The 72,089-nt window shown below is 45.1% G+C and overlaps 2 protein-coding genes across 3 annotated transcripts; both read right to left on the bottom strand.

Moving 5' to 3' along the window:
* Window positions 1-10,915: 10,915 nt before the first annotated feature.
* Window positions 10,916-18,429, bottom strand: TMED9 (transmembrane p24 trafficking protein 9). Of its 2 annotated transcripts, XR_015876516.1 has the most exons (6): window positions 18,222-18,429; window positions 16,447-16,547; window positions 16,245-16,370; window positions 13,710-13,856; window positions 11,625-11,947; window positions 10,916-11,313 (listed from the first exon to the last, which is right to left on the bottom strand). XR_015876516.1 is itself a non-coding variant. In XM_088465467.1 (5 exons), exons 1-5 carry the CDS (start codon window positions 18,349-18,351, stop codon window positions 11,798-11,800), a joined length of 654 nt encoding a protein of 217 aa, XP_088321593.1. In that variant the 5' UTR covers window positions 18,352-18,429; the 3' UTR covers window positions 10,916-11,797. The 2 variants fall into 2 exon arrangements, 1 of the variants encoding a protein (XP_088321593.1); XM_088465467.1 differs by having other exon boundaries at window positions 10,916-11,947.
* A 22,595-nt stretch (window positions 18,430-41,024) lies between these two features.
* LMAN2 (lectin, mannose binding 2) lies at window positions 41,025-54,382 on the bottom strand. Its single transcript, XM_088465549.1, has 8 exons — window positions 54,113-54,382; window positions 46,206-46,324; window positions 46,010-46,127; window positions 45,842-45,921; window positions 43,440-43,601; window positions 42,666-42,780; window positions 42,454-42,573; window positions 41,025-41,878 (listed from the first exon to the last, which is right to left on the bottom strand). The coding sequence occupies exons 1-8, from the start codon at window positions 54,255-54,257 to the stop codon at window positions 41,718-41,720; spliced, it is 1,020 nt and encodes a 339-aa protein (XP_088321675.1). The 5' UTR covers window positions 54,258-54,382; the 3' UTR covers window positions 41,025-41,717.
* Between the last annotated feature and the right edge of the window lie 17,707 nt (window positions 54,383-72,089).

Genomic DNA, 72,089 nt, shown 5'->3' with positions numbered 1-72,089 from the left:
GCACATATAGGTGACCAGATATTTATTTATTTATTTTTTTAAAGGGAACCTGGGATACAGACATGGAATTTATATTTCTAAAAAGTCCAGAAAGGAAATAAATAAAAGGCTGTTGTGAGGATATTGATATGTACAATGTAGTGTAAAGGAGGTGAGAAAATACATACCACAATCCCATGGCTAGCATACAAATCAGACCCAAACTCTTATGCAGTTTACTGTTTATGATAAAGACAAGAATCTGAAAGTGGTTTAACACAGATGTTCACATACAGTGCATCCGAAAAGTATTCACAATGCTTCACTTTTTCTACATTTTATGTTACAGCCTTATTCCAAAATGGAATAAATTCATTTTTGTCCTCAAACGTCTACACACAATACCCCATAATGACGTGTAAGAAGTTTTGAGATTTTTGCAAATTTAATTAAAAAAACAACAACTAAGAAATCACATGTACATAAATATTCACAGCCTTTGCCATGAGGCTAAAAATTGAGCTCAGGTGCATCCTGTTTTCATTGATCATCATTGAGATGATCCTACAGCTTAATTGGAATCCACCTGTGTTAAATTCAGTTGATAGGTGTATGCCTTTCAAAATCATGTCAAGTCTATATAAGTTCCCACACTTGACAGTGTATGTTAGAGCACAAACCAAGCATGAAGTCCAAGGAATTGTCTGTAGACCTCCGAGACAGGATTGTCTCGAAGCACAAATCTGGGAAAAACAGAAAAATATCTGCTGCTTTAAAGGTCCCAATGAGCACAGTGGCCTCCATCGTCCGTAGATGGAAGAAGTTCGGAACCACCAGGACTCTTCCTAGAGTTGGCCGGCCGTCTAAACTGAGTGATCGGGGGAGAAGGGCCCTAGTCAGGGAGGTGACCAAGAACCCGATGGTCACTCTGTCAGAGCTACAGCATTCCTCTGTGTAGAGAGGAGAACCATCTCTGCAGCAATCCACCAATCAGGCCTGTATGGTAGAGTGGCCAGACTGAAGTCACTCCTTAGTAAAAAGCACATGGCAGCCCACATGGAGTTTGCCAAAATACACCTGAAGGACTCTCAGACCATGCGACACAAAATTCTCTGGTCTGATGAGACAAAGATTGAACTCTTTGGCATGAATGCCAGGCGTTATGTTTGGAGAAAACCAGGCACCGCTCCTCACCAGGCCAATACCATCCCTACAGTGAACCATGGTGGTGGCAGCAACATGCTGTGGGGATGTATTTAAGCAGCAGGAACTGGGAGAGTAGTCAGGATAGAGGGAAAGATGAATGTAGCAATGTAAAGAGACATCCTGAATGAAAACCTGCTCCAGAGCACTCTTGACCTTAGACTGGGGCAATGGTTCATCTTTCAGCAGGTCAACGACCATAAGCACACAACCAAGATATCAAAAGGAGTAGCTTCAGGACAACTCTGTGAATGTCCTTGAGTGGCACAGCCAGAGCCCAGACTTGAATACAATTGAACATCTCTGGAGAGATCTGAAAATGGCTGTGCATTGACACTTCCATTCCAACCTGATGGAGCTTGAGAGGCGCTGCAAAGAGGAATGGGTGAAACTGACGAAAGATAGGTGTGCCAAGCTTGTGGCATCATATTCAAAAAGACTTGAGGCTGTAATTGCTGCCAAAGGTGCATAAACCAAGTAATGAGCAAAGGCTGTGAATAATTATGTACATGTGATTTCTTAGTTTTTTTTAATCAAATTTGCAAAAATCTCAAAAAAAAACTTTTACACATTGTCATTATGGGGTATTGTGTGTAGAATTTTGAGGACAAAAATGAATTTATTCCATCCTGGAATAAGGCTGTAACATAACAAAATGTGGAAAAAGTGAAGCGCTGTGAATACTTTCCGGATGCACTGTATATTACACCTGTGAATCAAGTGGAAACCAGCCATATGCTTACAGGAGAAGTCACATATGATAGCATTAATCAACATTAGCACATGGTAAAAGGACCTGACACTGAACATGTATAAATGGAAATAATGGAACTACAATTGTACGATGATAGAATATATCACTTTTCTAGTCAATTAAAAAAAAATATATTATTTCATTAATACAATTTAATTTCCTTTGTGGAAGACAAGATATAATAGTGTGAACTTCTTTACAGACAGAAGAGATGAAAGTCATATATAAGTCAACCAGGTATTCTCTTAGCATAACATATAGGACAAGCTATCATAGTTGTGGTGGTTAATAAATTGTTTTGTAATGCAATAGATATAAGATAATGGTTTAAGAAACATCACGCTTTGTTTTAATATTTTACTAGCTATTAAATAGTTTCCAAAGGTAGATTACAAACTAAGAGTTATACGAGCATTTGTCTAACATATTTTGGACTGTTATATGGAAAACATAATACATTTTATTTAAAGCTAGTGCACTGCATCTGCCAAACTCTCTTTTCCTACCCTTGTAACATTGGATTTGTGTACAACACAGGTCCCTATCACCATAGTTTATTTGTATGGCATCACAATTTCCGCAGACCCAGATAATAGCCATGTAAATAAAGGGGAACAATTTAAGCAGATATACAGGTAACACACGAACAAGCACAGATTCTGTACATATAATTGAACTTAGCAGAATAACAATCACATAAACAAAATGACTGCATCATAGAGTGGGGGCAGGCATGAGACTTAAAATCTAGAGGGAGAGGGTAGGTGGAAACAGTAGGAGAAGTGGCACACGTGGAAAAGCAAACGGACAATGCAGAGAAGTAATGAGGAGTGGTCTAGCGAAGGGCAGAGGATGCAATAGTGAATATGTGGGCTTTGAGGAAGCACTTGAAAATTTGTAGGTTTGGAAAGAACCCGGAGAATAAGAAAATAGTATACAAATAAAATAAAACCACAGCATAGTACTGCCCAAGTTTTAAAAAGTAGATTATGTATATTCAAGACAAGCACAAGCTTACCTTCAGCAGTTAAATCAAATTTAGATTAGTTTAGTGAATCAATTTACAAAAATATGTAATTGAGCAACAAACAAGGGAGCCGATGCAGAGGTGTTAGCAAAAGAGTGAGATGCGTAACGGTTGGCAACAGCAGCATATGTCTGGTTTACACAAGGCTCGCACCAAAGACAATCATACCACTAGCACCCATGTTGTAGAACATCTATATTAAGTTTAACAAACGCATTCAGAATTAGACATCAATTAAGCTACAAAAACCACTAAAACGAAGCTGAAACAACTCCCGTCTCACGAACTCAAATTATAATTAAAAAAAAAAAAATCAAGCTTATAAAATCATTATTGATTCCCGAGTGACCAAAAAAAAACAAAGCACCAGTGTCAGTAAAGCGTTGGTTTGCTAGTGCTGCCGACTGTCACAATCATCATGCAGCATTTGTGTCTGCACATGAGCAACTGCAAATAAGAAGACCTTCCCAGGTGTAATAGCACTGTCCTGTATTGGTAGGACAGGGGTATGCTAAGTGGCAGGAATCTGCAAAGGCAGGTATGTGTGCGTATACTGTTGTGGACATGCATGGGGCAAAGACATGACAAGCCAACTGGTGTAGTTCTTACTCTGTATCACCCTCAAGGTGTACAAACCTTCATAATCAGACAATTCCAGAGCAGAGTATAGCAAAATCCAAGATAAACCAAGAGAAGGTTAGTATAAAATGCAACATAACATATCATGTCATTGTAACAAATAAGGTCTCTCGTCATTATACCAAAGAGGTTAACAAAGGTCTGTTAGGTAACTTGTTTCAATTTCTAAACCGCCCTAGCAACTAAAAAACCTAAAGAGTTTCCTATAATTTCTATCCAGGAAGTCCAAGGTCAGCTTTGCTCTTTTACTAGAGAGTAAATGTATAATGTTCTGCTAAATCAGCTTAAGAAACCTAATGGCTGTCAGCACTCGTATTGATGGAAATAGGCTTGCAACTTTCTTCTGATTACAATACCTCAGTATGGAATGGAGGAGTCATTTTAGATTATAAGTAATATTTGTAGCACAAATTAAAGTACAAAACATCATCATTAGTTTTTAAATGCTAAATAAAAATAAAAAAATTGATACATTTCAGAAGGACGAAACTGGGAGCAAAAGTCCCGGAGAAATGCGGTAAAGCATATGGGCTATTTGGTTTTAAGCTGCTAGCCAGAGAAGGACTAATACTGCGCTTATCCCCTCTGTCCTTCTGATCACCACCTGCACTTTGGAGAACTTATCGCGGCACACTGCCCCACAGACAGGTGGACAGCGGCTGACCACTGAGCTAACAATACCAAGCACTAGCCGATCGCATGTGGGAGCCCCAAACGGAGACCGCTGTTTGCTGACAACCTATTAAGGCTAAGGTGAGCCAGAGGACCACATATACAGCATACTGTTGGGACGGCCTAGAGAGAACTAAGAAGGAGACTGTATCATAAGAAGCCAACTCAGGCTGAAGTGAGCCACAGGACCGAACGGGAATTATCCCACGGCACCCTCAATCTGCATACTCCGGCAGCTTCTATCCTCACCTTAATTGGGCCACACACACAGTCCACCACAGAGACTTTATTCCCTATATTCGGATTGGACATTGCAAACACCTTCCGACTAGGTGAGACTTTATAACCTTTTATTATTTCTACTTACCATCTGGACTGTTACATCTCAGAAGGGATACATTGGGGTCATTATTGTTACTATTCTGTCAGTTTCAGCAGTTTGTTCTTTTATTGGTACAGCACTTTGAATTAGAAACATTGGTTTCTTATTGATTTGTTGTTACGGTTTAGCTTAATATTGTGGTGCAATAAATTGTTTTTTATTTGTCTACTAGCGCTACCTTTTCCACTGTTAATGGTTTAGTGGGTTGCAGTTCCCACTTAGTGTGGTAGCTTAGTAGTCAAATATAGCTCTCACACAGACTACATTGCGCACCAGTTTCCAATATCTATTTCAGAGGTTCTCGTAACCCTGCCTCTACCTTTATATCATGTCTTAACAGTTGCTTATAAATTTCTAATATTTCAGGCTAATTGTTGGTCCATAGGAAAAAAAGATTCACCTTCACGTGGTAGGTGGACAAACATCTTAGGCCAAACATGCACTAAGAGCCTTAATAGAAAACCATGTTAATTGATAGATTACTGAATATCAAAATATATATATATAATAAACTTAGTGCTTAGAGTGGGCATCTGCATTTCACCCCCTTTTAATTGCTGATCCATGTAAACAGCTGCAAATCTACCAAAATAACTGCCATACATTAGAAATTATATATTATATATACACACACACACACAGAGAGGGGTATTCAATATGAAACATTAACTTCACTGTCGAAGTTAACGTTTCATATCGGCGTTTTTTTCTGCGTTAAGTCTGGTGCGCGCTCCCGCTTATCCCCATATTCAATATAAAGTTAACGAAAATGGGAAACTCCGAAGTTGGATTTGCGTAAAGTTACGAATTTTTCCCTAAAATAATTGTAAGACCCCCCTAAAGTTGTAAAAACATGGGGGAACACTATGGGTACCCCCGTTTTAGCCTTTAATTGAAAGTCGGGGATTTAAATAGCCGCAGCAGGTGTTTTTTTTCCCGACATTGAAGAAGTGATGCAGAAGAGCACTTAGGTTATTTTTTTCGGTTTTTTAAGTGGTCCCATCAAATTTGAGGTACATGAAAATGGGTACTAGCATATTTTGATGTCCCTAAAGTCAGTTTTTTAAAATTCTGCATTTGTGCACCTGCCGCTATAAATCTATTCTAGAAAACATCTGCCGCATACATGCAGAATAGCTCTGAACCTATTTCCCTATTGTTTAACAATTTTTTCCCATTTTTTTTTTTTGCACCCCAATTTTTAAGTTAATTTTTTGGGGTGTCCCCATTTTTTTTTTTTACTTTTTTTTTACAGTTCTTTTTTTAAATGTCATTCTCAGGGGTGCAGGCTATTTTTTTTAAGCCTGCACCCCTAAACCCCCAATTCTGCACTTTTTTTCAACACCTATTCAATGGTGAAAACTTATCACCGGTTTTTATCAAAGACTTATCGCAGTTTTGACAAGTCTTTGAAATTGAATAGGGTGTAAAAGTAAAACCTGCGATAATGACATCATAATTGCGATATTAAACGCAAAAACGATGTTATCGCACCCATATTGAATACCCCTGATAGTAAAATAAGTAATGAACACATCAACATTTTTCTCAGTACATATATTTGTAATGGGACTACTGTAATTAAATTTTCACCAAATGTCAGCAACAACCCATGCAATCCACTCATGCAAAGAAATCAAACCACAGAGGTCCATAAATTAAGTTATGTGTAATAATTTGAAATGACACAGGGAAGTATTGCACATGAAGAAAGGGAGGTGCAAAAAGGCATGGAAAGCCAAGACACCAGCTGAAATTATCAGTAATTAAAAAGCAATCCTGCTCCTTGTCAATGCAAATTAATCTAAGCTGGTTCAGTCCCAACTGATGGCCTCTAAAAATGTGTCTCATTACCAAGGTGTCACACAAGAAACATCTCATGATGGGTAAAAGCAAAGAGCTCTCTCAAGAGAAACTTATTGTTGCAAAACATACTGATGGCATTGGTTACAGAAGGATTTCTAAACTTCTGAATGTTCCAGTGAGCACTGTTGGGGCCTTAGGGCCTGATTCAGACCCGCTTGCGAGCGCACAGCAAGCGGGTCGATGTTCCCCGCTGCGCATGCGCGAGCCCCAGCAGCTTCGTCGCTCTGGGGCTCACTACAAGACGGGGCAGCTGTCGATGTTGATTGACAGCTCACCCCGTTTTGTAGGTGGAGAGTGGGGGTGCCTGCACAAACGCAGGCATTTCCTTAGGAACGCCTGCCGTTTGTGGGCGGCCCTACTGACAATCACTCATGATGTCAGTAGTGGACTTCCTGCTCTAGTAGAGCAGGAAGTCCACTTGGGCTTGCGGAAGCAGAGACCCTCCCACAGGGTCTCGACGCAAGCGCGATGGTTGCGATAATAGAGACCATCGCCAGGCCGCTCGCAGTAGCTGTGGGTGGCCGAAACAAAAAAAAAAAAAAAAAAGAAAAACTCCCTGATTCAGAGAAAGCACCTCTGAATCAGGCCCTTAATCCAGTAGTGGAAAGATCATCATTTCACCATAAACCAGCCACAACCAGGTGCTCCATGCAAGATTTCTGACAGAGGAGTGAAGAGAATCATCAGAAGAGTTGTCCAAGAGCCAAGGACCACTTGTGGAGAGCTTCAGAAAGACCTGGAATTAGCAGGTACAATTGAATCAAAGAGTAAGTAATGGCATGGCCTGTATGCACGCTCGCCATGCGAGACTCCATTGCTGAAGAAAAAGCATGTCGAAGTTCATTTATAGTTTGCTGCACAACATTTGGACAAGCCTGTGAAATACTGGGAGAATAGAATCTGGTCAGATGATACCAAAATGAAACTCTTTGGGTGCCATAATACACACAATGTTTGGAGGAGAAATGGCACTGCACATCACCCCAAAAACACCATACCAACAGTGAAGTTTGGAGGTGGGAACATCATCGTATTGGGCTGTTTTTCAGCATACGGTACTGGCATTCTTCATATGACTGAAGGAAGGATGAGTGTAAAAATGTACAGACACATTCTTGATAAAAATTTGCTGCCATCTACTACCAGGATGCTGAAGATGAAACGAGGGTGGACATTTCAGCAAGACAGTGATCCCAAACAACACAGCAAAGGACACTCAATTGGTTTCAGAGAAAGAAAATAGAAAGCTGCTAGAATGGCCCAATCACCTGACTTGAATCCAATTGAAAATCTATGGAAAGAACTAAAGATCAGAGTTCATAGAAGAGGACCACGGAGACTGTTTGGGAGGAAGAATTGGCCAAAATCACACCTGAGCAATGCATGCGACTAGTTTCTCCATACAGGAGGCGTCTTGAAGCTGTCATTACCAACAAAGATTTTTGTACAAAGTATTAAATACATTTCAGTAAGCGTGTTCAATACTTCTTCCCTGTCTCATTTCACATTATTACACAATTTAAATTTATGGACATCTAGTTTGATTTCTTTTCATGTGTGGATTGCATAGTTTGTTGCTGACAGTTGGTGAAAATTTCATTACAAATAGCTCCATTACACATATATTTACTGAGAAAAATGTTGATGTGTTCAATACTAAATTTTACCCGCTGTATGCAATTTTTTTTTTTTTATGCTTTCTAGCACAACAAACCCTGCTCTCTTCATGTAGTTTACACCAGTTTCTTTGCTTCAAAGAAACTCTTAAAAAGGTGCCTCATCTGCCAGACTCCAATAGCCACAAGTATGACAGTCTGAGCAATGGACCACCACAGGACACGCTGATTGGTGCTCTCACTAGTCTGAAGGAACCTCTCCTCGCAACTACAAAAAAAAAAATAATTAGAGAATACACTGCAAAAATCAGATTGCAACCAATCAAATTCCACTGACCATTTATCTAGTACCTTCTAGAAAAGTATAGCCATACTCTGGTTGCTGTGGGCAACATCTCCACATTTGTGAACCCACACTTTAGTAAATATACCTCTTTATCTGGCAGTGTATGCCCAAACATTAGACATTACTGAATGTTCGTTTATTCCAATATAACATGGATTTAATTTGCTAGCACATGGCTATTTAATTTATATAGGATGACTTTTTAAATAATATACTTAGCACATACACTGAAGTGCCAAAAGTCATGTGATACCAGTATGTTAAGGTAAAAAAGGTGGAGTCATCAAACTGTGAAATTTGCCAGATCTGCATCATTTGTGATCTGCCATCTTGTGAGTCAGTTTAATCACTAGCTAGGCTGCTCATTGTAAGGCGACGAGTTTGAACAGAGCATGGAAGTGGATGTCCGAAAAATGGGACATTCCATTTCCGAAGTTGTGTGGTCATTCAACATACCTTGATCCACAGTGTCATGTGTGTACTGGGAATATCTCATGGAAGACATTGTGGCCGACCGCGTGTGCTTAATGATCATGACCAGCGGCATCTGGCCAGAACTGTCAGTGATAACAGACAAGCGACACTGGCTCAAATCACTTCCAATGCAGGAGGTACCTGATGCATATCCAGCTGGTCAGTGCAGTGTTCTTTAGCTTCCATGAGATATTTGAGCAGTAGACCCACAAGGGTGTCCCTGATCACAATACAACAGACAGCATCCCACCTGGGCTTGTGAAGTAGCTAATAGGACCCTGGAGGACTGGCAACATGTGGCGTGACTCGATTATTCATGGTTCCCAATGAATTGGGCTGATAGTAGAGTCTGGTTGTTGCACAAACCTCATGAGGCCATGGACCCCTGTTGTCAACAAGGCAATGTGCAGGCTGGTGGTGGTTCCATAATGGTGTGGGTTGTGTTCATGTGGCATGGGTTGGGTCCGCACGTTATTGACCGTTAACCGCTATGTTGCATTGCTCGAGGACCACCTGCAGTCCTTTATCGACTTCATGAACTCCCACAACGATGGTATATTCCAGCAGAATACTACACTGTCATTGGTCCCAAGTTGTCCAGAATTGGTTCAAGGAGCATTCTGAAGAAAGGTGTAGCCACCACGTTTGCCCGACATGAACCCAATCAAGCATTTATGGGATGTGGTGAAGAGGTCCATTCAAACACACGATCCTGCACCTACAAATGTCAGGGAGTTGTGGGTAGCTATCCAGACGGCATGGGTCAACACCTCTCTCTCTAGAGGTCTTCCGTCCACTTATGGAATCAATGCCACATGGAGCTGCTGCACTTCGCCGGGCTAGAGGGGGTCCTACGCCATACTAGGCATCTTTCCTATGACTTTTGGCACCTCACTGTATATTTGCTAGTTTTAACACAAATATAGGTTTTTTACAAGTTTATTCTGCTATAATAAAAAGGAGCCAATTCAGTTAGCTGCAAGTTGGCTGAAAATTGCTTAACGTGGGTCAAAAACCATGGCTGTGAAATTTTGCAATTCAATTAGAAATCTGTGTTATATTAACGCAGGTCTCAATGGGAGTGAAAAGGATTTTAGTTAGTAGCACCTGAGTAGGTGGAAAGTAGGAAAAAAAAAAAAAAAACCCACTAAAAACTTTATTTTAAAAGGTAAAAATGTCAAGACCGTGCAGAACTTCTGGTACACCCCTTCCCAATGACTAATCATGCACTTGGAGGGCTTTAAATAGTTTTTGAACTTTATTAAACATAATTAAAAATTACATTGTAGACATTTTTCTGTAACCAAAATAATCTAGAGGCTTCAATTTGGCTAAAAATTATAAAAATAAATGTCAGCCATTTGACAGCCTTTAAGAACCACAAACACTTTGCTTATGGCCACTAATATTCTTCTATTCTGTTATCCAGTGTTATTTGTCACTTTTTGGGGGATTCAGGGTTATTTTCCCACTTTGTCACACATTTCCCCCCAGGTTGCGCACTAAAGAATTACCACAATAAGCATTGGCTAATCTAATAGCAAGGGTCACAAGAGCTGCAGGAAGCAAATAAATTCCAAAGTCCGCTTAAAGTTGACCAGCAGCAAAATCTCAGGTAATATTAGCTAATTAAATCGGCCTTTAAATGTTTAACCTATTTGCATCTTAATGGGGAACAGAAAAAGTTACACCGCATCTAAATTTCATTATTAGATAATTCCAAACTCACGTATATTGTTTTAAGTGTTGGTCTGGTAGCATTGCTTTGCACTTGGCCCGCCATTATGGGAGAACAACCTAAGAATCCTTAGCTGCAGCAGCATCACACTGCAAGCAGCACTCTACCTGTGTATAAACAAAGTCCCAAGTGGGTCTAAATCTGAGCATTTTTAATGCATACACTCAAAATTGCGAATTATCACTATAGCACTAATACAAAACAACCCATAAGCCAAAATGGAGGAATAATTTGTTTTTCTTTTATTTATAGCAAAACATGGAAAAACAAAACCCCAAAAACAAACATTCAAATTCAGTAACTACAGGATCAGTGTAACCTGGGAGCCCAGTGGCTCAATTTCCCAAACATCACAGGGAGCCAAAGTCTCTTAGAGAGCATTACTGCAGGTGGAATAAGTATTTGGCAAGTGCAATTAATCTCAAGACATATTACAAAATCTCAATGTGACAAAAACAGCAGCTGCCAGGTTGGATCCTGGTGAAACGTAGCTCTTCTCTCCCAGCTGAACACCTTTATATGCCAGTTGGGCAATCCATTAGCTGCTGCGGCAGGTTCATCCAAAACAGTGCAGACCTAAGTTAGGTAGCAAATGCCATACTATCCAGTGCCCATCTCTATAGAAAGAAAGAAAAATCAATAACCCTCAGTCAAGTTAAAAAGCACATAAAATTAACCCAAATGTCACCATAAAAACCATTCGGCATACAGACAAAAACACGGAGTTTACTGCAAGTATGGCTTCCCTGATTAGAAGACTGAACAAAAGAGAAGAAAAAAAATTGAACAAGCTTATTTTTGGTGGCTGTTTAGTATTTAGTTCATGATTCATAGAAAAAGTTTAAACAAGGAAATTCAGTAACTGAATACTAATGATGAACGGCAAACAGCAAAAACCTCATTTTATGTTTTAGGAAAGGTTCCATACTTCCACCCTTGCTTGGGACATTGTATATCCAACCAATGTTCTGGTCTCAAGTGCTGGAGTCACCATGTAACACAGTTCCATGTATAGTCCTGTAGATTCTAGAGGTGGAAGACGCCTAGTTGGAGATGGGTCCAAGTTTTCTGGCACAACAAACTCTGCTCTCTTCATGTAGTTTACACCAGTTTCTTTGCTTCAAAGAAACTCTTAAGATGCCTCATCTGCCAGACTCCAATAGCCACAAGTATGAAAGTCTGAGCAATGGACCACCACAGGACACGCTGATTGGTGCTCTCACTAGTCTGACGGAACCGCTCTTCTCGCCACTAAAAAAAAAAAAAAAAAAGAATACATTACAAAAATGGTCATTATGGCAAATTAAAGAACAGCTCAAAGGAGAGAAAAATGCTTGCATCATGATGTAAAAAGGTGAAAGAGTGTGGTGCAGCCTTCATATTCTGGTCTGACCCTTATATCGTTGGCTAGATGCAATCAAATTACTTGTCAACTGACAGTGAATGTCTCAAGTAGCACTGGTGTGAACTGTTAAACTCAAAAATGGGACAATATCATAATATTTTGCACGCTGACAAGTCTCAGGTGTGTTTTCATACATGGAACATTGCCATCTATGAATTCAGCAAAATTTCTAGCTTTCCCACGTAAAAAACTGCACTTAAAGTCTCAATATTTAATGCCAATGCTTTGCTGACTGGCTGCAGGTGTTTGTGTAAATAAGTAACCAATTTCATAGTCACCTAGGGGGGTATTCAATTAGGCTGTGAAAAGTTTGCCGATGACGTCATTTTCGCCTATTTCAATTATCCCCCGTATTCAATTTCAAAGGTTCGAAAAGTCTTTGAAGAAAAAAAATGGGATAACTTTTCACCATGTTTTACATGGCGAAAAAAAAAAGTGCAGAATTGAGGTTTAGGGGTGCAGGCTTTAAAAAAAAAAAAAAAATAGCCTGCATCCCTGGGAATAGCCCCTAAAAACGAACTGTGTCAAAATAAGTAAAAAAAATAAAAAAAAAATAGGGACACCCCAAATAAATTTTTAGTTTTGGGGTAATAAAAAAAAAAATAAAAAAAAAATATGGGGAACAGTGTTTAAAAATAGCAAAATAGTTTCAGGGGTATTCTGTAAGAATGTGCAGGTGTTTTCTAGAATAGGCTATTAGCAGCCGGTGCATTTTTGCAGAATTTTTTTAATTTAGTTTAGGGCCTTAAAAATATGCTAGCACCCATTTTCATGTACCCCAAATTTGATGGGAACACTTAAAAAAAAAAAAAAAAAAAAACCTAAGTGCTCTTCTGCATCACTTCTTCAATGTCAGGAAAAAACACCTGCCGCGGCTATTTAAAAATGCAGAACACATTCTGCAGGGCTAAACAGGGGTACCCACAGTGATCCCCCATTTCTGAACCCCATTAGGGGGGGGGGGGGGTGTCTCAGGATGAATTCACGAAAATTCCCCTATTTTTCCCCGATGCTTAGCTTTCCGCAGGCTCCTGTTTTCGCCGGCTCCAAATTGAACACGGGGATAAAGCGGGCATGTGTCTATTCACTAAATTTGCAGGCCAATAATTGACCGTCTGGTCCAATGAATGTAGTGCAGCACTCCTCATATCAGGACCCTATAGCACTGGTTTTGACCCGACCATCAGCCACGGGTGCAGCGTACACACTATACTCAGCCAAACAGTAGGAAATAGTTTGTTTTTTTGGTCCGATTATTGTTAAGTGTGTACCCAGCTTCAGTTACACAATCACATCTCATGGGTGCTCGAGTTACTAAAGCTTCTAAAACAGAAAAGTGGTGGTGTTGCCCATAGCAACAAATCAGATTCTAGCTAACATATCTCTATTGCATTCTAGAAAATGATAGACAGAATATGATTGGTTGCTAAGGGGCAACACTACCACTTGTCTATTTTAGAACGTTTGTTAAATCTACCCCATGGTGTGTGTTAGTATTCATACTTTAATACAGCCCCATTCCTTAACCAACTTTTCTACAGTAAGAGGGTCTATACTTAGGAACAAGAAGAAAAATGTATTTGCTTAGCTAGAAAATGACATCCTTACTCTCTGGTAATTTTGTTCTTTTTGAATTTGTTCCACTTGCTCTATCAGTTGTCGAACACGCAGCTGCAGCTCACTCAGTTTGTCCTTGGCAGCAATCTGGGCATAGTCATTGGCATGTTCCCCAACCTGAATATCAAGGTGAACCCTCTGCAGAGAAAGCAAACATTTCATAGAGTACTGCATCATGCGAGAGACGGGGGACTGAAAAGACGGTATTCAGAGCAAAAACATCATCTTATTTAAGTAAAGCAAGAAATACTGGCAAGCACGAATTAAACTACATATTCTTAAATAAAAATCAACATATATTTGAACAAATATACAGTAACTTTTATACACTCAATATGGTTAGATAATGAGCATATTCAACCCTATGAAACATTTCAATGCCCAACACTTCTGGGAAATTGTAGTTGTTAATATTTTGCTGTGTATTTGTTAAAAAGTCCGGCTATTTGGGAGGGTGCGAACTGGATAATCATAGTAAGGTATTAGGAGGTTGGACTTTGCCCAATTCCAAAACTTAAACAGAAGTTGCTGCGCCTGAAACAAATATCCACAACACTGTAAAAGTTTGTGGGATTAATATTAAAGAGGGGAGTGAGACTTAACCTCAAACTCTTATCAGATGTGTGTTGCTAGTCACTGTAAGCTCCTGTAAAAAAAAATTAAAAAAAATAACAAATACAAAAACGGTTGGTGTTATTTGAAATGCTTATATAGATACGGGAACCATTTTCAGAAGTTGTGGCAGGCTCATTACAACACCATAGCGCTATTGAACAGATAAGCTGCAGTGGCATCAGTTGCAGGTCTTTTCTTAATTGAGCAGATATACTATTTCAGCTTTTTTCCTATAGTATGGAAGTCCTAGAATTTTTGAGTTTTGTGGGAAACGAATTGTCTATAAAGGAAGTCAGTAAAGTTTTATTCACTTTCCTCGCTGCTTCTTCAATCAGCTGGTTGTATACTAAATCTCTGCTGACTGGACCACCTGATGTCTGCGGAGATTCAACATAGAAGCTAGGAATATGTAGCACTTCAGGCGAATGTTTAAAGCAGAAAACATGGTGGAGGTAAATGTTTCAACACGTTTACTAATAGTGCCTATTTTACCTTTATGCTTCAAATCGGAAGATTTCACATTTGGAGTTTAGTTGGCTTTTAAACTTTCATTATACCAGAAATATCTACATCTAAACAAAGGACATATTCATCTATCAACCTTTGTACACTGAAGTGCCAAAAACTATGTGATAGCATGTAAAGGTAGGTGGAGTCTCCATACTGGGACGTCTTGGAACTGCCTAGACTTGAATCTGTTGTAATCTGACATCACATGAGCCAGTTTAAACACCCGCTAGTTTGCTCATGGCAAGGAGACGTAAAGCATATTGGAGTTCGTACGGGGCAACATAGTGGGTGCCCAACAAATAAGACATTCCATTTCCAAAGTTGAACAGACATTCAACATTCCTTGATCTACGGTGTCATGTGTGTACTGGGAACATCTAACGGAAGGCATTAACACCCAACATAGACAGCACAGTGGCCGACCACAGGTGCTTAATGATTGTGAACAATGGCATCTGGCCACAATTCTCCATGGTGAAAGACAAGCAACACTGGCTCTGAAATCACATTTACATTCAGTGCAGGAGGTACCAGATGCATATCCAGCAGGTCAGTGCAGCTTTCTTTAGATTCCATGGGATATGGGAGCAGAAGACCCACTAGAGTCCCCTTGTTCGCACTACGTCACCGGACACAGCACCTCATCTAGGCTCATGACGTCGCTAACTGAACCCTGCAGGAATGGCAAAATGTGGGATGGTGCGATGAGTCACAGTTCCAGTTATTTCGGGCCGATAGTAGGGTAAGGGTGTGGTGCAGGCCACATGAAGCCATGGACCCCTTTTGTCAACAAGGCACAGTGCAGGCTAGTAGTGGTTCCATAATGGTGTGGGGTATTATCACGTGGCATGGGTTGGGTCTGCTGGTCCACCTGAACAAGTCATTGACTGGTACTATGTTGCATTGCTTGATAGCCATTTGCAGTCCTTCCTAGACTTCATGTATCCCCACCGCGATTAAATATTCCAGCAGAATAATGCAGTGTGTCATCAGCCCCCAGTTGTCCAGTGTTGGTTTGAGGAGCATTCTGGAGAGTTCAGACAAATGGTGTGGCCACCACGTTCACCCGACATGAACCCAACTGAGCATTTATGGGATGTGGTGGAGAGGTCCAGTCGCACCCAAGATCCTGCACCTACAAATATCAGAGAGCTGTGGGAAGCTATCCAGATGGCATGTTTCAAGAGAGGTCTTCAACCCACTTGTGGAATCTATGCCATGTCAAGTTGCTGCAATTTGCCCGGGCTAGAGGGGGACCTACACAACACTAGACATCTATTCCATGACTTTTGGCACTTCAGTGTATATATATCCAGGGAAGCTGCACTGTAATAGAAGTGCTAACATTTATTGCACTTAATTTATTTTTATACTGAACATTTACATACCCTGTATACTCACCAACATGCCACCAGCAAAGAGAGCAAATTTAGTAGAGTTAGAATGCAGGCATATCTGGTGTTCTCCTGGGGTATGCGACGTGAAGGTGAAGCGGCCCTCTGAGCCATACTGCCGAGAGAGGATGACCTAAAGCGAATGACAGATACATTAGTACGGCTTAAAAATACAACAGAGCAGCAACTGGAGTAGATGCAACACTTACTTTATCATCTGGATCCTTCACTTCCACAAACATGCCAAGCCCGGGTGTTGCTGGCAAATACTCTTCCCTCTGCTTGTCATACAACTGGGTGCGGTAGTTACCTGCAATATCAAAGATTACAATTAATACACTCCATTGCTTTGAACCTTACATTAGTAGCAATTATTTAAGAAACATTGACAGCAAGAATAGTGCGCAAAGAAACAACAAAATACACATGCCATTAGTACTTAGCATTTCCTTTGGTTTACGGTGTAAAGTGTACTAAAGTGATAATGTTTAGAATAAGCTCTCACGAGCAGGGACCTCTTCCCTCATGTGCTTCTCCTTACACTTTCTTCTAGTCCTTACTCCTCATAAGGGCACCCAACACGTCTCTGCCATCTCCCTGCTGATTATTGTGAGAGTGTTTTAATCACTATTGCAGCAATGTATATAATGTCCTTCACTGTACTGTAAGTTACTCGTTTGTTTTTTGTGTTCACTTATTAGTTTTTTTGTACTATGCAAGGTGCTGCAGAACACTTGTGGCACCATATAAAATAATAATAATAATGTTGTTGAATCTCTTCTCGGATGAACATACATTAAAAATCTGCATATGGTCTACCACAGAAACAAACACCAAGGAAGTCCCTGATATCATCCACATTTATAATGACAATTTAAAGCACCATTAAGTCTAAATTGCAAGTTTGTTTATACAAGTGAGATGATAAAATGTATTAATGAAAAAAAAGCTTCAGTAGTTGTATAGACAAAAAGAAAACGCATGAGGGGAGGCTGTGACTGTCAAGTAGTCATGTTCTTACACAAAGCAAACGTCTATAGTATTTAGCAATACCACAGGAAACCACCAGTCAGCCACCCTCATCAGAAAGGGACTAATAGCTTGCAGTCTGCTGAATGGCATAAAGTAAATGCAATATCAAACATACCATATCATACCAAGGTACATGTACTATTACACATACATTCAGGAATGAGAGGGACAGCTCTATCACTAGTTTACATTAGAATTAGTGGCCTTATAAAACAAAGAGAAACCTTATTTGTTTATCTGCTCCAACACTAGGACAGGTGCAAAACCTGACTTGAGCTAAGCACAGTGCACATGTATCCAGTTTATAGAACATAAATATGAACAGTATTGTGTACAAATAACTAGAGGTTGTTGTAAACAAAAATAGAAGCATTAGCAGTACAGGTTTTGCAATAAATATATTTGATCACTGTGCCTACATAGTTATTGTGCCTTAGTCAGACTTTGCTGTTTAAACCTCCCCACGAAAACACAACCTAATTTAGTAACTGATATACAATAAAACACAATATGCACCATAGAGATGAAATTATATACCACCACTAACCTTATGAAACATACCAACAAAATGCACTAATATGGAAGGAATAAAATAATCAGGAGTTAAGCATATAAATACTCCCGTGTAATGGTTATTTGTCTCACGGTCAGGACAGAGTCATGCATAATGTATGCACAATATTCGACTACAGATCAGCTGAAATGCTCATTCTCACTGCACCAGTGACTCCTGTCAGCATGTGCCAGCTTGTCTGTGTCGTCTGGGGGCCTGCTGTCCCTGCACACCCCTGGCCGTACCACTCCTACACTCCCCATTGCATGCAACCAGATACACGTCATGTTATGCCAGATCATGATCATAGGACGTATACGGGCATCACACACACAGGGAGAAAAAGGACCACTGCCCCAATACAGGACAGAAGTACTGTGCTGCTCCCCTGCGCCTCACCTATCACCATAGTCTCATCGGGTATCTCCTCAATGAAACACTTCTTCTCGGTCTCCCCGATGTGGAAGTACAGGGAGGCGGCTGGGCCCACACAGGCGGCGAGAAACAGCAGAAACCAGGCGCCAGCCATCTTCAAGTATGGCCAGAACAGACCAGCACCGGAAGTTGAGGTAGCTGCACACCGGCTGCCACGTCCTCGCCATCGGCCAATCAGCGCCCGGCTGACATACACTGCAAGGGGGCGTGGTCACGAATAGCTGCCGTGACGTCATACAGCGACGGCTGCAGCAGAAAGACGAACACAGCGAGCACAGCTGTAGTACCCTCCCACCACTACCTACACCCACCACTACAGCAAGAGGCTGGTCTGTGTCAGCTAAGGCTAATTGTAGACTTATCACGGAAATTCAAGGCCATTGCTACTATTCTTATTCTTTGTAGATTATATATATATATATATATATATATATATACACACACATACAGTTGAGTCACATTATTATGACCACCCCTACATTTGACATCAGCAGCGCGTAGCCCATGAAGTACGCCACGTGCTGGCTTGGTGGGTATATAAGTTGTGTGATAGGCCGTCTGCACGCACACATCAATTGTTGCTGTCATTCGTAAAAAGGGGGCGATTTAGAGTTGCAAACATGAATGATTATTGGCTTTCGGTCCAAGGGTGGCAGTATTTTTGACACCGCGCAGTTGCGTGCTGCTGTGATGAAGGTGTATCATGACTGGATAAATGGCACCATTGCGAATAACCAACGTCGAAACTGCAGAGCACCACGTGCCATTGATGTGAGAGGTGAACGTCGGCTACGAAGGTGCGGGAGGGCCGACCGACACATGTAGTGAAGTGTAGTAGCTCAGCGTCAAAATGAACCTGGGGCCACCAGACGTGTGTCTAAAATGACAGTTCAGCAAACCCTGTTGCGTATGGGGCTCCGAAACAAACGGATGGTTACTGCACCTATGCTAATGAAGGTGCATTGGCGGATAAGGCTTCAATTTTCACGTCTATCGGAATTGGACCTCCGCTGATTGGCGAAGGGTTGCCTTCTCTGATGAGTCACGTTTTCTGCTTCATCTAATGGATGGACGTTGGTGTGTCTGGCGAGAAACAACGGAGAACAAACACCCTGCAACCATTGCTAGAAGAACACAAGCTGGTGGTGGTAGCGTTATGGTCTGGGGAATGTTTTCATGGCATTCTCTGGGCCCACTCATTCATGTGGAAGGCACCCTCAACCGATTTAGTTATAATTCCATCCTTGCAGAGCACGTACACCCATACATGCTAATTGTCTTCCCTGAGGTGGCTGGGATCTTCCAGCAAGACAATGCAACATGTCACACGGCTAGAAATGTCCGACAGTGGTTGGATGAGCACGACCAAGACTTTCAAGTACTTCCCTGGCCCCCTAATTCCCCGGACTTGAACCCAATTGAGCATCTGTGTGACCACCTCAATCATTGTGTTCGCTCTGTGGATACTCCACCACGCACCTCCAGCAGCTGTGGGACGCACTGCAGTCAGCATGGCTCCAGATACATGTGCCAACCTACCAGCACCTTATTGAGTCACTCCCAGCCCATCTAGCTGCTGCCTTTCTGCACATGGCGGTTACTCTGGCTATTAGCTGGTGGTCATAATAATGTGACTCGACTTTGTATAGATAGATATATGTTATAGGAAACGTGTTAGTAAAGTTATAATAGATTATTCGTGAACTGTGGTGTTCTCATACTTGTGTTTGTACTTAGTGCAGGGCTTTACAGTTTACTTTCCAGGTTTAAATGACAATAATTGTGTATGTGAGTAGTGCGATATTCATGTTCCCATACTTTGAACGAGACCTGTGTCTATTGATATTATACAACATCCCGCACATAGAACAGCCCATGTTATATTTTGTCATCTTATACCTCCCAACATTCAACATCAGGATAAAATAAGTGCTGCTCCAAACCCCTCACTTTTGCACAAAGCTGTGCTTATTGTCGCATTGGCCTTGCTCCTTTTTGGGATCCAAGACAATTGGGAGGTATCTGTCTCCTCACTCTATACTCAAGTAATTCATACTTCCCAACTATGGTCCTGATTTACTACGGATCGCAATATAGCATATGCACGCAGTTCAACTGCGATAGTATGCTAATCCATAGCGATCGCAATGCTGCTGCAGCACTACATTAGGACGCCCACTTTATCTACACGCACATCAGTAATGGTTAGCAAGACTGCAAAAACATCAGTACATTCGAGCACCATCAGTCCCATACACACAGTTAAGCAATTCCTGAGTGAGGTCTGACCTGCCTTCAGCACATGCTATGAGACCTCAGGCTGCGTAGGGTATCTCAGTGGATAATTTATGCACGCCCCTGCAACGGCGTTGAAACGCACTGGCACGCCTCCGTTCGGCCGACCACTCCCACGTCACCACCCACAAATGGCACTTCCTGTCAATCACTCTGCGATGGGTCTGCGCAGCCGCTGCATTTGCAGTTTCGATCGCAGTGGCCAGGTTTGCGCACGTGCACTGCGATGTATACGCATGCGATTGCCTGCGTATTAACAACTGCGATCCAAGCTTAATCAGGCCCTATGACAGTTTCCAGGATATTTGGGAAGTGCGCAGCTTTAGTGCCGTGTTGTGTGAACTAGGTACTGTAATATGCCCCACAGAATATTTGGTATGTGTAATATTGCACAACCTAAAACTAGCTAATGGGAAACATAAGTTTGTTATGAAACTGAAAATGCAGTGTTTTTCCATAAAAAAAACTATTTATTTGGAAGTATATGGCTGCAATTACAGGAATGCAATCTTGTATTCCTTCAAATAGGCAGATTATAGTATTCCTAGGTAAATGTGACCAAGATGCATTTATGTGTCTCATGAAAAACAATGGATTATACTCACAGATAATTAGTTTTCTTCCAATTACTTGTTGGCAGCCCTTAAAAAGGGTTAGCTCCATTCTGCATATGTAGAGACACATAGTTAAATAAAGCATTTTCTTCCCCAGTGTCTTTGAGAGACTTCCCAAGCTGTCTCTAATAAAAATAAAACATCTGAAACAACATGGGTGGGAAATATGGACTGCCATGGTGTATTCCAAGAAAAGGAATTATCAGTGAGTATTCCATGGCAGCCCTTACAATGGGATGTTCCAAGTAATACAATAGGACGGGCAACAATAATACATAATAAAAAAAATAACAGTCTATGCTGCATAATCAAAGTGTCTATCTGGACAAAACTGAAAGTCAGTAGTGGATAATATACTCAACTGATAATGACTAGAAAAGGTGTGGAAAGTTGCAAAGCTCTATCAGTGAGGCCTGAGCCATCTTTGCCCAAGAAGTGGCCACCGCTTGAGTGGAGTGAGGTTTTAGGACTTCTAGCAATTTGTGCCTATTTGTTCTTATGTGTCGTAGTTATATTTATGTGATGTGATTGAATAGAAGCTTCCATTGGCTTAATTTTGGTTACACACCATGAAATAAACTTATTCCAAACTATATTAAACCATTCAAGAGTCCAGTTTTCTTGCTTGCGGACTCTGATACAGCTCTTCTTTCTGAGCAGCTCTCATTCAATTTCCATGCCATTAAATGTTACTCCTCTACATTTGCGTGAAACACTGGACCCTAGAACTATAGATGAAGAGGATGAAGAAGTAGAGGCTATGGCTTTTCTTGAAGAATCTCCCACACTACTGTAACCACTGACTCCATTGCCATAATGGAAGAATAGCTATCACTTTTTTATTCTATTTCTTGATTTTTTTATCTGAGAGAGAGATGAGGCGGAGAGGAGGAATTGCAAAAGCTAGCTGGAACCGCCACTGGAATTAGACACAGTTTGCTTCTATCCCCATGATGTAGTAGTAAGAGAAGAATCTTGGTACTTTAGCAGTTTGAGCTGTGTCCATAATAGCCATTTGAGGAAGGCTGAATCTTTATATCAGTAGCTGTAAGACTTCCTGTTTTAAAAATCATTCCCCTGTAATTACTTGCCTTCAGCTCAGAAAGTTTGCCATTGCCATTATAGTCAACTTGTCTTTGACATTGAATGCTGAAAGTGACTGTAGCTTTCTTTCTGCCCAAGATAAAAGCTTGATGATTTATGAAGATCACCACTATCCTGTTGTTTGAGAATGTTCCCTATCAACTATTGCTGAAACTGTTGGATTGCTCTCCATCCTGCTCTTATGTCCATCATATTTACTAGCAGTTTGTTTCCTTGTTCTGTCCTCCAGAGGATGTGGGCTTCCCATTTTTTTGCCACCAGATAAGAGTTCTTGGTGTTTTTTTGATAACTGGCTGCTTTTTTAATTCCAGGCACTGATAGATATATACAATTAGCAATTTATGCTGCTCGTCCATAAAAGCCAGTTGGTAATCTGGCATTAAAACATTCTTAGAAGAAAACAAAATGCGCCCAAATTGATCAAAGTATTAAATCAGTGTATATGAGTAAAAAATCTAAAAATTATTAAATTATGATTTCGTAAAACATCGGATTATACTCCATGGCAGCCGTACCTTGGGATATAGGACCTGTTCCCCTAGTAAAGACAGGAGGTTTTTTCAGGGACTGCTCCCCCTGCAGTATATATTCCAGCCCCTTTCTCCTCCTTGTGTTTCTGAATGTCTCCTTATATCGGTTCCTGAAAAAAAACACTCAAGGGAGGGTATATATAGGCTGTCATGGAGTATCTCGAAAAAACAGAATTATGGGTGAGTATAATCCAATGTCTTCTTCGCTCCTCCATGGCAGCCTCACCATGGGACATACCAAAGCTCATATATACAGGGAGAGCTAGTAACAATAAGACTTCCAAATTCTGCATAACAAATATTGTTGATTTGAGTGCCTCTTAGAAGATTTTATCTCCACAATGAGCCTCTGACAGATCCAGAGCATAATGGATAGTAAATGTATGTACAGAAGACCATGCTTCTGCTTTACAGATCTCCTTTATCGATGCTTCCGTCTTCTTTGCCCAGGAAGTAGCTACAGCCCTAGTTCTAACCAAATACAGTGTATGTAGTTCTTTGTCATCTTTTGGTTTGGGGAAAAAAAACTGGTAGTATAATCACTTGATTGAGGTGGAAGAACTGGACTGCCTTTGGTACAAAGTTCTGATTTGTCTTTAATAAAACGCTGTCTGGCCTAATGTACAGGTATGGTTCTTCTGACCACATGGCCTGTAGGTCACTTATTCTCCTTGCTGATGTTATTGCGATCAGGGAGACCACTTTCCAGAGTAGATGCTTTAGGGAAGTTTTTTCTAGGGGTTCAAATGGTGTAATTATTACAATTTTCAAGACTAAATTCTAATCTCTTGGACCTGTAAAATATTTGATCTGTGGACGTATCCTCTTGATTGCTTGGCAGAATCTTTTCACCAACTCATCTTCCACTAATTTCCTATCCAGAAGTGCATTGAGGGCTGATATTTGTACTTTGTTGAAACTACCAGACCTTTATTAAATCCTTCATATAGGAACTGTGTTATTTGTGTTATGTCTGCTGTCATGGCCTCGACTTCACTTCCCACAAAATAAATAAATAAATGTTTTCCAAATCCTGTAGTAAACATGTGAGGAATTCGCTTTTCTTGCTTGTAGTAAAACCTGTACCACTTGTCTTGAAAGTCATTTTTCTTTAACATTTTCCACTCAACCTCCAGGCTGCTAAATTGAGGACTGTTGGATTCTGATGCAATAATGGACGCTGGGTTAGTATGTCTAGTCTGACTGTTAGCAACTTTGGTTCCTCCACTGCCATGTTTAGCACTATTGAAAACCACCCCCTTCTGGGCCAATACAGTAGAATTGCCATAATCTCTACTTGTTCCTTTTTGATCTACAATATGCAGTATAGCAATGATAGAGGCGGGAAAACATATCCTAGATGAAAATCTCATTGCTGGGACAAAGCATTTATCCCCCTTGTCCCTGATACATGGTGTCTTGAAACAAATTGAGGCAATTTTGTGTTTAAATGGGTCGCAATTAAATCCATCTCTGGACATGAAAAGCTCTTACCATTGCTTGGAATATCTCTGCATTCAATTTCCTGCTCAGACAGTCTGCCACAGAGTTTTTCTTGACGGATACATGGAGTGCTGAAAGAGAAAGAAGATGCTTCTCCGCCCAGGTTATACATTTTTCAACTTCTTCAGTGAGGACCTTGCTTCTGGTACTTTCTTAGTTACCATAGTCATATTGTCTGAGAATATTCTTAAATTACTTTCTCTCAGATGATTTTGGAACTAATATATTGCCTCCCATACCGCTCTCATCTCTCTCTTTTGTTTGAAGGAAATAACTTTTCTTGTGCGGACCAACAACCTTGTGTTACCAGTTGCGACAAATGTGCCCCCCATCCTGAGAAACTTGTGGCTTGTGTGAAGAACTAGGTACTGCGGTTGTAACAGTGGTGTTTACCTTTTCTCCAAATTTTCTCCACCAGTCCAGAGATCTTTTTACGTCTTGTCTCAGTTATATACAATGAAAAAGAGGCACTTTCCTGTGAATTCATTTTAATATGTTCCATTGCAATTTTCTCCTGTGCCACTTTGCCCATGGGATCACGTCTATAGTCGACAAGATCGTATCAAACAGTCTCAAGCCCCTCCGGAGTTGAATCATGCTGCATTTCTGACCAGTTTCAGTATTTTCATACATCTTTCTTCTGAGAGGTTGACCTTGTAATTCTGGGTATCTATTATAACCTCTAGAAAATTATTTTTACTGGATCCACCAACTTTTTCTTTATTCAATTTATGTATGACCCAACCATGCCTTTCTAGATACCTTGTCCAGCACTATTTCTTTCGTCCTTTATAAGATCAATATGTCGTCTAAGTAAGGCCAAATCATTATTCTTTAAGCTCTTAAGTGAGCTATCATGGTTACTAGAACCCTGGTAAATGTTCTGCATGAGGTTGATTGGCCAAAAGCAAGACCTGAACTGGAAATGTTTTCCTGCTACACAAACCTCAGATATTTTTGATCGTTTATGTTCATTGGTATGTTAAAATAAGCATCTTTTAGATCTATCGATGCTAGAAAGTTACCTTCCAATTTGCCTGCTAGGATAGATTTTAGCATCTCCATCTGAAATTCTCTCGTCAAAATATATTTGTTCAGTTCCCTTAGATCCAGGATAGTCCTGAATTCTCCTGAAATTTTCTTTACCAGAAAAAGTGAATAAAAACCTGGTTTTCCTTTCTACAATGGGTATTGGTTTTATTGCTTGTAGCCTGATTAGTTTTTCCAAACTGTTTTTTCTAGTAATTTTTCGTAATTGGCATCTTTCATTGTACAAATTTGTCTCTTTCAGGTCTTTCTTTGAACTCTATTCGGTATCCTGTAGATATTATATCCAATACCCATTTGTCCTGAACACAATGAGTCCATGTGCTGGCAGACTGAGACAATATTCCCCCGGCAGCTAGTTCTACGGGGGACCTGTAGTTATTGCTGTCTGGAACTAACTCTCCTACAATTCTGCCGAAAGGATTCCTAAAAAAGAATATCTTCTGTATATTGGCGACCTGGCCTGTAGGTCCTGGCCTGTCTGATGAGAATTGATACCTATTTCTCCTATCCTGCGGCAGTTGATAAGATTTACCTCCCGTCATCTTTTGTGTCAGGGAATCTAATTTGCTCTCAAATAATAAAGAGCACTTATACGGTAACATTGCCAGTCTATAATATATATATATACACGTGAGAAGAAATCCCTGGAATAGATGATTCTATGTTCTTTTTTATACCCAGTTAAATTGTATCAATGTATTATGTTACATTTTTTATTGTACCAATTTATGTTGTTCTAGATAGACTAACTATGTGAGAAGAAATCCCTGGAATAGATGATTCTATGTTCTTTTCTATACCCATTGCATTATTCATACCATCTAATTTTCTAAAAGTGCCCCGCATAATATGTCCTTTTTAATTTTATTACTATTCCTATATTATGTTCATATGATATTGTATGGATTATATAATGGAAACATTGTATCATTGTATTTTTATATGCGTTTATATGCATTTTTATATGCATGCATATGTTTTTATATGTGTTTATATGTATAAATGAAGAATTTCATGAATTAATTTAATGTAATGAGATAATGCTGTGCTGGTTCATGAGTCCTATTTAACTGTCCTCAACAGATCACCAGCCAGCCTCCTGACGAAGTCCTAGTGACGAAATGAATAGTGGTGTGGCCTGGTGATCTTTCTGTAGTTAGTGCTCTGGTGAAGAGGTCCTGGAGACGTTCAGGACACCAGATAGGAGCACCATTCCATTACTCTGCTGTCAAACTCTGCGGTAGTTAAACACTTGTTGTGGTACACACGCTCTGCTTCTTTTTAATTGCCAATAAATTGGAGGTAAAAGCATGTTGAAAAACATAAAACCTTGAATTACACAAAGGCCCCAGAACAGAGGGAAGAGCAGGATTTACTGTTTGAGGGCAGTAAAAAGTGGTGTTCCTGTCCACAAGGTGATGAAAGAAATTATCATTAAAGAGTGGCAGAACCTTGATAGGAGAAATGGTAACATGTATCATGTTGAAAGTATGTATCCTATAGAGATGAAGATTTGCTTAAATAGTGCACACTACCTAAGGTGGATGCTGAGATTGCAGAGTTATGGTGCATACACACGATCAGATTTTTTCCCTGTTCTTGAACCCTTGCCTGTGTGCCCTAGTCCTGTGTCCAGTTATCCTGCCTTTGTATTCCTACATCCTTGCTCCCAGCCTCAGTCCTCAGTGTCCAGTCCCCACCAGCCCCGTACCCTTGCCTTGTTGGATTTCACCCTTGTACCTGCAATCCTGGGTCGGTTTCTGATCCATGTCCTTGCATTGCAGTGGCCCTCCAGTTACCATTGTGCCATGTCCAGTCTTCTGTCAAGTCTCTGTGGCAACAATCTGTATAGCTAGTCCTGCTCCACACTGCAGCATATCCTGCTAAACTGGTACTGCTCCACACTGAATAACCTGCATTACTGATTCTGTGCACATCCAGCCTTTGTGTCTGTGATTGCAAACAAAAAGGTGGTCGCTCACATCAGCTTAATGACATTGCACAAGTGCTTATAAAGGGCGGGGTTTACACTGAACCACAGGAAAAAAAAGGGAAATTCCCTCCAGCACACTGCAGCAGTATCAACAAAAATACTTGAATCCTACATAATAGAAATTCAGAGGTATTAGTTACATACATTTGCAAAGATATGAATAAGCGCCAGGCCAGCATCAAGGCTCCTCTATACATACATTTGCAAATATATGAATAAGCGCCAGGCCAGCATCAAGGCTCCTCTATACTGGCTGTGGTTGTCAAACGTAGCAAAGCATAATCACCCCAGCTGTGTCTGTAAATTGCAAGTCTGCGATTTGGTCTATCAGATAATCTAGCAAGTCTCCCTGCAGTAATTTCATTCTGCTTTACTTCAGATTCCAGTACACATCTGCACCTTATTGCTCCTACAATTGACCATTGCTTTGCTGTGATTCTAGCCTACTCTCAGTTCCAACTATTTCTACAATTTACCTTTGCCTTGTTGCATATCCAGTCTACATTCAGTCCTGCAGTCCTCAACTACTAATTCTGGGTCAAGTCTGTCTGCTGTTCCGGAATTGGTATGAAATACGGCCGGCGGTTCGATTACCGGCAGCGGCAGACCGACATCAGCAGAGATCCCGGCAGCGGAAGCCTGACAGTGCTGGAAATCCCGATCGTGGATAGGTAAGTATTGTCTAACCTAACCCTCCTTAGGGGTGCCTAACCCTAACCACCCCCTTCCCCGCTGCCTAAACCTAAGTCCCCCGGGGCGGTGCCTAACCCTAAGTCCCCCCCCGGGAGCCCTAAACCTAACCTCCCCCCCCCGTGCGGCTGTCCGCTCGCGGCGCCCAGCATCCCTACGATCGGGATGCCGGGCATCGGTCTCCCGGCGTCGGGGAAATGCCGGGCGTCTACATCTAGTCGCCCGGCATTTCACCCTTGCCGGGATATGACAGTCGGGAAGCCGGCTGCCGGTATTTAGGCAGTCGGCTTCCCGACTGCATACCGCTGTTCCCATTGCTCTGTCAAGTTATCCTGCAGTTAACTCTTACCTTGCCAGCTACTAAACTCCAGGTTAATTACTCTGTGGATCCCTGCCTATTTCATAAGCCCCATCAGTGAACTCTACAGGTCTCGTGAAAATAGTGCAGGTTTATTACTAATAATTACCCAGTTCACAGTCCAGTGTATAGGACATTTTTAAAGGGGATTATCCTCCAAATAGTTGTTTCCTCCGGCAATGCTGGTTAGGAATGTCCTGGGAAAATGTGTAATAAACTTGGTCTGTGGCTTGTTTTTTAGGGGACGCTGCCTGATATGCTGATAGCTGCTTTGCCAGTGACTATGCTGCTCCTGTGATACCAGATCTCAGCTGCTGATTCACTTTGCAGATGCATGTTAAGGCCCCCATACATCAGCAATCTGAAAACCACAAATGAACAATCTGGCTGGTTGGAGTGAAAACCTGGTAATGTATGGTAGCAAATGACAGTCGATCATATGGTTTTAAACACTGAAAAAAGGACAAAAAAAAAGGTTCAAATTGGATAAATTTGTGTGTTTTAACCAGTTTGTCTGAACAACCATTTTTGGCTATCATACATTACCAGGTTTTCATACCAACCAGCCAGATTGGACAGATATCTGACAGAAAATTGTATAGTGGATGCCCAGCTTGCGTGTGCACTTTCAATTTGCAGCTGTCACGGACAGCTGTTTACTCATATACACGGACTAGCTGATGTACCCAGTTTCACCTGGGTAGACCTTAGATATTTACTGTTTTCATTTCAATCTCACCACTCCAGTAACAAATTAATTCTTCATCTTTATAGTAATTCATCATTGCTATAGTAAGACATTCCACTCCCTCACCTCTGTAATAACTTATCCTAGCTCACCTCTGTAGTAACATTTCCCTCCCTTGCCCGCGTTGTAACACATTCGAAATTCCCCTCCCTCACCTGTGTAGAAATACAATCCCTCCCTCACACCTGTATTAACACATTACCCTCACTCACACTTGTAACTTATTCTCCTCCCTCACCTCTGGAGTAACACATTCCCCTCCCTTACCTCTGGAATAACACATTACCTCCGCTCACCCGTGTATTAACACATTACCCTACATCACCCCATGGTAACACTTTTGACATTACCCTCCCCCATACCTGTGTAGTCACACATTCCTTTCCCTCAGTTCTATAGTAACATATTCCCCTCCCTCACCTCAATAGTAACACATTCCCCTCTCACTGCTGTTGTAACACATTCTCCTCTCTCACTATTCAAATAGGAGATGACAGTTGGTGTTTGAATATGAACTGTGCTACAACCACAATGAGATAGTCAGTCAGGACATTGCACAAGGAGAGGAAACATCTTCGCCCTTTTCACCCCCTTAGGAGTCAAATTTTGAAAAATCCCTTGTTAGTAGGCACCTACATCATGGAGGGAATAAACTCCCCGATTTTCACGTTTCTAGGTTCAGGGGTTTGGGCTGGGCGTTGATGAGTCAGGACATTTAAGTTTATATATGTAGATTTAATACTGTGATCAATTTGGGAGCATTCTATTTTCCCCCAGTTTCCATTGTGGAAATTACTTTTTAACGCGTTTTAAAGTCCTCTTGAAAAAAGTGCTATATAAATAACATTATTATTTGCTTTGATTGGTATTCACTTTTGCTCCTAGAAACTTTATTTGTTGTGAAGTTTACATTTTGATTGGCTGACAATCTGCTAAAAGCACCCGGCAGGTGTACAGTTTGACAAGGTAAAGCGGCCCCATGCACCATATCGCCGCGTTCCTGCAATCCGGAGATGCCGGGTTGCAGGATTGGTGAAATCCAACATGTTGTATTTCACTGATTTGCCGATCACGATCAGAATATATTCGGGATTTGGAAATCGGTGAAATATGGAGAATTTCACGATCCTCCGACGGATAGCGAAACATCAATGGCCACCAGCTGGCATTTCCGACTGGTGGATCGGCGTTTCCGATCCCATCGCAGGATCCGGTGATCCGTCTGTAGGCAAATGGGGGCCTTAACTCCTGTATCTTATCCTTCCCAGGTGTTGGTGATCATTCATTAGGAGACGGCTAGAATTCAGACTCCACTCCAATCGCTACCCAATCTTTTAATAACTGCCTTGCTGGGAAGGGGTGTGACCACACAATAGTACCCCCAATTCAAATTATGCCACACAGCAGTGCCCCTTTGTTAAATTACAACGCACAGTTGTGGAACTTAGTCACGTTACACTGCACAGTAGTGTCCTTTATTCAAGTTACATCACACAGTAGTGCCCCTTATTCACGTTACACTACACAGTAAGGCCCCTTTATAACACAATATGCCGTGCAGTAATAGTATTATACCACAATTATGCTAGACAGTAATGCCCTGTACACATTATGGCACGCACGAATGCCCTTTACACATTATGCTGCCCCCCCCCCAGCAGCCCCTTACCTTACTCCCGCTGTGCTCCTCTAGCAGCATCTCAACTGTATCAGCAGGTGTTGATTTGGTGCACACGCCCGCACCAGAAGGCAGCCGCACTGCAACCCTTGAGAGATATCACTGCCGTCATTCGAATCGGACGCCGGTCGCGAGCATATTGGAGCTTGTGGACCGGAAGCCGCTGATTGGCTGCCAGTCCGAACCAGCCCCAGATTTGAATGACAGTGCTCTTTCAGTGATTTTTTTTTTTTTTTAAATCAAGTCCCCCGTCCTCAATACCAGGTAAAATATGTGCTATAGTGCATATTTGCAATCACTGATTTCTATGTTACTACATTTGCCTCATTAATATTGAGCCTTGCCTGTGGTTCTTTTTGTAAAGATTTTTTGTTGGACCAGATTTGTCTATCATTTATCCTTTAGCATGACATTTTGATCAGCCATTACTACCCACACTGAAATCCTGGCGGCATCTATAAGCATACCTGGCTTTATAGGAAAGGCGATTGTCATAGGTGAACATATGGTTCTGGTTCTAAAGGTTTATCACAAGATTATTAGCACGATTGATAACATTTCTGCAAAAACATGGCTGGATTGTGTTTTGGCTTTTACTGTTTGTTAAGACTTTCCCAAAATGTTACCCAGACATGACCATATCTTCACAACCAGTTTAATTTCTCTTAATGTCACTATCACTTTTGCAAAGGTTATTGAAGATGTTGACAGGCATAAAATAAGAAGTGAACTGGAAGGATCCAGGACCTTAGACATCTTGTTTAATATAGCCACAGGAACATGAAATTGTCCTGAAGATCTATGGACGTGAGAAAATCCCCTTCACTGATAGACGTGTTGATAGTGTTCACTGATTTGTTGTGAAACTGGGAGGCAAAGACAAACATGTGAGTCTACTCAGGGCCAGAATAATGTGATATTAATTCCCCCCCCTCCCCCACTGTAGTTAGGAGGGTCTGATCCTGACAATAGTCATAGTGGGATCATCTGGTTCTACCTACCATTCTTGATCTTGAAGGCTAAAAAAAAAAAAAAAAGGCTGTCTTGAGGTAGAAAAATTCTGGCTGTTATAGTGCATTCCTATACATGATAAATTATGATACCATCAAAAATAATTGAAAATGTATAAAAGAAATATTTGGAAAAAGTAATCTTTAGCATTTGTATGTATTCATCAGAATTTTTGGAAAAGATTACCTCCGGTCACAGACAGATGGCAGTGTTATCTTGTACATACATTGTCATGTAACATAAAATAATAATTGAAGAAAACATGGGTTGCAACAGTTTACTCATAAATATTCACTAATGTCAGAAATCTTAGTTGCACATGACCTATTTAACAGTAGAAATAACAGGGGTTGCAGTAGTATGCACCTGAAATTACAACCGCAACTCTGTACAGACACAATCAGGTGCATGCAAACACCTCTGAATCAGGTCCTCCATCGCTGTTGTCCATGAAGGACTTGGGCAAAGAGGATTATATTGGATGTTTTGCTTTTGTATTTTGAGCCATGCCAGGTTACGCTAAACAATTTCAAATAGGGCAGGTGGTGGCAAATAAAAATTACCTTCTACAGAAGTGCTAGAGAAATACAGAGCTGAACTGATAGTTTCCAGGTTGATCTTTTCATAAACGTTCCCTTCCTAACGGTTTAAAAATTGAGCTCCTGAGTTATTGCATATACCGTTTATCAGTACCTTACTTTTGCAGACAACAAACAATATAGCTAATACCGGTCTATATGCTGAACTGTTTATTGTGTATGTCCTGTTAAAATATGTTGCATAAGAAACATTCTGAAATGAAGAGGGCCCTACAATGAACCCATAGTATCGCCCACAGCATATGGTTGCCAATTTTGTAAGCTATACAACACTCATACAGTGCTCAGTAAACGTCTTCCAGAATAGATGTGACCCCCACTTTACCCAAACTCTTACCCTTCCCATCACCAAATCAAATTATTTATGGCCAATGTAATATAAATATGTGGACAAACAGAAGTGCAAACCTGTCACCCACTACATAAATGAAGCAAAGGATTACAGGTAAGCACAATCTACTTCACTACATTTTTTTCTGACTTTCTCAATAACAAACTTTTGGCTTAGGGGTGCCGTGAAAACAGTTCTCATGCACTAGGGTGCTGCGATTCAAACATTTTTGGGAACCACTGACCTACATCATTATACAGGGCTAGCAGCCTTGTGGAAAATAGTAGAAACGACAGCCCTGATCATTCAAGGGCAGTGATCAATATTTTGCATTGCAACATATAAGTAAACTGTCCAAAATCATGATGTATATTTAGCACCGAAACCAAACAGGCAACTGTAATGATGAAGAATAAACGTGTGTACAATTGATCGGCCTTGGATGTACCAAAATCTTTAAAATGTAGCTACAAAATTACATCCTAGCCCTATATGTAAACTAGCCCCTAAAGAAGTAGAGGATGCATACAAATGTAAAATGTTCCCAAAGAACTATTTAATAAAGCTTCATTATTTCTGCACTGCCAAAATTATTTTGATATGGATAGGATGAAAATGCTTTTAAAATAAAGGAGTTTAAACACTTCCCCACCTTTACGCTTTATATGCCTGTTTACCAGAACATCTGAAACACTGGAGTTCTGGCTATGACCTGCTTAACAAGCATTTAACAGAGAGTGAAAGCTCTTACGAACAGGGCCTTCTATACCCTTTGTCTCATGTGTAGTGTTCATTCTAGCACCCTGCACCTGTCACAACCCGTGCAATTCCTCTTTCCTGCCTGGGGTGTCGCTTTCTGCTCTAGTACATTTAGCAGTCAGCTGATGCAACAAACTGCTGAGATACAGACCAGAGTGTGCTAGACTCACCAGAGCAGAGAGTTACACCCCAGGCAGGAAAGAGGAACCGCATTGGGTTGTGATGGGATGCGGTCACAAAGCCGGCGGACGGGATGCCGGACGTCGATATACAGATGCCGGAATCCCGAAGAGGATGAAGATGCTGACGCCGCTATCCCAGACAGGATGAAGATACAAACATTGGCATCCCAAGGGTAAGTAAGTAGCTCAGGCATAGCGTTAGCCCAGGGTTGGGGGGGTTAGGATTAGTGACCTCCCTGGATGGGTTAGGCACCACCCCGGGAGGGTTAGGGTTTGAGTATAGGAAGAGGGGGTTAGGCACCACTGTGGGGAGTTTAGGGATAGGCACCACTGGGGGGAGGGCAAGTATACTTACCAGCCCGTCGGGATTTTGCAGATTGGGATGCCGCTGTTGGTCTTCTGACAACCGGCATCCCGTCCGCCGGCCGGCCATCCATACCCATACCGTTATGACAGCTGCAGGGTGCTAGAATGAACACTACATGTGTGCAACTTAGTCAGTCAGTCTCGTATATCTTTGTTCTCTTTCCAAGTATGATTTGTTTTTTGTACTGCATGTCTATTTCAGATTTCTGGTAATGATAATTATACAGGAGCTGATTGGCCATTCCTGACATAATATAATGTACTATATTTAAAGAAAATTATAGTACTACAAAGTGCTATCAATGCAGTACTTATATACTAATATAGCCCAGTTTATAAATGAAAAGGATGAATTGGAAAACTGAAAATACAAAACAATCATTAAAAAGAAATGTAAAGTTAATTTCTATGGAGCTAATGGCAATGAATATCGAATGAGAAATGAAATGAACAGTTTCCCATTCTGAGTCAGCAGTTATTTTTTTCTATTTAAGAAGAAACTTTGGCACTTTGCGATTCAATTCACCGGGAGTTGTATAGCCCTGGGAGGGTGCTCCCGGAGCTATTCATATGCACCGCAATGTTTACTCAGACGGCCCGTATTCAATTGCATCTTTTTGCCTGTCGGAAACTTATCTCCGTATTCAATTCCACCTGCTTTTCGCGTACACGGAAAGTCTACCCTCCTGTGCTTCTCCCTACTGTAATTTCATTTATCTCTTACTCCCCACTAGGCCAACTAACACTCGGCTGCTTATGTATGCGTAAAGGTCGCTAATAATATGAGATATGGTAAGAACTTACCCTTGTTATCTCTATTTCTATGAAGTCCATAGGGTTCCACAGGATACCTTGGGGTATAGGTGTGACGTCAGTCGCAGGGCACCAAAGAGTTAAGCTTTCAGCCTCCCAGGATGCACTAGGTCCCCCTCCTATACCCCGCCCCCGGGCCAAGGCACCTCAGTTAGTTACCAAGCCATAGGCCGGAGGAGGAGAAGGAAGAGAGAGAACAAAGATCTGGACACATACAAGAATCACATTCTCACCAGAGGGAGACGGAAAACCGGTGATCAGAGCAAAGCCCATCTGCAGCACAGGTGCGACAGGGCGGGAGTCCTGTGGAACCCTATGGACTTCGTAGAAATAGAGATAACAAGGGTAAGTTCTTACCATATCTCATATTTTCTACTTCAGGGTCCATAGGGTATCCACAGGATACCTTGGGGATGTCCCAAAGCAGTATCCTTTAAGAGTGGGGACGCTCCTGTGCAGAAAGGAGAATCCGCCGCCCGAAGGAAGCATCCTGAGAGGCGAAGGTGTCAAACCTGTAATACCTCACGAAGGTATGGACAGAAGACCACGTAGCAGCCTTGCAGATCTGAACTGCCGAGGCACCACGTCGAGCTGCCCACGAAGGACCCACAGACCTAGTGGAATGAGCCTTCAGAGAAGGAGGGACCGGTAGGCCTTCATGAAGATAAGCTTCAGAAATAGCCATACGGATCCAGGCTGCCAAAGTTTGCTTTGAAGCAGGCCAACCCTTTTTACGGAAGCCATAGAGGACAAACAAAGCGTCCGACTTCCTAAACGAAGAAGTGCGGTCAACATAAGTCCTTAAGGCCCGCACAACATCCAAAGAGGCCTCACCCACGGAAAGACCCGGTGAGTTAAAGGCCGGAACAACTATTTCCTCGTTAATATGAAACTGGGAAACAACTTTGGGAAGAAACTCGGGCCGAGTGCGGAGCAATACCCTGTTCCCATGAAAAACCAAGAAAGGGGGTCTACAAGAAAGAGCCCCTAACTCAGAAACACGTCTGGCCGAAGCAATGGCCAGAAGGAAAACAGTCTTAGCTGTTAGCCATTTAATATCCACTGAGCCCAGTGGTTCAAACGGCGGTCCTTGGAGAGCCCTCAGGACCACAGCCAAATCCCAAGGCGCCACAGGTGGAACAAAGGGCGGCTGAATACGGAGAACACCTTGCATAAAGGTGCGCACATCCGGGATTGTAGCAATCCTACGGTGAAACTAGACAGATAGGGCCGAAACCTGTACCTTCAAAGAAGCAAGGCGAAGCCCATGATCTAGTCCCGCTTGCAGGAAGGCGAGAATCCGAGACAGACGAAACTCCCGCAGTGCATAACCTCTCGGTCGACACCACTGGAAGAACGTATGCCACACGCGATGGTATATCCTCGCGGAAGAAGGTTTCCGAGCTCGTAACATGGTACGCACCACAGAGCTGGAAAACCCCCGGGACCTCAGCATGGCCATCTCAACAGCCACGCCGTCAAAGACAGCCGAGTCAGGTCCGGGTGAAGACAAGGACCCTGAGACAGAAGGTCCGGTCGTAGCGGCAACCGCAGAGGACTGTCCACGGACAGACCCTGAAGGTCTGAGAACCAGTGCCGTCTGGGCCACGCGGGAGCTATCAACAGTAGCGTCCCTCCTTCCTGTTTGAATTTCCGGATTACCCGTGGAAGGGAAACCGGAGGGAACAGGTATGCGAACCGGAACGTCCACCGGACGGACAGAGCATCCACCAGAGACGCCCCTTCGTCTCTTGTGCGAGACCCGTACACCGGCAACTTGTTGTTGTGCCGGGACGCCATGAGGTAGATTTCTGGAAGACCCCACCTGTCCACCAGTAGTTGAAAAACGTCCGGGTGCAGGGACCATTCCCCTGGATGAACGTCCTGGCGACTTAGAAAGTCCGCCTCCCAATTTAGCACTCCCGGGATGAAGACCGCTGATATGGCCGGAAGATTGCGCTCCGCCCAAACCAGGATCCGAGAGACCTCTACGAGAGCCGCCCGACTGCGAGTTCCTCCTTGCCTGTTTATGTAGGCCATGGTGGTAGCGTTGTCCGACTGGACCTGCACCGGGTGACCCTGGAGAAACCACTGTGCCTGCAGGAGAGCAGTGAAGACCGCACGGAGTTCCAAGATATTTATTGGAAGCTCCGCTTCTGTCGGCGTCCACCTGCCCTGGAACAAGTGTGGACCCGAAACTGCTCCCCAGCCCCGAAGACTGGCGTCCGTTGTCAACAGGACCCAATTTGGAACCCAGAACGGACGTCCCTTGTTGAGGTGGGTCGTCTTTAACCACCACGCAAGGGACAGGCGAACCTCCGGGGTGAGCACAATCGTCTGGAACTTCAGAGACTGAGGCAGCCCGTTCCACTTGGACAGGATCAGGTGCTGCAGAGGTCTGGAGTGAAACTGGGCGTATTCCACCATGTCGAACACCGACACCATGGAGCCCAGTAACCTCATCGCCGAGTGTAAGGACACCTGGCGGCTGTGCAGACAACTGCGCACCCTTGACTGTAAAGCAGAGATCTTGTCCTCCGTCACGAAGATCCTTTGCTGTCCCGAGCCCAATAAGGCTCCAAGATGCAGAATCCTCCGAGACGGGATTAGAGTGGACTTCTGCCAGTTGATTAGCCAGCCGTGCCGTTGCAGCAGTGCAATGGTCAGGTCCAAGTGGTGTAACAGGAGCTCTGGAGATCCTGCCACCAATAACAGGTCGTCCAAGTACGGCAACATGCGGACTCCTTGCAGCCGCAGAGAAGCCGCCATGACCGCCATCACCTTGGTGAAAACACGTGGTGCTGTCGCCAGGCCAAAAGGTAACGCCCGAAACTGGAAGTGGTCGCTGCGGATTGTAAACCGAAGGAACTCTTGATGGCGCAAAAGAATAGGGACATGCAGGTAAGCGTCCTGTATGTCCAATGACACCATGTAGTCCCCAGGTTCCAGCGCCAGAATGATGGACCGTAGGGTCTCCATCCGAAACTTCGGGACCCGCAAAGACTTGTTGAGTGCTTTGAGGTTGAGAATCGGACGATATGACCCATTGGGTTTCTGTACCAAAAATAGATTTGAATAGAAACCCTGGCCCCTCTGGGAGAATGGAACAGGCACTATAACTCCAGCCTGGAGCATAGTGTGCAATACCTTCCGCAGCTCCGTAGCCTTGTTCCGGTCTGATGGTAGACCCGTGGTGAAGAATCGAGCCGGGGGTCTGTGCCGGAAGGAGAGGGCGTACCCGTGGGAGACCACCTCCAGAACCCAAGTGTCTGTCGTAGTGAACGACCAACACCGGGAGAACTGCAGCAGGCGGCCTCCCACCCTGGGATCCCCCAAGGGGAGACCCGGACCGTCAGGCCGCAGGCTTGTCATCTGGCTTGGGGGCCGGACGTCTGGTACTCCATGCCTGTTTCCGGGGCTTGACCGATTTCTTAGGGCCAGCCTGTCGAGGAAACGACTGTGGTTTGGGCCTGCCCTCGGCCCTAGATGACCGAAAGGACGATGGTCCAGAACCAGAAGGAGCAGTGGCCGACGGGAGACAAGCAGATTTGGCTGCCGCCAGCGTGGCCACAATCTTATCCAGATCCGGACCGAAGAGAACTTCTCCGGTAAACGGCAACGCTTCCAGACCTTTCTTGGAATCTGCGTCCGCCTTCCAGGATCGCAGCCACAAGGTGCGACGAGCAGCTACCGCTGCTGAAGAAATTCTAGACACCAGAGTACTAATGTCTAGAGCCGCCTCGTTGATGTAGGTGGCCGAATCACGGAGATTGCCAATCAACTCCGCCTGTTTGGCCGGACAGTCGGATTCAAAAGAAGCCTCTAATGAATCCGCCCAGCGCTCCATCGCTCTGGCAACCCAGCAAATGGCCATAGCCGGCCGTGCTGCCCCCCCTGCAAGGGAATAAGCGGACTTCAGGCAGATTTCTACCTTGCGGTCCGTAGCATCCTTAAGGGAGGACATGGATGGCATCGGCAATGTGGCACTACGGACAAGACGGGTCACGTGAGAATCCACCTGTGAAGGGGATTCCCACTTAGCAAAATAATTATCCGCGAACGGATAAGCCACCGCCAGGCGTCTCTGCGGCTGGTATCTTTTGCCAGGTTGTTTCCACGCCTCCTCTAAATGGTCCACCAACTGACCCGAAAGAGGAAAGACTGTGGCATCGCCCTTCACATCTTTGAAAAAGGCATACTTAGATTTAGCCGCTGGGGGAACTTCGTCCTCAATCACCAAGGCTGTGCGGACCGCCCGAATAAGTCCAGGAATATATACTTTGGACTTAGCATCAGCGTCCTTAGTATGGAGAGGTTCCTGATCGTAAGGATCCAGAATCTCCCCATCATCAGACGTTCCTTCGTCATCCTCATAAGGAGCGGACAGAGACGCCACTGGCCTTTTAAGAGGCCGCATCACAGACTCCCCTTGCAACACATCCGACAAGTGCTGTACAGAACTCGTCAGGGAGTTAACCCACGCTGGCTCCTGAGAACCCGGGAGCGGGGAAATAGGGATACTGTGGGGTACCATCAATTGTCGTGGGAACCCCTGCATGGGTGACGACACCACAGACTGCTGGGACAAACCCATCGGAGTAAACGCGGGCTGCGGAGCTAACTGGCCCACTAAAGCTGTTAACGCCTGAGCGAAACAAGCCCAGGGCGGCTCCTGTACCGGTGCTGTAACCGTAATAGGCCGCGCCATGGACAAACACTGCCGGCAAAGGCCCTCCGCGCTACCCTCCCCCTCCGCTAACGGTACTTTGCACGTGGTACACTGTAGCCGGAGGGGAAAATCACTTTCAGACATGATGGCACCACGTATGTGACCTCTCTCACCAATTAAGTATTAAATAGGCGAGAGACCACCCTGCAGCACCGCACCGCAAGGGCTTTAGCAGAAAGAACAGGGACAGTAATAAAGCTGACAGTTTAGAGAAGAAAAGTTACAGGTAGCGCTAGCACAGTCACATACAATGCAGAGAAATAACAATTCCTGCACTAACAGCGCTGATCACTCAACTACACAGACACAGGGCCTGGTAGGACACAGCGCTGCATACACAGACCTGAGCCACAGCGGAGAGGTATGCGGGGGGACCCAGACCACGATGCTTCCTTCCAGACTTCCAGCAGCGTTCACCATGCGTTGCAGAGAAGATGGCCGCCGAGGAGCAGAGAGAAGCTGGCCTGGGGGAGGAGCGCTGACACAGGACCAGTCAGCACAGTGCAGAGAGGGCTGTGTGCAGCGGGGGAGGCGCCGGCTGTGAGACAGGGAAGGCGCGCTCCCCTGGCATGCATTTAACCCCTGGGACGCCACAGCGCTACCGCTCTGCTGCGGTCCGCTGTCCCAGGGGGTAGTGGAAAGCGCAGGTTCAGTACCTGGCTCCACGCTGCAGCCAGTCCCCAGGAGCCCCCTGCCTGGGGACTTAGGACCATGTGACCAGCGGGGACCCACCGCGGGACCCCGCTGCTTACCTTTGTCCCCCTTGGATCCGGCCATGGTCCGGAACATCTGGGGTCACCGCTAGCTGTGACCCCAGATGCTCACCAGCATCCCCGGATCGGTACCGGCGTTCTGGTACCGGCGGGGGTGTAGGGAAGACAGCATGGACGTCAGGACTGACTGTCCATGCTGTACATCCAGATGTGCAGCCACAGCTGCACTGATGAAAGCTTCAGGGGCTCTTCTAGCCCCCACTCCGACAGGTGCACCCGACGCCGGCCGGGCACCAAACTAAACTGAGGTGCCTTGGCCCGGGGGCGGGGTATAGGAGGGGGACCTAGTGCATCATGGGAGGCTGAAAGCTTAACTCTTTGGTGCCCTGCGACTGACGTCACACCTATACCCCAAGGTATCCTGTGGATACCCTATGGACCCTGAAGTAGAAATAGCAATGTTTCTTATACATGTCCAGCTTTGTATTGTATTGTAAGTCACTGGTTACTTATTTATGTACTTTGTAAGGCGCTGCGGAACACTTGTGGCGCCATATAAATAAATGATAATAATAACCCGAGGAATACAGCATGTTCAAAACAAGAGAAAGAGTGCTACAAAATCAGTACGAAGCTCCCTTTAACAGACAAGTGAAGTTTTATAATGCAGCATAAAAGATAAAACAAACACTTACTTTTTGTTGTTTTGGGTTTTTCCATTTATTTAATCAAATATCCTACATAGTTATCAGAAACATCTCTACAGTCGTGAAAAATTCAGTGGCATTAAATCATTCAGGGATTTAGAAGATATGTAGTGCAGACCAAGGCAAAATCCTTCTTTCCCCACCCCATGTTTGTAAACATTGCAGCGTCAGTAAGAAACCCCAAGCAGACAGAGAATTATTACAAGAGACCTGGGATTTGTGGTCTCATACTGTGACTGGACACTGTTCTGTGTGGAGCAGCTGTTACAATCCACAGGATCGAGCTGCTGAATGGTCGCATTAGATTGAAGAATATTTTACAACATGCCCAAAACAAAGCTTTTTAGCTGCAACATCCAAAAGCTCATGGAAAACTATGCAGCCACTTTTCTTCCCATAAATATCTTCAAAGCAAGCTCCATTAACGTCAGTAATTAATTTGTTTTCACCAAATATATAATAAAAAAAAAAAATTGAAAAAAAGTATTCAAAGATTGTTCCTCCCCCACCCACTTCATGTTATGGTTATTTCTATAATTGTAAATTAATAAAATACCCCCTAAATTATTTCTTTGTTACCCACTTAAGAGATTTGTTTGTACAATCCATATTTTGAGGGGGAAGAAAAAAAAAATGATAAAATAAAAATTCACATTTCGGTATTTGATACATGGCCGGAAGATCCAGTTAATAGAATCGCTTGTTTCTTTCCTGACGTTTTTGAAAAACAACGGCTCCCACCACAGCACAGACTATAATGCCCAGGAGAGCCGCAAGCAGCAGAAGACAAACCTTCCAGCCAGTCAGAGGCCCACTGCGGAAATTCCCAGTTGGATCATCAACATTATCTGGGAAAACAAAAGCATTGAATTTTTGCCTTTTTTTTTTTTTTATAGAGATGTTTAAAAATATTAAACAAATGGTAAATAGTAAAATTTATGTGAATGAACAAGAAAACAATTTGCATCTAAAATATTTGTTTGCATTCTAGTGTAGGATATGTGGCTCAAATAACATGAAAATATCAATATGTCTATTAGAGCAACACTGCAGACTTGGACAATTGTAGTAGATTACTTTGTGTTCTGCTTGTCTATTATGGAACTAAAAACATTTGAATACTTGTGACCCAAACAGAAAATGCAGTTAAGAAAGTTCTATCCTATTCCAAAGTTTCACTTACCACCATCAATGCCCAGAGTTCATGACAGTGAGCGAGTACCCAGACTTGTGTGCGCCCAATGCTGCGCTCTCTCACTGTGCTGATGCCTCTACTGGTACATTTTTTTATCGCCAACCAGCATGATGCCCAGCAACACATGCCCATTGTAAATTAGCAGAGTGCACTACCCACCATACCAGGGAAGCCACCAAGCCTCACAGACAGCAGACATTAGGATAGGGCAGTCATTATCCTGCTCACCTTTGGGTGACTTCAGCAGACTCACACTAGGCTCTATTTTTGTCCAGTCAATGTTTTCATCATCCGGTGAGTGCTCAACCATCAGCTGGTACAACTTCAAGGAGATAATGTCGTGATTATCTATAAAACAAATATATATCAAAGTGCTAGACAGAAGAAGTAAGCAAATGATTGAAGAACAACTGATAATTGCAAATTAAATCGGATCTTACCTGATAAGTCTCCAGTTGCTGCTGTTGCTCCAAAATAGTAACCAGTTGGCAACCGGACACCCGATATATCTACACAGTTCTTCCATTCATTTTTACCTTCAATGTCTGTCATCACCTTCAGGAAATTCAGTTATGTTAGAGCTTGCAGAATAAGAGAACATTGCTAACATTTTAAATACATGATAGATAATTGGGAAAAAGAAATAATGGTCCATATAATAATACATTTTCATGTGACAATCTATTACAGTAATAAAATAAATTCTGATGAAGATTTGCAGATAAGATGAATCTCAGCATTGGGAGAATTTGAATGATTTCTATGGTTTTGCAAAAGCTTAAATACAAAAGTTATCTACGTGGCTGCCATGCAAATACTTAATCTAATGATATGTAAACATGGTTCGGGATCCCGGCACAGGCATCCCGACAGGGTAGGTAGGTATTCTAACACTACCGCGAACATACCTCACCGCAGCCTAAAGCTAACCCTCCCCCCTAGTGCCTAAACCTAACCCCCATCACAGCTTAACTCCCCCCCCCCTATTGCCATATCCTCCCCTAGTGTCTAACCCTAACCCTCCCCCTAACCCCACTACTTACTGCCGGGATGCCGGCTGGTGTCGGGATTGCAGCTCCAGCATTCTGAGCGCCAGCATCCTAACAGCCGGGATAGTGACTACATCCCATAGACATCCAATCAATGTTATCCACTTTCAGAAATTGTTACCTACACACTTAACAGTACTTCAAATACAGAAAGTCCATTCTCACCGTAAGACGCCCACGGGAATAGCGAACAGCTAGAAATGTGTCGTAGTTATTATTGCGAAGATCTGCTGTACAGCCTGCCAATTCAAACGTACGTCCGTCTTTGCTGTGGTCATACTGCGAGGAGCCATTGCTCACCATGACAGAGATATAAGGAAAGACACGCTGTAAAACCAAAGTTAGAATAAAAGTCAATGACAGGCTGCATGAGATGGTTCAGAGGTTATCTGAAGTCTCAGCAACAGGTTCAAATATATCCACCGTAGCTGGCTAAAACGCTTGGACCCACAGCTTACACATCTGACATCTGAGAGCACCGGAATTACCCCAGGGAAGGCGAGAGAAAGACCGTGGAGCGGCGGATTCCCGTGACAAGCAAGTCGCGGGTGAAGGTAAGGAACGAGTTGCGCTTCACGGGGGAACGTTGGAATCGGGAGGTTACTGGAGGTCGGCACACTGTGAGCGGTACACCCGCTACCTGTGCTGGCCGCCTCGTACACTGCCAGAATTCTCCCCAAGCCACAACCAAAGGGAACGCTACACACACTCTGCCTGGCATAGCAGTATAGTGAGCAATATCCCAACACTTAACTCACCACTCACTCGCTGTTGGGAGAAACCGTCGGCTACTGCAGAGCTGACAGCCTAAAATAAAACCTACATAGCAAAGTCCGGCTCTCAGAATGAAATTTGGGACAAGGTCATACACGTTGAGAATTATAATGTTTAACATCAAGTTCACACTTGACGCACAGGAACTTTATATATAAAACTTACTGGGATACATTATATGTTTTTTTTCAACTGGATTTCCCCAGTTGTAATTTTTAATCGACTTTTCTATTCTTGATTTTATTTTTATTAATATTTATTTTTTATACATTTCCCACCCTACCTCACAATCATCCCCCACCCTTATATTTCCTTGTAAGTCTGTCTGTTATAGATACTTAGGAGCCAACTAGAAAAAGTGTATATTTTATTAAACAATTAACTGAATAAATCTCTATAAATTTTAATTCAACCCAAGACTGTGCATCATATTCATTATATACCCATCATTTAGTCATAACTATCCCATTATCACTAATACGAGTCTGTTGTTATCATTAGATTACTGCAACACACACAGGACCTCATTCAGAGCCACTCGCAAAATGCGAGCGTTCGCTTTTCTTTTGAAAGTCGGCCTCCTGGCCGCTCGCTAAGCTGTGGGTTACCACCCACAGCTTTAGCGAGTGACTAGGTGATGGTCGCAATGGTCGAGGCCATCGCGGCTTGCGACAAGACCGTTGCGGTAGGGTCTCGTCTACCACAAGCCCCAGCCAGCTTCCTGCTCTAACATCACTGGTGATGTCAGTAGGGCAGTCTACAAACGGCAGGCGTTCCTTCAGGAACGACTCAGTTTATCTGGCCACCCCCCCACCACGCCTACAAAACGGGGCGAGCTGTCGATCAACAACGACAGCAGCCCCTATTGTAACAAGCCCCAGAGAGAGATAGTTTCTCTCTCTTGCTGCGGGGCTTGCGCACGCGCCATGCTCATAGTGCCCCGCCATCGGCCCGCTTGCGAGCACATAGGCGCTTGCGAGTGGGTCTGAGGTCTACAGTCCGTAGGTGAGCGCTAGCTATCTTGAATTTAAATATGTATAACTTGGGAGAGTGGTGACCTTAGCAATAGCAGCTCCCAATTAATTCCTGATCCATTCAGATAAGCGCACTGCATAACAATAATTTTTAAGGTTCAAATATAAACAGCAGTATCGTTACTGGGAACCTTGGACAAGCGTTGATAGTGTCTTAAGCCACGTATCGACTTGCCGATTAAACAGAGTGATTGTAGAATTACGACATCGTAATTGTTCAATCGCTCATTAATCGTGCATAAATCGGCGGTATAATGTCGGAAACGACCAGAGATGTACGCTCCCGCTGGTCGTTTCCGACATCAATCATCGCCTGAACACGACGGTCAATCTGCCGATAACGACAGACTGGCCATTTTCAGGGATGAGGGAGGGTGCCTGCACTGAATGACATTTCGTTCAGTGTAGGCACGACGGTAATCGTACCGTCGTTCCACTATCTGCAAGCGGATACGCAGCATTAGGCTCCATAGATTATATCTTATGCTGAATAAATGGGCAAATGTCTGTTTGTTTGAAATATTCTTTAACAGCTATGTTTAAGCCATCTGTAATAAATACAGAATCCTTAATGTAGGGCCTATATAGACCTATTTTTATGCTTAAATCCAGGGATTGATACATTTCCTACCTGTGTAATAAAATGTGCAGGAAAATCAACATTATCCATCATTATACTTTGCAGATCTATGGACTCAAAAGGTTCCTACAAAAAAGTACTAGATTCCATCTCCAATAGCAAATAGTCCTAGCGCTCACCTCAGTTGATTCATCATTAGGGTATGTGTCTACAAAGACTGCCAAGCCATGAAACCTCTCCTTATTTCCAAACACGGGACCTTAAAAAACATAATAGAGACTTTCAGTAGCTGTTTATCAACAAGTATTAACCGCAAACAAAGTAAAGAGCTATAATAAATGGGTGACCTGGTTCCAGCCGATCCTTTGCATACCACAGGGCAAGCCCATCTCCATGGAGGTTCTTTTTCCCAGACCCATGAACACGGAAATGTACATGCAGTTCCCAGTCCTTCAACAAGCAAGGCTATCATAAGAGAGAAAGACAGTTATTTTTGACAATTTTAGTGATGCCTAATGTATATATGAACACACCGCAACGTACCACTCTATTCCAGATAGAACCTTCTTTACTCCGCTCATCAGGAGTCAAGCGCACATACTGACTTGTTAGCATCGTACTGCCCATAAAATCCCATAATGGCATTGAACTGGAACCCACACCTATGAAATAATCCCAGTACATAATTAGGTCATCATAATAAGGTCACAAATGTGTTTAATTAGTGTTCATTCTAGCACCCTGCACCTGTCACAACCTATGCAGTTCCTCTTTCCTGCCTGGGGTGTCGCTCTATGCTCTGGTGCCTCTAGCACACTCTGGTATGTATCTGAGCAGTTTGTTGCATCAGCAGAGTGTGAAAGAAGCACCAGAGCAGAGAGACACCCCATGCAGGAAAGAGGAACTGCAAGGTTTGGGATAGGTGCATGGTGCTAGAATGAAGACTAATAATGTTACGAAACAAGAATAAATGCAATTAACTTGTAAAACATTGATAAAAGAAGTCTTCTTTACTGGAAAAATGTGTGCACACTAGCAGTTTATAGTTTACAAGCAAAAATAAATATATAACCTAGGTGCATTTTAAACCATAATAAATAAAATCTAAAATCCAAATTGAGTTAACATTCGTATTTCTGAAATATAAAGCATATATCAATCCCAAACGTCATGGGGAAAGGAATGGCACTGTCATAATACTGCGGGTAAAATGATGTTTTATAAGAGATGAAAAGTGAATATTGAAAAACATGCTACCAGTAAAAAACTAAAATAATTCTCAACAGAATTCTGGTAACTAGGTTAGAGGATGTTTGAAACAGACGATGGACAATCTATAATGCATTGCCATAATCTGAGGGCATTATACTCATCTAATAGATCTTACATGTACACCGTACCATATGCTTATCCCCATTACCTCTTTAGACCTTGAGCTCTACGTGTAGGGTGCTTAATTACCTACCAGTTTGCTATTAATATGTATGCTGTACCCTGGACACTTTGCACAATGTGTACAAGCTCCATCCAATTTAATAATAATGTAATCATTTTCTATTCAAGAATAATTTCAGGCTAATTTTTTTCAGTTTTTTAATATTTTTTCACTTATGCATAAATAAATGGTATTAGTGTGGGGGAGGGGGTATGTGTTTTTTTATTTTTGCCCTATAGATCTCATTTCAATGCTTAACTACTTTGCGAAATTGATCTCTGTAAAATATGAGATATGGTAAGAACTTACCTTTGTTATCTCTATTTCTATGAAGTCCATAGGGTTCCACAGGATACCTTGGGGTATAGGTGATGAAGTCACGCATCGGGCACCATAGAGTTAAAGTTTTCAGCCTCCCAGGATGCACTAGGGTCCCCTTCCTATACCCCGCCCCGAGCCAAGGCATCTCAGTTACGTACCAAGCCATAGGCCGGAGGAGGATAAGGAAGAGAGAGAAAAAAGATCTGGACACACACAAGAATCACATTCTCACCAGAGGGAGACGGAAAAAACGGTGACCAGAGTAAAGCCCATCTGCAGCACAGGTGCGACAGAGGTAAGTTCTTACCATATCTCAGATTTTCTACATCAGGGTATAGGGTATCCACAGGATACCTTGGGGATGTCCCAATGCAGTATCCTTTAAGGGTGGGAACGCTCCTGTGCTGAAAGGAGAATCCGCCGCCCGAAGGAAGCATCCTGAGAGGCAAAGGTGTCAAACGCGTAATACCTCACAAAGGTGTGGTCCGAGGACCACGTGGCAGCCTTGCAGATCTGGACTGCAGAGGCACCACGTCGAGCAGCCCACGAAGGACCCACAGACCTAGTGGAATGAGCCCTCACCGAGGAAGGAACCGGAAGGCCTTCATGAAGATAAGCTTCTGAAATGGCCATACGAAGCCAGCCTGCCAAAGTTTGCTTTCAAGCAGGCCAACCCTTTTTACGGAAGCCAGAGAGGACAAACAAGGCGTCCGACTTCCTAAACGACTTCCTTAAGGCCCGCACAACGTCCAAAGTGGCCTTACCCACCGAAAGATCCGGTGAGTTAAAAGCCGGAACAACGATTTCCTCGTTGATGTGAAAACTGGAAACAACTTTAGGAAGGAAACCAGGACGAGTTCGCAGCACCGCCCTGTCAGCCATTTGAGGTCCACTGAGCCCAGTGGTTCAAACGGCGGTCCCTGGAGAGCCCTCAGGACCACAGCTAAATCCCAAGGCACCACCGGTGGAACAAAAGGTGGCTGAATTCTGAGAACACCTTGCATAAAGGTGCGCACATCAGGGATTGCAGCAATCCTACGATGGAACCAGACGGACAGGGCAGACACACCTTCAGAGACGCAAGGCGAAGCCCATGGTCCAGTCCCGCCTGTAGGAAAGCTAACACTCTAGACAGACAGAACTCCCGAGGAGCATAACCTCTCGGCCGACACCACTGGAAGAACGTATGCCACACACGATGGTATATCCGTGCAGAAGATGGTTTCCGAGCTCTTAGCATAGTTTGCACTACAGAGCTGGAAAACCCCCTGGACCTTACCATGGCCGTCTCAACAGCCACGCCGTCAAAGACAGCCAAGTCAGGTCCGGGTGAAGACAAGGACCCTGTGACAGGAGGTCCGGACGTAACGGCAACCGCAGAGGAATGTCCACGGACAGTCCCTGGAGGTCTGAGAACCAGTGCCTCCGGGGCCACGCGGGAGCTATCAACAGGAGCGTCCCTCCTTCCTGTTTGAATTTCCGGATTACCTGAGGAAGAAGGGAAAATGGAGGAAACAGATAAGCAAACCGGAACGTCCACTGGACGGACAGAGCACCACCAGAGACGCCTTTTCGTCTCTTGCGCGAGACCCGTACACCGGCAACTTGTTGTTGTGCCGTGACGCCATGAGGTCGATCTCTGGAAGACCCCACCTGTCCACCAGCAGTTGAAAGACGTCCTGGTGCAGAGACCATTACCCCGGATGAACATCCTGGTGACTGAGAAAGTCCGCCTCCCAGTTTAGAACTCCCGGGATGAATACTGCTGATATGGCCGGGAGATTGCGCTCCGCCCAAACCAGGATTCGGGACACCTCTACGAGAGCCGCCCGACTTCGGGTTCCTCCTTGCCGATTTATGTAGGCCACGGTGGTAGCGTTGTCCGACTGGACCTGCACTGGGTGACCTTGGAGAACCCGATGTGCCTGCTGGAGAGCATTGAACACCGCACGGAGCTCCAAGATGTTTATTGGAAGTTCTGTTTCCGCCCGAGTCCACCTGCCCTGGAACAAGTGTGGACCCGTGACTGCTCCCCAGCCCTGAAGACTGGCGTCCGTTGTCAACAGGACCCAATTCGCCACCGAGAACGGACGACACTTGTTGAGATGGGTCGTTTGCAACCACCAGGCTAGGGACAGGCGAACCTCCGGAGTGAGCACCATCGTCTGGGATTTTAGACTCTGAGGCAGTCCATTCCATTTGGACAGGATCAATTGCTGCAGAGGTCTGGAGTGAAACTGGGCATATTCCACCATGTCGAATACCGACACCATGGAGCCCAATAACCTCATCGCCGAGTGCAGAGACACCCAGCGATTCTGCAGACAACTGCGCACCCTCAACTGCAAGGCAGAGATCTTTTCCCCCGTCACAAAGATCCTTTGCTGTCCGGAGTCCAATAAGGCTCCGAGGTGCAGAATCCGCTGAGACGGGATCAGGGTGGACTTCCAGCCGTGCCGTTGCAGTACCGCAATGGTCAGGTCCAAGTGGCGCAGAAGGAGCTCTGGAGATCCTGCCACCAACAGAAGGTCATCCAAGTACGGTAACATGCGGACTCCCTGCAGCCGCAGGGAAGTCGCCATGACCGCCATCACCTTGGTGAAAATACGTGGAGCTGTCGCCAGCCCAAAAGGTAACGCCCGGAACTGAAAGTGGTCGGTGTGGATTGCAAACCTGAGGAACTGTTGATGGCGTTAAAGAATAGGGACATGCAGGTAAGCGTCCTGTATGTCCAACGACACCATGTAATACCCAGGTTCCAGCGCCAGAATGATGGACCGCAGGGTCTTCATCCGAAACCTCGGCACCCGCAAAGACTTGTTGAGTGCTTTGAGGTTAAGGATCGGACGAAATGACCCATTGGGTTTCTGCACCAAAAAGAGATTGGAATAGAAACCCTGGCCCTTCTGGGAGAATGGAACAGGCACTATAACTCCAGCCTGGAGCATAGTGTGCAAAACCTTCCGCAGTTCCAAGGCTTTGTTCCGGTCTGATGGAAGACCCGTGGTGAAGAATCGAGACGGGGGCCTGTGCCGAAAGGAGAGGGTGTACCCGTGAGAGACCACCTCGAGAACCCAAGTGTCTATCGTGGTAACCTGGGCGAACTGCAGCAGGCGGACCGTCAGGACATAGGCTTGTCATCTGGCTTAGGGGCCGGACGTCTGGTACTCCAGGCCTGCTTCCGGGGCCAGCCTGTCGGGGAAAGGACTGTGCTTTAGGCCTACCCTGGGCCCTATAAGGCCGAAAGGACGACGTACCTGAACTGGAAGGAACTGCAGCAGACGGGAGACATGCAGATTTGGCTGCCGCCAGCATGGCTACAATTTTGTCCAGGTCCGGACCAAATAGGACTTCTCCATTAAAAGGCAAAACTTCCAAGCCCTTTTTGGAATCAGCGTCCACCTTCCAAGATCGCAACCATAAGGTGCGACGAGCAGCTACAGCTGCCGAAGAAATCCGAGACGCCAGGGTACTGATATCCAAGGCCGCCTCATTGATATAAGTGGCCGAGTCTCGGAGATTGCCTATCAACTCGGTCTGTTCAGCCGAAAAGTCGGAATCGAAAGACGCCTCCAAAGTATCAGCCCAGCGCTCCATAGCTCTGGCTACACAACAAATGGCCATAGCCGGCGTAGGGGGAGGCGCCGACTGTGAGACAGGGAAGGCGCGCTCCCCTGGCATGCATTTAACCCCTGGGATGCTGCAGCGCTACCGCTCAGCCGCGGTCCACTGTCCCAGGGGGGTAGTGGAAGTGCAGGTTAGGTACCTGACTCCACGCTGCAGCCAGTCCCCAGGGAGCCCCCTGCCTGGAGACGCTGGTCCATGTTCAGCAGGGTCCCACCGCGGGACCCCGCTGCTGACCTGCTGCCCCCTTAGATCCGGCCATGGTCCCAAATATCTGGGGTCACCGCTAGCTGTGACCCCAGATGCTTACCAGCATTCCCGGATCGGTACCGGCGTTCTGGTACCGGCGGGGGTGTAGGGAAGACAGCATGGACGTCAGCACTGACTGTCCATGCTGTACTTCTAGATGTGCAGCCACAGCTGCATAGAAGAAAACTTCAGGGGCTCTTCTTAGCCACCCTCTAATAGGTGCATCCGACTCCGGCCGGGCACCAAACGAAACTGAGATGCCTTGGCTCGGGGGCGGGGTATAGGAGGGGAACCCTAGTGCAGTGTTGGCTAACCTTGATACTCCAGCTGTTATGGAACTACATAACCCAGCATGCACTGCTACAGTTTTGCTATTAGGGCATGCTAAAACTGTGGCAGGGCATGCTGGGATATATAGTTCCACAACAGCTGGAGTGTCAAGGTTAGCCAACACTGCCCTAGTGCATCCTGGGAGGCTGAAAACTTGAACTCTATGGTGCCCGATGCCTGACGTCATCACCTATACCCCAAGGTATCCTGTGGATACCCTATGGACCCTGATGTAGAAAATGGGTTTTGTGAGATCTAGCTCAGCATCTCCCTCCTATATGTAAGATTTATGTAAGCAATACAATACTTATGGATTATGTGTGTTCCACGTTGGTCTATGCATAGAGAGAGAAGGCTGTTGGAATTGGTAGCATGCGGGAATCTTGCAAGGAAACAGCGCAGTGTGTTATCCAGAAAATTCTCTGTAGTGAACCAAGAACCAGGGGATCGCAGCCGGGACACAGCATCAAGGGAGTATAATAACCCTGAACCGTGAGAAGCCCAGACTGCACCCAGCGCCGGATAAAGCACGCAGACACTGAAAACTGTAAAGCGCCCAGCAGGATAAGCTGGACCACCGTTAGGTGGGAAGAAATAGCCACTCCAGCAGTTTACTAGTAAGCCAAAGTATATTGCAGAGACTGCACAGCAGTTTACCTGTTTCATACACTGAACACTGCTACTTAAAAAGTAACTAGGCACCGGAGGACTGCACCCACACCACTCCACTAAGAGCACACAGAACCCTCTCCTAACTAAAGGAACAGTTATAAAGAAACTTGCAAAAGAAGATCAAATACAAACTCTTCTACCTCCTTATCTCTATACAAAGACTTACTTATTATTCAGTAAATAGTTCCACAGCAGTGAGTTTTATTACCACTGTTTTTTTTATATTACATGTTTTACAATATTGTTATTAATAAAATTCAAAACTGTTTTTAACATTGACCAGTGTGGAAAACATATGATCCATAAGTACTCTATTGCTTATATACATCTTAAGGTGCCTACACACTTAGCGATATTTTACCCGATTTGCCCGATTCTGACGCATCGTGACGACAAATCGTGTAAAATATGCCCAAATCGTGAGTGTCCACTCATGATCACAATGCGCGTCCCCGCAGGTTGTACATCGCATCTTCAGATCTGCCATGCTGTAGGGCAAATGTGCCAATCTGGGACACGATGCACTGGAAAAAGGTAAGGATGCACGATAGATCGTTTGTCACATTGGACACTTTTTACACCAAATCGTGTGCAGGACTGCTGGGGAGCTGCCGGGAGAGAGTTCAAGGGAAATCGCACACTATGTCGGATCGTGAGCACATCGCCAAGTTGTAGGCACCTTTACATATAGGAGGGAGAGGTTGCAGCAGATCTCACAAACCCCTCTCGTTTCAGAGATCATGGTCAATATAGCAGAATGTTTCTGCCATAGAAGTTCAGAGTTTTGGGCCATACCGCCCATGTGTGTGAAGCATTCCTTCCATTTACCACAGATACCTAATTCGTTTTAGGACATGTAGGGCCCCATTTAAAAAAAACCTTAATACAAACGGCAAATTTAGTTTAGTATTGCAGTGATACTAATGAATATGCCATTGGTATTCAATATTACTTACCCCTCAAGCGAGGTCCAGCGACGTCCCCCACCCCAGCGGCATCCTCGGTTGCTGGCAGAGATGGGCTGCTGTGTGTTGCACAAGCGCAACGGTTAGTCTGCACATTCGCATGACACTTTCACCCGGCGGGGACACAGCACATCCTGGAAAGCTTTGAAGCCAGAAAGGCTGCTGGACGGTATCGCTGTTTGTCACAAACAGCGGTGATCTTAAGGTGCCAACACACTATAGACAATTTTTGGAAAAATATGCCTGATGCTGACGCATTAAAATGACATATTGTTCAAAATTGTGCAGTGTGCACACACTGTATCGTGCAGTGCACGCTCCCGTGGGGTAGTCACACCTAATGATGCGGCTGACTACCCCATGCAGCTTGATGTGGCAGAGGCCGACACATCGGGCGGGCACCGGATCATCTAGTGTGTAAGGACTGCCCAAAGTGTGTCAGCCTGTCGGCAGGGGGGGGTGGGGGTGGGGGTCGCCGGTCGTATCGCTGAGTACACACATTTCGTACTGTGTACCCAGCTTTAGTTTACATCCGTTTGTAAAATCCTGAAAAGAAGACATAACCCCTTTAGCGAGTGCTAAAGGAGTTATGTCTCATTGTTAAATGTGGCCCACAGTTCCTTTGGCACTAGCTACACGGGTTGTTCACAATTAAGGAGAAATGTTAGAGGATGACTAAAGAGAGTTATTGACTGGCCAACACAATGCTTTAACTTTCAGCCCTAAACTCATAACTTGCAGAAAGTTGTGATGCCCTCATCTGGCCGACTCTCGCATAGCACTCTCACTATAGGCAACACAGACTACCCCAGGACACAAACACTACCCCTTGTCCCCAGCCCACCGGCTCTCACCCTGGTAAGGCTTAATAAGCGAATGCTCCCGTTTCAGATGCTCGCTGTTCCCATCTGTCAGATCGGCAGCGGCCCAGGACGCCAGGAACCCCAAGAGGAGTGAGTGGAGAAACAGGAGAACAGGATGACACATCGCCGCCATCATTACAGACACCTAGCATTGCAGGGCTTCCTGCTTCCTGCAGAGCCACATCCGCCTCTCACCCTGCCCACACTGTTCATGTTCTGCATGTGCTGCATCGCTGTGCCAATATTTGACACCCGCTTTTCTTTACATATGCGGTCAGTGACAGGCGTCCGGGCACTCGGTGCTTCTTTACAATTTAAGTATGTCACTGTGAGGGAAGCATTGCCCATATCAATCATGGCCGGTTGTGTAGTTCACGTTGTTGATCAAGCAGCCAGTGTTGACTGTAAGAGAATGCAGTGACTTTCTTCTACGTTCACGTACCAGGAGCCACTTTGTCGGAGTAAATTGCATAGACTTTAACAGTACTTGGACTACTGAAAAATGGCGTTAGCAATGATTATTTCCGTAGAAATAGGAGATTATAATTGATGTAATCACTTCGCTCTCTCGCAAATTGAAAACTTTGCAAACAACTTATTCCCGGCTGCCATCGCATAACCAATCAAATAAGAGCAAGTAATCACTTTTGGCCAATGGAAATGCATTGTGGGCGCTTTGACGTCACCTCGACTGCCAATACTACTGTATTCCTATCTACCAGTACAGACATTATTGGATGATTGTACATGAATGCTGTTGTACGTTTCGCATAAAATACGGGTATTAAGCTTTACAATACATTTTGTTTAACTGATTTACTGTAATAATTTTCATTATTTATAATATACATTATATAAAAATAAATACTAATTTGAGTTTACAAAATAATTTCCTATCAAAACCTACCTGTAGGTTTTAATGGTAGTCACAAGTGAAGCACAATATATATATATCTATGTTCTTTGCCAGTTTCTGGTGTTACTTTCCACCTACCTAAGACAAGTATATCACAGCTATTTATGTAAGCATTCACATGCATCGTTTATGATTTGGTGTAATTTATTACATCAAGGCATACAGGGGCGGATTGGGCTGCAGAACCAGCCTGGGAAATTTATAGAAGCAGCCCTAATAGAGGCGGGGTCTGGATCCCTCCTCATAGAGCTTGATTCTTAGTTGGATGCAAAATATATTTGGAAAAAGCTGCAGTCAATTTATGCCCATTTACACTTTGCTTTTTACATAGAGCCCAGTATGGATCTTGCATTTCTGAGTGAGTTAAGGTGCCCATCCACTTGCCGATAATACTGAGCGATTGCACGATTACGACATTGTAATTGTGCAAAAAGCTCAGTTATTGGCCGCAATTCGGGCATCCAAATGTCGGAAACGACCAGCGATGCACACGCCTGCTGGTCGTTTCCGACATCTATCATCGCCCCAACATGACGGTCAACCTGACGACCGTCGTCAGGTTGCCCATGTTCGTAAATGATTGATGTGCAGACACTGAACGTCTGAACGTTCAGTGTATGCGCTTCACCCCTAGGGAGACTATGGCTAAAAAAACAATGCTTTCAGGGCATAGAGCCACACTTCTGCCCTCACTCAACGTCACGTCCAGATCCATTAGCTGAAGGATCTAGACTTAACCGTGAAGGCTGAAGGACAGTGAGGGGGATTTACAGGGTGGGTGAGGGCAGGAATGCTGAGGGGGAGATACAGGGAGGGTGAGGGTAGAGACACAGAGGGGGAATTACAGGGAGGGTGAGGGTAGAGACACCGAGGGGGAGTTACAGGGAGGGTGAGGGTAGAGACACTGAGGGGGAGTTACAGGGAGGGTGAGGGTAGAGACACCGAGGGGGAGTTACAGGGAGGGTGAGGGTAGAGACACCGAGGGGGAGTTACAGGGAGGGTGAGGGTAGAGACACCGAGGGGGAGTTACAGGGAGGGTGAGGGTAGAGACACCGAGGGGGAGTTACAGGGAGGGTGAGGGTAGAGACACCGAGGGGGAGTTACAGGGAGGGTGAGGGTAGAGACACAGAGGGGAGTTACAGGGAGGGTGAGGGTAGAGACACCGAGGGGGAGTTACAGGGAGGGTGAGGGTAGAGACACCGAGGGGAGTTACAGGGAGGGTGAGGGTAGAGACACAGAGAGGGAGTTACAGGGAGGGTGAGGGTAGAGACACCGAGAGGGAGTTACAGGGAGGGTGAGGGTAGAGACACCGAGGGGGAGTTACAGGGAGGGTGAGGGTAGAGACACCGAGGGGGAGTTACAGGGAGGGTGAGGGTAGAGACACTCAGGGGGAGTTACAGGGAGGGTGAGGGTAGAGACACCCAGGGGAGTTACAGGGAGGGTGAGGGTAGAGACACCCAGGGGGGGTTACAGGGAGGGTGAGGGTAGAGACACCCATGGGGGTTACAGGGAGGGTGAGGGTAGAGACACTGAGGGGGGGTTACAGGGAGGGTGAGGGAAGAGACACCGAGGGGGGGTTACAGGGAGGGTGAGGGTAGAGACACCGAGGGGGGGTTACAGGGAGGGTGAGGGTAGAGACACCGAGGGGAGGTTACAGGGAGGGTGAGGGTAGAGACACCGAGGGGGGGTTACAGGGAGGGTGAGGGTAGAGACACCGAGGTAGAGTTACAGGGAGGGTGAGGGTAGAGACACCGAGGGGAGTTACAGGGAGGGTGAGGGTAGAGACACCGAGGGGAGTTACAGGGAGGGTGAGGGTAGAGACACCGAGGGGGAGTTACAGGGAGGGTGAGGGTAGAGACACCGAGGGGGAGTTACAGGGAGGGTGAGGGTAGAGACACTGAGGGGGAGTTACAGGGAGGGTGAGGGTAGAGACACTGACGGGGGTTACAGGGAGGGTGAGGGTAGAGACACTGAGGGGGAGTTACAGGGAGGGTGAGGGTAGAGACACTGAGGGGGGGTTACAGGGAGGGTGAGGGTAGAGACACCGAGGGGAGTTACAGGGAGGGTGAGGGTAGAGACACCGAGGGGGAGTTACAGGGAGGGTGAGGGTAGAGACACCGAGGGGGAGTTACAGGGAGGGTGAGGGTAGAGACACTGAGGGGGGGTTACAGGGAGGGTGAGGGTAGAGACACCCAGGGGGAGTTACAGGGAGGGTGAGGGTAGAGACACCCAGGGGGAGTTACAGGGAGGGTGAGGGTAGAGACACCCAGGGGGAGTTACAGGGAGGGTGAGGGTAGAGACACCCAGGGGGAGTTACAGGGAGGGTGAGGGTAGAGACACCGAGGGGAGTTACAGGGAGGGTGAGGGTAGAGACACCGAGGGGGGGTTACAGGGAGGGTGAGGGTAGAGACACCAAGGGGGAGTTACAGGGAGGGTGAGGGTAGAGACACCGAGGGGGAGTTACAGGGAGGGTGAGGGTAGAGACACCGAGGGGGAGTTACAGGGAGGGTGAGGGTAGAGACACCGGGGGAGTTACAGGGAGGGTGAGGGTAGAGACACTGAGGGGGAGTTACAGGGAGGGTGAGGGTAGAGACACCGAGGGGGAGTTACAGGGAGGGTGACACACGATAAAACAGAACAGCGGCACTCCAGTATAAACAGGACACATAGGCAGGCTTAGTAATCGATGTTTCAAAGCTTTATTGCATCATTTTCAAGATACATATCTTGAAAATGAAGCAATAAAGCATCAAAACGTTGATTACTAAGCCTGCCTATGTGTCCTGTTTATACTGGAGTGCCGCTGTTCTGTTGTGCATATTGGGGATAGCTATGGTTTTTCCCACGGAGGTTACCCGGGACTATTTGCAAGTATTATTGGGAGTGCCATTCATAAGGAAGTGTATATATATATATATATATATACACAATATATATATATATATATATATACACACACACACACACACACACACACACACACACACACACACACACACACACACACACACACACACACACACACACACACACACAGTTTGTATATATATATACACACACACATACACACACTTGTCTTTTTTTAGGCATTTGCAAATGGAATCTGCTTACCTTTACATGTAGAGCTGTATAAGTGCAGCTGCCACAGGGTCCAGAATCTCTGTGTGCTTAGTGTAGTGGCAGGAGATAGACCTCGCTGGACCGCTGGAAAGGGGAGCCTAAATCCATCAGTGCTTATGACTCTGGTGATTGTCAGTGGTCCGACTCCTGACCGATGTCGGTGTTATTTGCTGTCCGGCCCCGCACTGCTAAGGGGTGGTCTCCTCACAAACGGACCACCCCTTGGTTTCACCTGGCTGGCCCTGCTTACAGTGCCGCACTCTGCCACCCCCGCTGTGGTTCCTTGGTTGGAGGCTGGAGCACAAGCTCCATATTCTCTAACTCAGCGCTGGGGCTCCTGGCTAGCGGGCGGCACTCTTAAATGCCCACTAGCCAGAGTCTATGACAGCTTCCTGTTTGCGTTCTGCAGTAGAACGCAAATCCAGGAAGTGTGGCTGCCGGCACAGGCATACATAGAGGAATTAGCAGCTGCTGCAGCAGGCGGCCGGGCAGGCAATGTCTGCCGGCCCGGCAGAGGGGTGTATTGGACCGGCCCAGCGGGAACTATCCCGCTGTCCCGGTGGCCCAATCCGCCCCTGAAGGCATACATCCTAATACAGGAGGTCTCGGCAGCGGGAAGAGGGCATGGCCACCACACACTGGAGGAGTGCTCATATTTCCGTCTTTCATTTTTAAAGATACTTCCATACTTGCCGGCTTCTTCTCCGGGAGAAGCCCCAGTTTTTGACAGTTTAGTTCTATCCTCCATATGATAAAAAGAACCCTAAATCATTTATGTGCATATTAGGATCAGGGACCGCAGTTGTATGCGGTATTTGCACTCTACTTCACCGACTAGGTAAGGTAAAATAAAAATGCACTTCAACAAAAATTCAACATTAACTGTTTTAGATGTCCCCAGGTTGATTGCAAAGAGTAAAATACAAATCCATTGATACCCATGAAACTGTAAGTCATCCTATGCAATGACTCAGTAGTTCCTTTATAAGCAACAATGAGATTCCCATACCTGGGACCATAGGTGACAACTTTTACCATTTTTGCGGATGCTCTCTTTATCTCCCTTCCATATTACTGAGAGATGGCATACATAAACATGGTTAGTAGCAGTGGCAGCACAATAATAAAGCACCCAGAAAGCTGGCTTCTATACCTAGGACACCCATGGTTCAGGGTATATATACATACATACCTTTTGTATCTGCAATTGAGATTTCTCCAATAACCTTGAAAACTTTGATCTGATGGCTGCCATGGCTTGACCAATCAGCGGCATCGGAAATAATTTACTGCAGGTAGATGACTTTCAATCTTTTCTAAACTGTCCACAGGGGTGGACTTAAGGGCCAGGCTGCCCATAGGCACAACATTATTTGGCCACAATACCGCTCCACATAATGTCACTTCCGGCTCCATCCTCTTTATGTAGGGGCAGGTTCACACACCTTCGGGCAGCCAAGACATTCCAAACCTCAATTATTATTGTAGTCCTGCCTATTTTCATTTGTGTGTGCTTAGGTATAAGTATTAGTGTGGGTTTTAATCTTCTGTGTTTGTTTGTCCTGTCCGTTACTTCTGAGTTAGAAGGAGAAGGAGCCAGAAGATGCTGAGAAGGTGCAGGAGCCAGGACAGAACAGCCAGCCTTCTAAAACCAAATCTAGCAAACATGTCATATTTTCTTATGATAAAAATGTGGCACTGGTAACAACAATTGCACTCAGCTATGATGTGATTTTAGGGAGTCAGGCAGCTAAGACTTCCAGCTAAGTCTTTGGACTTCAGTGGTGCCGGATGTAGGCAAATTTAAACATTCAGAGACGGCTTTTTCATGGCTGAAAAAGTTTCTATGATACCAAGTTAAAGTTCAATGGGAAAATGACTGAGGAAAGAAAGCAGCAGCCAGGACAGGTGCTCTCTGCGACAGCAGAAAATGGGACAGAGGATAGTTTCTGGTAGCCTGTACGAAGAGAGTTTCGGACCGGCTCTGTGTGTGCTGGTCTTACCTGCTGTCACTGGAGCCGAGGAGCAAGTCAGTATGTAGCGCAAAGGCCAGCTGTAGCAGTTCCCCTTGCCTCTGCCATCTCCATGCATAGTACAAGCCGCACCAGCTCTGATCTCGGCCTATTTGGAGCTCTCAGTGTGGCCCAACATGTAGACTGAGGCAAAGCTCTCAATCTCACACCAAAAAGAAAATCTGTGTGGCTGCAGCGATACATTAGTCTGGTATGGGAGTTTTCTAGGTACTCAGAAATTTCCCCTGCGTACGCCACTGCACCTTCTTTACTTTTCTTATCAAAACTCTTAAATACTAAGTTGATTGTGTGGCCTACTTTTCTGTTTATTTATGTTTTTTTGTTTGTTTTTTTATTTTAGAAAACAAATTATATGTATTTACATGGTGATTGCTATATAACACCTGCATTACAATTTCAACCACATGGTCTTACAATGTAAATAAATGAAAACTCTTCCTAATCTTCAAACATTACTTTTAGAAATGTATCTGGTCTTACAAAACCCCTAGAATTAGAGTGGATGTTGTAACTTGTCCAAAACAAATCAGAATCCTCCAAATACTAGATATTAAGGGGTCAATCAAATTCCACGCGAAGGGTGCGAGTTGCCATTGCAACGGCGTTAAAACACCTCCATCACCCTTCTGGCACGCTCCGATCCTGAATTTGCCTCATTTTGCTTGGAGCCTTATGGGGCTGCAAGCACTTCTATGCAAATTCGAGCTGCCGTGAAGCATGCCCGTTGTCACGAGTACAGCACATGTAATTGGATTGACCCCTAAATGTTACTACCAAGCAATTGTTGTAAATAGAATCCTTGAGTGGACCAGAGCTAACTATTCCAAACAAGCGGTTGCCATAGATAGCTTCTCTTTACAACATGCTGAAATAGCACCCGTCTGCCTCGTAACCCCAAGATCCCACATAACCAATTGACGATCACTCCCACACTCACCAGCTGGAAGCTTTTGAGATGCCAACAATATGCCTACCATTTGACCCCCTTACCTACTTCTTTGCAAAATTTCCTCCCAGGATACAATCCCATCCATTTTGCAATATTGTCTGCTGCTGGGATCTTTCAAGTCAGCCAGCTGGTGACTTCATTTGGGCTACATGAAACCTCAGAAATCCATTCCATTCCTCATACTGAATTCTGGAAGCATCTGCAATTTAAGCGCTTTGGGGTAAAATTACTAAAGTGAGAGTTTAAAGGAAGTGGAGATTTTGCCCAATCAGATTCTACTTAACATTTAACTAGCACCTTCTAGAAGATAATAGCTAGAATCTGATTGGTTGCTATGGGCAACATCTTCACTTGTAAAAACTCTCACCTTAGTAAATTTACCCCTTTGTGTCGACATCTGTGTCGACATCTGACAGATGTCGACACAAATGTATATGTAAATGTATACCCAGACACCTGCACCTAGTTTTTAATAGTATAAATGTGCATACTATCACAGATCTTGTGGTTTTGTGGGCCTCATTATAGTTAGGCACAACAGGAGTCAGCTGTAGCAAAAGAGGTGTCAGTAGCCAGAAGTAGTAGCCATAGCCAGAATCACCAGTGGGATTAAAAAAAAAACATTAGTGAAGTCATTATATCTGACACATTTCCATGGTGAAAAACAAAACAAACACCCAGCAGCCATCCCTATTGACATTAGGCGTATAGCATGAACCTCAAATGTGGGGAATGTAAGGGATGGTTCAGAAGGTATTAGATGGTAGGAATAACTGGTGGATAGAAGGACCCCAACACCACCACCATGGCGACCCCCAGGCCTGGGGGTGTGAGAGAAGGCAAGGCCCCCAGAGGATAGAGCAGCAGGAGAAGTGGCGTCAGAGGGTGAGACCCAAGTTTCAGTGATGGCTAGGAGATGTAGGGAGTTGGAGATGAAAAGGTCATGGGTGGGGACCAGTTTATTACAGACTGACCTGGCATTCCAGAGGGCACAGGATAGAGAGATAGCATTTGTGGGGGAGATGTGAATAAGATTATCCGGGTTGCTGTAACGTGGAGGTAAGATTAATTTGGGGGACCGATATGAATAGAGTTTAGTGATGGTATGGGCACATGAGCTAGAAAGGGAACCTATAGAGGTGGGCAGGGAGGGAGATGTGGATGGCAGTGGGGTGAAGTGACAGGGAGAGGAGTGTAGGAGGAGGGTTTGGTGGTAGGGTAGTAGGACAGAGGGGGGGTAGAACAGGAAGAAAGTGGAGTAATGGGTGAGGAGGGAAGAGTAGGCAGACAGAAGAGGGGGGCGAAGGGGAGGAGGAGGTGGAAGAGATAAGAGGGAAATGATAAAGGAGGAAGCAGTGGGCAGAATAGAGGATTAGGTAGAGACTGAGTGAAGGAGGGAGTTGACGAAAACATTGTGTTTATAAGTAGACAAGAGGAATGAAATTCGGAAATGTAAATGAGATACACTTGCTAACCTCTTTGCACGCAGTGAGTACACAGCTGCGTATTGCATCACAGTGGATAATTTATGCATGCCATTCAAAACGCACTGGTATGCTTGCGTTTCAATGACCACCTCCGTCATTCCCACAAACGGCACTTCCTGTCAATCACTCTGCAATGGGTCGCAGTCCCGATCGCAGTGGAGTCTACACTTACGCGCACTGCGATGCATACGCATGTACAGAACGCAACAGTCGGCCAAGTGTCTGGGAGCAAAGGAGACAAGGAGCCTGTGGAGGAAGATTTCTGGACCCATTTCTTTTATTTTTAGGTAAGTACATTCTGTTCCACTCCTTCTTAACCACCCCACCCTCACCCAAGCACCCACATAGGCAACGCTGCACCCACAGTGCACCCTTATAGGCAGGGCTGCCGATAGCTGCGCCGGGCCCCGGTGACAGGGGGCATGGCCTAATCGTGGGAGGTGTGGCGATGCCTTCTTAGAAAAAAAAAATAGAATTTTTTTTGCTGTGCGCTGGGGAGGTGGGTGCTGTGTGCTCCTCAGCCCGGCGCACAGTCAATGGGGGGCGGGTTCAGCGTGATCGCTCCCCCCATAGGCATAGGAGACTGCTCTGACTGCTGCTTTAGCAGCCACAAGCAGTCTCCCAGTGCAGCCCAGCACACAGCAGCCTGTTCTGGGCTGCTGTGACGTAATAGGGAGAGGGAGTGGTGCCGGACCCGGGCCCCCGCTGGGCCCCTCCAGCAAGCCCTGGCCCGGGTAATTAGTACCCGCTCCCCCCCCACTCGGCGCCCCTGCTTATAGGCCCCCATCTAATAGAGCAAACAATGAACCCTTATATTAATTGACATAATAATAAAGAATATATATATTTTTTTTTCAGGTTGATTTGAAGAAATGCCCAGGGAGAAGTGACCCCATTCACCCTGCTCTTCTGAAGAGTCCCCAGACACCGGTGATGAGTAGCAGGCGTCACGGGAAGAAGGGGCATGACAGAGGGAGAGAAGTGCGACTGAGACATCGCAGCGCCACCAACGAAGAGATCCACCAACACAGGTACAGTATTCATACACAAATACACACACATAACACTCACTCTATCATACATCAACTCTCACAACCCACTTTGCGCTCACCCAGGCACACTCACATTAGTACATGACACTTTAAACTTAGCCACACTTCACTTATTATGCTTACAGTAACACTCACACTTACCCAGTTACCGTTACACTTTAAACCTAGCCACACTTCATTTATTTCGCACCCACTCACACTCGCCCAGACACACTGACATGTCACTGCTACACTTTAAACCTAGCCATACTTCACTTACTATGCTCCTACTTACACTCACATTCAACCAGGCACACATAACATGTCCCCACTACATTTTACATCGGAATTGGTATGAAATACCACCGGCCGCATGGTTCGATTCCCGGCAGCGGCAGCCCGACATCAGCAGAGATCCCGGCAGCGGAAGCCCGACAGCGCTGGAAATCCCGATCGTGGATAGGTAAGTATTGTCTAACCCAGGGGTCTTCAAACTTGGCCCTCCAGATGCTGTGGAACTACACATCCCAGCATGCACTGCACATAGTTTTCGCATGCTGTTATATCAAAAAGGTGGCAGTGCATGCTGGGATGTGTAGTTCCACAGCAGCTGGAGGGCCAAGTTTGAAGACCCCTGGTCTAACCTAACCTAACCTAACCCCCCTAACCCTAACCCTCCTTAGGGGTGCCTAACCCTAACCTCCCCCCCAAGTGCCTAACCCTAATCCCCCCTCTAAGTGCCTAACCCTAACCACCCCCTTCCCCGCTGCCTAAACCTAAGTCCCCCAGGGGGGTGCCTAACCCTCCCCCCGGGGTGCCTAACCCTCCCTCCCCCTAGCCTAACCCTAACCCTCCCGGGGGGGGGTGCCTAACCCTAAGTCCCCCTCGGGAGCCCTAAACCTAACCCTCCCCCCCCCGCGGCTGTCCGCTCGCGGCGCCTGGCATCACTACGATCGGGATGCCGGGCGCTGGTCTCCCGGCATCGGGGAAATTCCGGGCGTCTACATCTAGCCGGGATATGACAGTCGGGAAGCCAGCTGCCGGTATTTAGGCAGTCGGCTTCCCGATTGCATACCCTTTATATCTAACCACACTTCGCTCCCTATGCTCCTACTTACACTCACATTCACCCAGGTACACTGACATGTCACCGCTACACTTTAAACCAAGCCTTAATTCATTCACTACGCTAACAGTAACACTCACACTCATCCAGGCACACATAACATGTCACAGCTATACTTTAAACCAAGCCTCACTTCACTCACTATGCTCCCACTTACCCTTACACTCACCCAGGCACATAAAACATGTCACCGCTGCACTTTAAAGCTAGCCACACTTCACTTAATACACTAACACTTACACTCACCTAAGCACACCTACACCCCAACTTAGTACATTCCTACCTACACTCGCACTCAGTCACACTCACTCACACTGTCACTCAGCCACTCCGCCACCCAGGGGCTGGCTGGGAACTTTTAGCCTGGGGGGCAAATGCAGTCAAGTGTCCCCAGCTTTTCTACCAGCTTACGGCAATGGCAAAATGGATGTGGCAAAAAAACCTGCAGGCTTAGCTTATCCGATTATCCCCTCCATTGCATCTCATTGCCTTTCCATAACTTTCTGATTGCCCTCTCCATTGCCCCCTGCATAGCTCTCTGATTGCACGCCCCTTCATGGCTGCCTCATCAAGTCTTCCATGCATATCTCCCTGATTGCTCCCTTCATAGCTGCCTCATCGAGTCCTCCATGTATATAACACTGAGGACCTCACCATAAACACTGACCTCATCACAGCTCACTCACTGGCAGGGATGGATTGGGATACAAAACCAACCCGGAAAATTTATGAAAGTGGCCAAAATGGGGGCAGGGTCTGTTGAGGGGGTGGGGTCTATCGAGGGGGCGGAATCCCTATTTATAGGGCCTGAATCTGAGTTGGATGCAGTTGTGGCCTTCCTTGCGTCTATTACTGCAATTGCGTCTGTGACTTTATGCTAATGCAGCTACAATGCCCCTTCCCTGGTGTACATCCAAATATGCAAGGACTGAGACAGCCACTTTCAGTGTCTACAGATGCTGCATGCTTTGTGCGTGATGCCACCAACGGTCGCACCATTATATCTTTCACCAGCCCTATGCTAGGTGTAGATCATACATCTAGGTATGGCCTCCAATGTCAGCAATTCAGCATCTCTATATACAGTACAACCACTTTTAGCAACATGCCCATGTCACTCCAACAACTCGGCCATACTACGTTACATCTACATCTGATTAGCCAACCTCCTGCAACTGCCCAGGAATGCCTAACATATTTCACATATACACTTCTTGGTACGTGCGTCTGAATCTGTGCTGCAACTCTGTACAAACACCATTGGGATGCATACGCAGTGTAACTGAGATGCATGTGCAGACAAAAAACATTGGGCCTGATTCAGAGCCGGACGCTATTTGCGGATGCTCGTTCAGAAAAAGGGGCTGGCTATTTAAATTGAGCGCTCGCTCTTTGCGGTCTGTTGACGCCTCTATGTCTGAGCGAGCGTCCGAAACATGCGCTCGCTATTTTGTAAAGACGCCCCTTGGCCACTCGCATCATACGTCATCTCCGCTATTTATTTGATTAATCGAGTACATCGAAAGGCGTATGAACTGCTCGCTATTCTTGTGGTAGCATTTTCCTACTGCAATCATGCGAGCAGTTCAGGCTAAAAGACAACCAAGTGACGTGGTCGATGATGCTGCTTTGTTAATTATGCACACCCGTTTGGCACGCCTGCGTTCGGATCTCCACTCCCCGTTTTCAAGCACCTTCCCCTGTTGCCGCCCACAAACGCCTCATCCTGTCACTCAAATTAACAGGCATTCGCTATTTTGCGAGCACACGATTTCCGACCGCACTGACCGGTTGGCGCATGCGCATTACGACCCATACGCATGCGCAGATGTGCGAACATCGCTCGGAGCGAACGAGCGGCCGCTTACGAGCAGCTCTGAATCAGGCCCTTTGTACAAGAAAAATATAAACACATTGGCCCCCGCAGAAAACAATATAATACAGTAGTCCCCACTAAAAAAAAAAAAAAAACAACACATTGGCCTCAATATGAAAAAAATACACACGGACCCCAACAAGACAAAAATAAAACACAATGACTCCTACAGAAAACAATAAAACACTTTGGCCCCCACGGAAAAAAATAAACACACATTGACACCCTGACAGGGAAAAAAAGAACCCAATAACCCATATTGGCCTCCACAAGAAAAAAAAACAGTGTAGACAGTGTATGTACCAATATTGAAAGAAAAATAAGGACTCCTTTTGGGGGCACACTGGGTAAAATTAAAACATGACTTTCATTCTCAACTGTTAAAAGGTGAGCGAAAATTGGATAAGAATCCTAAAATATTGGTTTGCATACACAAATAATCCTAAAATGACTGGCAAAATATTTCCAAAATGAATCATCAATCACCATATCGCTTGAGAAAATCAAAATACTGTAAGCCGGCCAAAGTTCAATGTGCTTTTGCACTATGGGGTAAATTTACTAAGATCCGTATTGGTCCCAGTTTGCATTTTCGGGTGATAATTTCACTTATTTGCAAATTGTGAATTTACTATCATTAAAGTCGGGTGATTTCTTCATTTTTTCAGGTTGAAATCGGGTGGTTTAATGCAGCAAATTCGGCCGTTTTGAACAATAGAAATGATATCATCATCAGCTCATATCGGAAGCACTTTTCACTTTATTAATACCAATCGGGAATTTACCATTATTCGTTTTGCTAAAGTCGCCTGTTTCACACTCAAATCGGGGACTCAATAGAAGTTTTAAATGCACCACCTCCAGAGCTGCGAGCTGCCATTGAACATAAACAAATTAGTGTGATTTGCGTACGTTTCTGGATGGCAAGTGTGTTCTAAGGGTTAATTTTTTTAAAAAAATGACGCGACCCCCCCTAAAAAAAAAAAAAGGCTAACCAGCCCCGGACTTGCCAGCCTGTCCTGGTACCCAAAATTATGGGGAACAAAATGTGTAGGGTTCCACCGTAAATTAGATATCAGCACCAGGCTGCAGGGCCAGTCCTGGTTTTAATTATAGGGTCCTCCTATAATTAAAACCAGCACCGGGTCCTTTCTAGCGGGGGGCTGATGCCACAGCCAGGGGAGCCTTTTCACTGGGCCCCTTGCCGCAGCATCAGTCCTGACTGCTAGTCAGCCCAGGCCAGAGATCCCTAGGGAGTAGGGGATCCCGCCAATAAAGGGGTCCCCCTCTCCTGGGCACCCCTGACCTAGGTTAATAGCCCGTGGCTATCCACACCACCCTAGGGCGGTGGGTGGCGGTTTGATAGTGTACGTAGTGTGTAATAAATAGAATTAACAACATTGTCTTTACAGTGGAACTACAGGTCCCAGCAAGTCTCCCCCGCATGCTGGTACTTGGAGAACCCAAGTACCAGCATGCAGGGCATTTATGGGCCCGCTGGTACCTTTAGTTCACCTGTAAAGAAATGTGTAAAAAAAACACAACACACACCGTGAAAGTACAGTTTTATTTCATACATACACACACATACTCACCTACATTACCAGGAGCAGTCCCCTTGTCCAAAGTAGGCATCCAAGATGCAGCTTCTGCCTTTATAGAGCTGTATCTGAGCGTTCATTGGCTGAGAGAGGTGAGCCCCTGCCTCTCTCAGCCAATAAACGGCTCCACCGTTGAAGTCAATGGTGGGAGCCCCAGGATAAACTTTAGTAACCTGCGGCTCCCGCCATTAACTTCAATATTAAGGAGAAAAAATATCCTGTGGATGAAGAAAAATTTACTCAAATGATACATCCAATATCACCATTTAAAGACATAAGAGCTATTAATTGCACATATAACCCAAAATGATAACAAATGTCAATTGCAAATATACAAATTATTGTCAATTACATAAAAGGAAAATTCAGCATAATATATAGGTTTGTATATATTAAATAGTGTATGTCACTGAGGGCCTGATTCAGAGCCGGACGCTATTTGCGCTTGCTCGTTCAGAAAAGGGGGCCGGATATTTAAATAGAGCGCTCGCTCTTTGCGGTCTGTTGACGCCTCTATGTCTGAACGAGCGAACGAAACATGCGCTCGCTATTTTTTAAAAAACACCCCCTGGCCGCTCGCATCCTACGTCATCTCCGCTATTTATTAGATTAATCGAGTACATCGAAAGGCATCTGAACTGCTCGCAGTGCTTGTGGTAGCATTTTCCTACCGCAATCATGCGAAAAGACAACCAAGTGACGTGGTCGATGACGCTGCTTTGTTAATTATGCACACCCTTAAAACGCCCGTTTTGACCGTTTGGCACGCCTGCGTTCGGATCTCCACTCCCCGTTTTCAAGCACCTTCCCCTGTTACCACCCACAAACTCCTCATTCTGTCACTCAAATTAGCAGGCATTCGCTATTTTGCGAGCACACAATTTCCGTCCGCAATGACTGGTTCGCGCATGCGTATTACAACCCATACGCATGCGCAGTTGTGCGAACATCGCTCAGAGCAAACGAGCGGACGCTTACGAGCGGCTCTGAATCAGGCCCTGAGTTCTATGTCTAAGCTGCTGGGGAGTAGGGTGGTGAGTGTATGTCACTGGGCAGACAGGGGGGGTGTAGCAGTAGAGAGGGTAGTGTCTGTCCCTGGGTACTATGTCTAAGGGCGCCCATACATGGGGCAATTTTTCACCCGATCTGGCCGTTTTTGACTGATCGAAACGACCAGTCGTATGAAAAATAGGGTTTTCAAAGACTATTGCGATCTGATGCGCGTTTCCGGTCGTGGATCGGCATCGTAGATCAGATGGAAAAACCATTTGATCTACGATCCGTCATGCTGCAAATAGGTAAACGAAGCATCTTGTAAGATGCATCATATACCATTTACAGCATGCTGCGATGCATCAGACAAAACTTGAAAACGTAACAAGGTGTCGTACGTTTTCAAATCGTCCCGTGTATGGGGGCCTTAAGGGGTTGGGAAGTAGGGTGGTGAGTGTACGTCCCTGGGGTAGGCAGGAGGGGGCTGGATAGGTGGTAGAGTGGGTAGTTTATGTTCCTGGGATGTGGGGTACTGTATATCTAGAGGTCGGGTTACTACTAGGGGTGTGCACCGGCCACTTTTCGTGTTTTGTGTTTTGGTTTTGGATCTGGATCTTTCTTCGTGTTTTGGATCTGGATTGGTTTTGCCAAAACCACCCTTCCGTGTTTTGGGTTCTGGGTTTTGTGTTTTGGATCTGTATTTTTTTTTTAAAAAGCATAAAAACAGCTAAAATCACAGAATTTGTTGGTTTCTCTGCTCCTATGCTATTATTAACCTCAATAACCTTAATTTCCACTCATTTCCAGTCTATTCTGAACACCTCACACCTCACAATAGTGTTTTCATGTCCAAAAGGTTGCACCGAGGTAGCTGGATGACTATGCTAAGCGACACGAGTGGGCGGCACAAACACGTGACCCATCTAGGAGTGACACTGCAGTGGCAGACAGGATGGCAGTTAGAAAAACTAGGCCCCAAACTGTACATAATGCAAAGAAAAAAAAGAAGTGCAAGATGGAATTGTCCTTGGGCCCTCCCACCCACCCTTATGTTGTATAAACAGGACATGCACACTTTAACAAATCAATCATTTCAGCGCCAGGGTCTGCCACACAACTGTGGCTGAAATGATTGGTTCGTTTGGGCCCCCACAAAACAAGCTGGAAATTAATGTGTCCCTGCACAAACTGGCTCTACGGAGGCAAGATGTCATCCTCATCCTCCTCATCCACCGATTCCTCACCCTCTTCAGTGTGTACATCCTCATCCTCACAAAGTATTAACTCGTCCCCACTTGAATCCACCACCACAGGTCCCTCTGTACCTTCTGGAGGCTGGTCTCCCTGGAAGAGCTGATAATTCATTTTGATGAACATCATCTTCTCCACATTCTGTGGAAGCAACCTCCTACGCCTTTCGCTGACAAGGTTCCCGGCTGCACTAAACACTCTTTCGGAGTACACACTGGAGGGGGGGCAACTCAGGTAAAATAGAGCCAGCTTGTACAGGGGCCTCCAAATTGCCTCTTTTTCCTGCCAGTACAGGTATGGACTGTCTGACATGCCTACTTGGATGCTGTCACCGATGTAATCCTCCACCATTCTGTCAATGGTGACAGTATCATATGCAGTGACAGTAGACATGTCAGAAATTGTTGCCAGGTCCTTCAGTCCAGACCAGATGTCCAAACTTGGTCCTGCCTGCCCTGCATCACCGCCAGCGGGTTGCTTAGGATACCTAAGTTTTTTCCTGGCAGCCCCAGTTGCGGGAGAAAATGAAGAAGGAGCCGTTGACGTGTCACGTTCCGCTTCAGCTGACAGTGTGTTCACCAGCAGGTCTTTGCACCTCTGCAGGCTTGTGTCGGCCGGAAAGAGAGACACCACATAGGCTTTAAACCTAGGATCAAGCACGGTGGCCAAAATGTAGTGGTCTGATTTCAACAGATTGACCACCCTGGAATCCTGGCAAAGCGAATGAAGGGCTTCATCCACAAGTCCCACATGCCGAGCGGAATCGCTCCGTCTTAGCTCCTCCTTCACTTTCTCCAGCTGCTTCTGCAAAAGCCTGATGAGGGGAATGACCTGACTCAAGCTGGCTGTGTCTGAACTGACTTCACGTGTGGCAAGTTCGAAGGGCTGGAGAACCTTGCACAACACGGAAATCATTCTCCACTGCGCTTGAGTCAGGTGCATACCCCCTCCTTTGCCTATGTCATAGGTGGATGTATAGGCTTGTATGGCCTTTTGCTGCTCCTCCATCCTCTGAAGCATATAGAGGGTTGAGTTCCACCGCGTCACAACCTCTTGCTTCAGGTGATGGCGGGGCAGGTTCAAGAGTGTTTACTGGCGCTCCAGTCTTCGGCACGCAGTCGCTGAATGGCGAAAGTGGCCAGAAATTTTTCGGGCCACCCAAAGCGTCTCCTGCACGCCCCTGTCGCTTTTCAGAAAATTCTGCACCACCAAGTTTATTGTGTGAGCAAAACATGGGACGTGCTGGAATTTGCCCAGATGTAATGCCCGCACAATATTGGTGGCGTTGTCAGATATCACAAATCCCCAGGAGAGTCTAAGTGGGGTAAGCCACTGGGCGATGATTTCCCTCAGTTTCTCTAAGAGGTTGTCGGCGGTGTGCCTCTTACTGAAACCGGTGATACACAGCGTAGCCTGCCTTGTAACGAGCTGGCGTTTCTGAGATGCTGCTACTGGTGACGCTGCTGCTGTTGCTGCGTAAGGTGATACATCTACCCAGTGGGCTGTCACAGTCATATAGTCCTTAGTCTGCCCTGTTCCACTTGTCCACATGTCCGTGGTTAAGTGGACATTGTGTACAACGGCA

Source organism: Taudactylus pleione, unplaced genomic scaffold (genome assembly GCF_031769625.1).
Source record: "Taudactylus pleione unplaced genomic scaffold, aTauple2 ptg001990l, whole genome shotgun sequence".
NCBI classification, from domain to species: domain Eukaryota; kingdom Metazoa; phylum Chordata; class Amphibia; order Anura; family Myobatrachidae; genus Taudactylus; species Taudactylus pleione.
Note: the sequence above shows the minus strand (reverse complement) of the source record. Positions and strands in the feature narration are given on the sequence as shown.

Bases quoted from the DNA above. Each gene is read 5' to 3' on its own strand.
- TMED9 (XM_088465467.1), bottom strand. From the start codon at position 18,351: ATGGCTGGCGCCTGGTTTCTGCTGTTTCTCGCCGCCTGTGTGGGCCCA. The intron at 16,548-18,221 runs GTGAGGCGCAGG...TTGATATTGCAG, and splicing joins CGATGAGACTATGGTGATAG to GTAACTACCGCACCCAGTTG. The intron at 16,371-16,446 runs GTAAGTGTTGCA...CATTCGCTTTAG, and splicing joins TGAAGGATCCAGATGATAAA to GTCATCCTCTCTCGGCAGTA.
- LMAN2 (XM_088465549.1), bottom strand. From the start codon at position 54,257: ATGATGGCGGCGATGTGTCATCCTGTTCTCCTGTTTCTCCACTCACTC. The intron at 46,325-54,112 runs GTGAGAGCCGGT...ATTATTTCATAG, and splicing joins GCTTATTAAGCCTTACCAGG to GTGTGGGTTCCAGTTCAATG. The intron at 43,602-45,841 runs GTGAGCGCTAGG...TTGGTTTTACAG, and splicing joins CTAATGATGAATCAACTGAG to CGTGTCTTTCCTTATATCTC.